Here is a 67,571-nt window from a genome sequence, read left to right on the forward strand (position 1 = left end):
GCAATTAAAAGACCATGAGGATAGATTAAGGGAAATAAATGATAGCCTGAGGAAGAAAAACCTACGTTTAATTGGGGTTCCCGAGGGCGCGGAAAGGGACAGAGGGCCAGAATATGTATTTGAACAAATCCTAGCTGAAAACTTTCCGAATCTGGGAAGGGAAACAGGCATTCAGATCCAGGAAATAGAGAGATCCCCCCCTAAAATCAACAAAAACCGTTCAACACCTCGACATTTAATAGTGAAGCTTGCAAATTCCAAAGATAAGGAGAAGATCCTTAAAGCAGCAAGAGAAAAAAAGTCCCTGACTTTTATGGGGAGGAATATTAGGGTAACAGCAGACCTCTCCACAGAGACCTGGCAGGCCAGAAAGGGCTGGCAGGATATATTCAGGGTCCTAAATGAAAAGAACATGCAACCAAGAATACTTTACCCCGCAAGGCTTTCATTCAAAATGGAAGGAGAGATAAAGAGCTTCCAAGACAGGCAGGAACTGAAAGAATATGTAACCTCCAAACCAGCTCTGCAAGAAATTTTAAGGGGGACTCTTAAAATTCCCCTTTAAGAAGAAGTTCAGTGGAACAATCCACAAAAACAAGGACTGAATAGATATGATGACACTAAACTCATATCTATCAATAGTAACTCTGAATGTGAACGGGCTTAATGACCCCATCAAAAGGCGCAGGGTTTCAGACTGGATAAAAAAGCAGGACCCATCTATTTGCTGTCTACAAGAGACTCATTTTAGACAGAAGGACACCTACAACCTGAAAATAAAAGGCTGGAGAACCATTTACCATTCAAATGGTCCTCAAAAGAAAGCAGGGGTTGCCATCCTTATATCAGATAAATTAAAATTTACCCCGAAGACTATAGTGAGAGATGAAGAGGGACACTATCTCATACTCAAAGGATCTATCCAACAAGAGGACTTAACAATCCTCAATATATATGCCCCGAATGTGGGAGCTGCCAAATATTTAAACCAATTAATAACCAAACTCAAGAAATACCTTGATAATAATACACTTATACTTGGTGACTTCAATCTAGCTCTTTCTACCCTGGATAGGTCTTCTAAGCACAATATCTCCAAAGAAACGAGAGCTTTAAATGATACACTGGACCAGATGGATTTCACAGATATCTACAGAACTTTACATCCAAACTCAACTGAATACACATTCTTCTCAAGTGCACATGGAACTTTCTCCAGAATAGACCACATACTGGGTCACAAATCGGGTCTGAACCGATACCAAAAGATCGGGATAGTCCCCTGTATATTCTCAGACCATAATGCCTTGAAATTAGAACTTAATCACAACAAGAAATATGGAAGGACCACAAACACGTGGAGGTTAAGGACCATCCTGCTAAAAGATGAAAAGGTCAACCAGGAAATTAAGGAAGAATTAAAAAGATTCATGGAAACTAATGAAAATGAAGATACAACCGTTCAAAATCTTTGGGATGCAGCAAAAGCAGTCCTGAGGGGGAAATACATCGCAATACAAGCATACATTCAAAAACTGGAAAGATCTCAAATTCAAAAGCTCACCTTACACATAAAGGAACTAGAGAAAAAGCAACAAATAGACCCCACCCCCAGCAGAAGAAGAGAGTTAATTAAAATTCGAGCAGAACTCAATGATATCGAGACCAAAAGAACTGTGGAACAGATCAACAGAACCAGGAGTTGGTTCTTTGAAAGAATTAATAAGATAGATAAACCATTAGCCAACCTTATTAAAAAGAAGAGAGAGAAGACTCAAATTAATAAAATCATGAATGAGAAAGGGGACATCACTACCAACACCAAGGAAATACAAACGATTTTAAAAACATATTATGAACAGCTGTATGCCAATAAATTAGGAAATCTAGAAGAAATGGACGCATTCCTGGAAAGCCACAAACTACCAAAACTGGAGCAGGAAGAAATAGAAAACCTGAACAGGCCAATAACCAGGGAGGAAATTGAAGCAGTCATCAAAAACCTCCCAAGACACAAGAGTCCAGGGCCAGATGGCTTCCCAGGGGAATTCTATCAAACGTTTAAAGAAGAAATCATACCTATTCTACTAAAGCTGTTTGGAAAGATAGAAAGAGATGGAGTACTTCCAAATTCGTTCTATGAGGCCAGCATCACCTTAATTCCGAAACCAGACAAAGACCCCACCAAAAAGGAGAATTACAGACCAATATCCCTGATGAACATGGATGCAAAAATTCTCAACAAGATACTAGCCAATAGGATCCAACAACACATTAAGAAAATTATTCACCATGACCAAGTAGGATTTATCCCTGGGACACAAGGCTGGTTCAACACTCGTAAAACCATCAATGTGATTCATCATATCAGCAAGAGAAAAACCAAGAACCATATGATACTCTCATTAGATGCAGAGAAAGCATTTGACAAAATACAGCATCCATTCCTGATCAAAACCCTTCAGAGTGTTGGGATAGAGGGAACTTTCCTCGACATCTTAAAAGCCATCTACGAAAAGCCCACAGCAAATATCATTCTCAATGGGGAAGCACTGGGAGCCTTTCCCCTAAGATCAGGAACAAGACAGGGATGTCCACTCTCACCACTGCTGTTCAACATAGTTCTGGAAGTCCTTGCCTCAGCAATCAGACAACAAAAAGACATTAAAGGCATTCAAATTGGCAAAGAAGAAGTCAAACTCTCCCTCTTCGCCGATGACATGATACTCTACATAGAAAACCCAAAAGCCTCCACCCCCAGATTGCTAGAACTCATACAGCAATTTGGTAGCGTGGCAGGATACAAAATCAATGCCCAGAAATCAATGGCATTTCTATCCACTAACAATGAGACTGAAGAAAGAGAAATTAAGGAGTCAATCCCATTTACAATTGCACCCAAAAGCATAAGATACCTAGGAATAAACCTAACCAAAGAGGTAAAAGATCTATACCCTAAAAACTATAGAACACTTCTGAAAGAAATTGAGGAAGACACAAAGAGATGGAAAAATATTCCATGCTCATGGATTGGCAGAATTAATATTGTAAAAATGTCAATGTTACCCAGGGCAATTTATACGTTTAATGCAATCCCTATCAAAATACCATGGACTTTCTTCAGAGAGTTAGAACAAATTATTTTAAGATTTGTGTGGAATCAGAAAAGACCCCGAATAGCCAGGGGAATTTTAAAAAAGAAAACCTTAGCTGGGGGCATCACAATGCCAGATTTCAGGTTGTATTACAAAGCTGTGGTCATCAAGACAGTGTGGTACTGGCACAAAAACAGACACATAGATCAATGGAACAGAATAGAGAACCCAGAAGTGGACCCTGAAATGTACGGCCATCTAATATTCGATAAAGGAGGAAAGACTATCCATTGGAAGAAAGACAGTCTCTTCAATAAATGGTGCTGGGAAAATTGGACATCCACATGCAGAAGAATGAAACTGGACCACTCTCTTTCACCATACACAAAGATAAACTCAAAATGGATGAGAGATCTAAATGTGAGACAAGATTCCATCAAAATCCTAGAGGAGAACACAGGCAACACCCTTTTTGAACTTGGCCACAGTAACTTCTTGCAAGATACATCCACGAAGGCAAAAGAAACAAAAGCAAAAATGAACTATTGGGACTTCATCAAGATAAGAAGCTTTTGCACAGCAAAGGATACAGTCAACAAAACTAAAAGACAACCTACAGAATGGGAGAAGATATTTGCAAATGACATATCAGATAAAGGGCTAGTTTCCAAAATCTATAAAGAACTTATTAAACTCAACACCAAAGAAACAAACAATCCAATCATGAAATGGGCAAAAGACATGAAGAGAAATCTCACAGAGGAAGACATGGACATGGCCAACATGCACATGAGAAAATGCTCTGCATCACTTGCCATCAGGGAAATACAAATCAAAACCACAATGAGATACCACCTCACACCAGTGAGAATGGGGAACATTAACAAGGCAGGAAACAACAAATGTTGGAGAGGATGCGGAGAAAAGGGAACCCTCTTACACTGTTGGTGGGAATGTGAACTGGTGCAGCCACTCTGGAAAACTGTGTGGAGGTTCCTCAAAGAGTTAAAAATAGACCTGCCCTACGACCCAGCAATTGCACTGTTGGGGATTTACCCCAAAGATTCAGATGCAATGAAACGTCGGGACACCTGCACCCCGATGTTTCTATCAGCAATGGCCACAATAGCCAAACTGTGGAAGGAGCCTCGGTGTCCATCGAAAGATGAATGGATAAAGAAGATGTGGTTTATGTATACAATGGAATATTACTCAGCAATTAGAAACGACAAATACCCACCATTTGCTTCAACGTGGATGGAACTGGAGGGTATTATGCTGAGTGAAATAAGTCAATCGGAGAAGGACAAACAGTGTATGTTCTCATTCATTTGGGGAATATGAATAATAGTGAAAGGGAATATAAAGGAAGGGAAAAGAAATGTTGGGAAATATCAGGAAGGGAGACAGAACATAAAGACTCCTAACTCGGGGAAACGAACTAGGGGTGGTGGAAGGGGAGGAGGGCGGGTGTTGGAGGGGAATGGGTGACGGGCACTGAGGTGGACACTTGACGGGATGAGCACTGGGTGTTTTTCTGTATGTTGGTAAATTAAACACCAATAAAAGTTAATTAAAAAAAAAAAAAAAGAATAAATTAAGCAAATACATGTGCCCCAATAAACAGGATCAAGAATTTACTGGTAATGGGATTCAGTAAGTTCTGCTTATCTTTAATCAATATATCAGACAGTAACTCCCTTCAGAATGAAATGCTAAATAAAATAGCAATGACCACTAAGAATTCCAACATCCAGTGAAAATTAGGATTATTTAAACCATAACTTTTCTAGTATACTCATATCGTTGGTCTTGGGAGTAGTCACTCCATTCTGTACTTTTGGCCGCTTAAAACTAGTGGATAGCATTGTAATTAAAATGGGTTCAGGGATTTGCCTGTCTGCTTCCATCTGGAACTTCTGAATAAGCCCTTCAGAACCTTCTAGCTTAGCCCCTGCCAATCTTCAAGCTGTCCCTTTCTTTAGGTCAGACTACGTTTTTCTTTCTCTCAAGACAGAAGCACTTCACAATAAATAGTATCACCAAAAAGCGAAAATGCAGACCAGCGCAGCAGCTTTCTTTGTGAGGTTATAGGTGGCTCTGAAAAGAGCCTTTGATTTGGAACGTCTCTAACTAGCCGCTCATTTGGCCTTGTGGTGGCTCTCGGTCTTCTTGGGCAGCAGCACGGCCTGGATGTTGGGCAGGACGCCGCCCTGCGCGATGGTCACGCGGCCCAGCAGCTTGTTGAGCTCCTCGTCGTTGCGGATGGCCAGCTGCAGGTGGCGCGGGATGATGCGCGTCTTCTTGTTGTCGCGGGCCGCGTTGCCCGCCAGCTCCAGGATCTCGGCCGTCAGGTACTCCAGCACGGCCGCCAGGTACACCGGCGCGCCCGCCCCGACCCGCTCCGCGTAGTTGCCCTTGCGGAGCAGGCGGTGGACGCGGCCCACCGGGAACTGGAGCCCGGCCCGCGACGAGCGCGTCTTGGCCTTGGCGCGAGCCTTGCCGCCCTGCTTCCCGCGTCCCGACATCAGGAACTTAAACACAAGGCAAGTGGTTGCAAAAGCGAAAGCCGAGTCCAGCACCTTTTATAGCCCCTGTTGGGCGCGAAAAAGAAGGTTTTGCATTGGTTACGGTTGCGGCTTTATCTTAACCAATGGAAATGCAACTTCCGGATTCTCGCATTTTTGATTGGGCAGAACTAAATTTCTGACGTTGGTTTGAATAGTCACCAATCAGACACAGGACTTTAACTTACACCTAATTTGCATGAGAGGTTCTATATGAAAGGGACCAGCGGCACTTTGCTCACACTACACTTTCTTTCTCTTCTTTGAGGAACGTCTGTTCTGTTTTCTCTCCATCATGCCCGAGCCCGCCAAGTCCGCGCCGGCCCCGAAGAAGGGCTCCAAGAAGGCGGTGACCAAGGCGCAGAAGAAGGACGGCAAGAAGCGCAAGCGCAGCCGCAAGGAGAGCTACTCGGTGTACGTGTACAAGGTGCTGAAGCAGGTGCACCCCGACACGGGCATCTCGTCCAAGGCCATGGGCATCATGAACTCGTTCGTCAACGACATCTTCGAGCGCATCGCGGGCGAGGCGTCGCGCCTGGCGCATTACAACAAGCGCTCGACCATCACGTCCAGGGAGATCCAGACGGCCGTGCGCCTGCTGCTGCCCGGGGAGCTGGCCAAGCACGCCGTGTCCGAGGGCACCAAGGCCGTCACCAAGTACACCAGCGCCAAGTAAACTTGCCCAGTAAGCGTCTTGCCCAAGCCCCAAAGGCTCTTTTCAGAGCCACTACGTTGTCACTAATCGAGCTGGAATTTCACGATCGGGATCTAGGCTTCAGTTCAGGCCGTTGCTTTGCGGCGGTTGTGCGGATTCCACTGCCCTGAGTAATGCGCACAGTGCTGGCAAGTCACATTAATTAATTAGTTTAATTTTAATTGCATTAGTTTTTAAAGATTTTGGCTAGGAGGCCAGGCTTGCGCGGTGTATGCTGTGTGCATGTAGTTCCACGGCCGTAACGACCTGAATATAACTCCGCACAAAAAGATTTCTGGCTCTGGCGCTAAAGTGGAGCTCTTGGTTGTGAGCGAGAGCAGCTGTGGCTTCCTGCTTAAATCCTAGCAGCCCACTACTTGTCGCCCCTCTCTGTTGCAATTCTACTATGTGCTCACATGACTAAAAGTAGATCCCAGTGACCACCCACCACCTAAAGTCAGCCTTTTAGCTCAGCAGTTAGGTCCTACACGATTCGATGTGATTAAAAAGACCTTGCATGTTGGAAGGGGCATTAAGTTGGCAGAGTAATGCTTTTACCCAGCTTTAAAAAGTTGGCCTCTGTAGCCCACATGGGGTCGGGAGCATGGCAGACCATCCGGAAGAAGGGCTCATAAGCTATGTGTCTAGCTTAACTAGTTTGTCATGCATAGTGCTAGGGATAATGTGATAGGTGGTACACAAGTGCCTGCAACAATTTGAGCAAACTAAAGTTTGCATCTCTTTGCCTATTTGTACAAGAACATTGATCGGAATTTTGTGATTTCAAGCTGCTAACTTTGTGCTGTCCAGAGAGCTAGTATGATATCTGCTAATAGAGTGCGAGAATACAAGTTAACTTCAGGCCCTCAGACCTATTGTAGAAAGGATTGGAATAATAGGATCTGGTTGGGATATATCGTCAGAAGCACATCTGGTGCCTGTCCTGACATTTCCCTCAGGTCTCCCGTATAGGACTAGGGTGGCAACCCATTCTTTGTGATGGCTTCTTTATCCAGAGAGAGTAGTTAAATTATTACAGGTTTGGATTATAGAATATAACATTTGTAACTTGGTTATTTGACTTGGCTGTCAGTGACTTTGCCATTTTAAGACCAAAATAATAACTCTCGTTAGTGCATGAGAATCCACAGAAAGGATTTATCACAAATTTGAATCAACTATTTGGCATGATTTCTTCTTTAACTGCCATTGTCTTTTATAATGCCATGCAAATTTTAGACATTCGCTTAGTTTATTATTAAAATAGGAAGATCAGCCTGTAAATATAGTAATTTCAGAAAGCATTAATCTGCAAACCAACTAAGGAGATAAGCAGCCTAACATTTGTGTGCTTAGGCCTGACAGGCAACATTCGTAAAAACTAAATACAAATCCAACATTACTAAGACAGGACTCCAAAATAGCCATAAAGCTTGTAAGAAAATTAGCAACTATATATTATAATGAGAAATGCAATTCATCAGTGGTTGCGTAAGCCTTTAGCTCAGGGCGTTACTCCCAAGCCTCGGGATCCAGTCCCACATAGGGCTCCTTGCATGTATGTAGCCTACTTCTGTCTGGGTCTTTGCCTTTAAACAAAATCTTTAAAAACTAATGCAATTAAAATGGATTGTTTAGCAAATGGCAATAAAATTTGCTCTGCCGCTAGTGAAATGTTGAAGATCGGGAGTAACGAGAGCTACCAGAGTACTTGTGCAATACCGGGGGGGGGGGGGGGGGGAGAAATACAATCCTAGGTTTTTCAGGGTTTTTATTGGATGGATCCTGTCCCTTTGCTTATTCTGCAAACATACTAAAATAGCAATTAAGAGTGGCGCCTGGTCCTTCTAGTTTGACCAGAAAGGAGCCAGAGCCAAAGCCAACAGGATTGCACACAATCCCACTCCGCGGCGAAAAGCGGCTGGTCCGCAGAAGCTGTGGTCAGCACTAACCCTGTAAGATGCGTCAGGAAGTGAGCGCCTCCACCGAGACCCGTTTGCAGACGAACACTAAAGCTCCTTCAGTGAAAACTTGGGGGCCCTAAAAAGGACCTTTTTGGTACAGGATGGGAGTCCACTTTGGTTTTCAACCCCCGAAGCCATAGAGGGTGCGGCCCTGGCGCTTGAGCGCGTAGACCACGTCCATGGCCGTGACCGTCTTGCGCTTGGCGTGCTCCGTGTAGGTGACGGCGTCCCGGATCACGTTCTCCAGGAACACCTTGAGCACCCCGCGGGTCTCCTCGTAGATGAGGCCCGAGATGCGCTTGACGCCGCCGCGCCGGGCCAGCCGCCGGATGGCGGGCTTGGTGATGCCCTGGATGTTGTCGCGCAGCACCTTGCGGTGGCGCTTGGCGCCGCCCTTGCCCAGCCCCTTCCCGCCCTTGCCGCGACCAGACATCTCTTCGAAAACCCGAGCGAAAGTGCAGCCAGGGCGGCGCAGCTCCCTCTTATAGGGTTCCCTCTGCGGACCGGAGTGAAAACCGAGAGCGCTGTGGCTTGAAGTCTCCCTTGGTGGGAGGAGGGGCCTAGAAGAAACAGGCCTGTTTCGCGCCTACCTTTTGTTCTCCGAGTGCTGTGGATCCTCAAGACCTAAGGCTATTTTTTCTCCTTTTCTCGTTTATGTTTCCCGTCTCATCCTCATGAAACAAAACTTTAGCATTGTAGAGGATACATTTTAAAAAGCACAGAAAAAAAAACACTGAATATTCTATTATCTCTAGACACATGCATGCATTTTCTTTTTCTACTAATATTGACATAAGACTACCCCATTTTGTAAAGGTTTTCTCCTTGTTATACCCGGGAGGGGGGGGGGGGGGGACGCGTACGCTCCAAATCTTTACTATCTAGAAGTAGAACAAGACGAGCTAATAAAATAGAGAATTTTAAGACCTGGGTATATGGCTACATATTATCTTCCACCAAAGGGTTCCCAATTTTCATTTTTTTTAAGGTTTTATTTATTTATTCATGAGAGAGAAAGAGAGAGAGAGAGAGAGAGAGAGGCAGAGACACAAGCTCACAGAGAAACAGGCTCCACGCAGGGAGCCCGATATGGGATTCGATCCCGGGACTCGATCCTGGGACTCGATTCCCAACAATTTTCATTTTCAACAGCAGTTCCTATGATATCTTACTAATAATGAGTAAAACCATTTTTTAAAATGTGACTAGTAAGAATCCAGACCTGGTTTCTTGTTTGGAGAATTAACTTTTAAGAAATTAACCAGCTGGCTAATCAGTATTACAAATATTTTCTCCACTGATTTGAGGAAATTAATTGTTCATATATCGAATAGTTCACTTAAAATTATTTCTTGAATTTTGACTGTTCTGCTGTTCAGTGTATTTGTAGTGCTGAAGTATTATGATTATTTATAACATTGAAAGATATCTTAGTATTTGGCTATACATCTATTATGGTAAATTTGTTATCTTTGAATTATGGTGTCCTCCTAACTTGAAAACTACCGAATCTCTCCAAGCTAGGTCTTTAAGTGTATCTCTGTAGAGGGTTTGTTTTTTTTTTCCCCTAGATAATACATAATTTAAATTTTTTTAAACTTTCATTAATTACAAGAGCAATTAATTTGTCCTTAATGAACAAATAGAAAATTCAAATGCAGAGTAAAGAAAGTAAACTTTGGTCTTTCTAAGACAGTCTTTATTAAAAGAATATACTTATATACTTAGTTTTAAAAGTTTACATATCTACAATTTTACTATTGCTTAAATTCTGAAAAATTTTAATTGCTTTTTCAGCATTACCATATAATCCCCTTGTTATCCACTTATTTTCTTGCTACCCTGTATTTCAATGAGTTACTTTAAGCAATGTTGCATTACATTCCATTACATTCCAAAGTATTCCATTTAAATTTCATAAATAAGTAAAAGTAATTTTAAGTGTCATTAGAATATTGTATTTTTTCCCTGCATTTATGTTGCAATAAAAGAAAACTTGCCAAACACTTGAAGAAACAAAACTGATTCAACTAGTGAGAGGCAAATCCAGGATATTTTATAGAGGGCTGGATAGCATAGGTTGATTTAAGAGCAAAGAAACATAGAAAATAAGAGACTTACTTCTTCCTGCGGGTTCCTCTATTTTCCTTTTCTCTTTCAGAATTTCTTTCTCTGTCCTTTCGAAATGTATGTCAATCCTTTTTATGGCTAAGTAACTCTTTGGCCACCTCTTAACTCAGGATCTGAGTCATCAAGGAAAACAGGACTCTATTTGCCACTTTCTTGAAAGGAAAATGGACCTAACTTCAGCTGGTATCTGAGTCCACATTACAAACCTACCTAATGTGGGTAGAGCTGTATCCACTTAGCTCTAAAAAAGTAAGATATCTTTCTGTCTTTGCCATTTCTTTAGAAGACTGGCCTGTGATGAGCATAATACTCTGGCTTCATGCTTATTGTTTTCCTTCTTCATTATATTTCACCAACATTAATTCATTGGAATACATTTTATAGATCCTACTCTCTTTACTTTAAAAATCAGTAAAATTCCCACCAACCAGTAGCCTCCCTCTTCATCTGATGTTATAGATTTTTGCATAGCAATTAGTCATGATAAAAGTAGCAATAGATTGTTATCTGAAAACTTGGTCAGGCCCTTTATAGTTTTTGAAATTGATATCCAAAGACATTTCTTTTTCTATAAACCTACAGTATATTATTTTGTAAAATTACAATGCTATTTGGTTTGTTTGCTAATCCTGACTTTAATCGATCAAGACAAACTTCATTCAAATCAAGATACTTTCCTTGTATCTTTCAACAGTTGAAGGGTAGTTGAATATGCCACCCCAAACTATGCTTCTTTGTCATAAGGATTATTTTGAAATTATTATTTTTGAGAAACGGCATATACAGGAAGATGTCTGAAAATAGAAGTTCTTTTATTTTTGCTTTTTAAAAGAGTTTTTGCTTGCTCATGAGAGACACAGAGAGGCAGAGGGAGAAGTGGGCTCCTGGGAGCGTGATGTAGGACTTGATCCCTGGATGAGGGATCAAGCCCTCAGCCAAAGGCAGATGCTCAACCATGGAGTCGAGTCGCCCAGTTGTTCCTGAAAATAGAAGTTACTTTTTAGTAAAAGATATTTACATTTATAAAGGAAATCACCATTTCTAAGTACCAGGAAGGAAGACTACATTATAAGAGAATTTTAATGGAGAAGACACCTACTTGAATGTGTATATCGAACCTTATCTTTGTTTGTCTTGCTTTTCCTGATTTTTTCTCATAACTGTCCTCCTCCTACCCCCTTGTCCCAACACATACCTCTTTATTTTGTCTTTAGCTGAAGATGGTATATAAATAAGGCTGTCGCTTGGCCATTTTGGAATGTTTATTCATTTTTATATCTTTCATGTATACATGAGGTATATACATGTTGATAAAATTTTGGTTGTTTTTCTCTTAATAATCTTTTATTATGGGAATCTATTTTTTTAAAATTTTTATTTATTTATGATAGAGAGAGAGAGAGAGAGAGAGAGAGAGAGAGAGAGAGAGGGAGGGAGGGGCAAAGACACAGGCAGAGGGAGAAGCAGGCTCCATGCACCGGGAGCCCGACGTGGGATTCGATCCCGCGTCTCCAGGATCGTGCCCTGGGCCAAAGGCAGGCGCCAAACCGCTGCACCACCCAGGGATCCCTTATTATGGGAATCTTAGCCAAGAACTCAAAAGGGTAGAAGGAAATTCTTTTTTCCTCCTCAACACAGTACACCTCGAATCAGCAGCAAAATTTCTTAGTTACACTTGTAAAATATATCCTGTGCCTAACAAGGTATTTGGCCTACCACTAGGCCAAGCCACCACTATCTCTTGAACAGATAACAATACTTTCCAACTTTGTATTTACCACATACTTGCCTTAGTGAACTTCCAAAGAAACATAAGTTGGGTATGCCATTCCTGTGTTCAAAACTTAGAATGGTCATTTAAAATGATTTACAGGGATGCCTGGGTGGCTCAGCAGTTAAGCATCAGCCTTTGGCTCAGGATGTGATCCTGGAGTCCTGGAATTGAGTCCCACGTTGGGCTCCATGCATGGAGCCTCCTTCACCCTCTGCCTGTGTCTCTGCCTCTCTCTCTCTGTGTGTCTCTCATAAATAAAAAAATAAAATGATTTACAAAACTCAACTTGGCATGATCTGACCTCTGCCTGTGTCTGTGAATTTACTTTCTTCCCTTGTTCCTTCTGCTCTTGATCTTTGCTACACATTCTTGATCTTAGACTTGATCTTGAACTTCTTTATGCTTTCTGATCCTGATGAAATATTTCATGTATATGATGGCCTCATGTATTTGCATTATCTTCTTAGAAGACTTCCTCCTGCACACCTGTCAGGAAATAACAGATGTTGGTGAGGATGTGGAGAAGGGAATCCTCTTACACTGTTGATGACTGGAAAAGAAGTTGAAGTTGGTATATATATATATATATATATATATATATATATATATATAGCAAAGAAACACACACACACACCATATATATATATATATATATATATTACTCAGCCATCAAAAGGAATGAAATCCTACCAAAAGGATTGTGGATGGGACTAGAGGGTATAATGATGAGTGAAATAAGTCAGTCAGAGAAAGGCAAATACCATATGGTTTCACTCATCTGTGGAATTTAGGAAACAAAAGAGAGAAGCATGGGGGAAAAGAGATGCAAACCATAAAACAGACTCTTAACTAGAAGGAACAAACAGGGTTGTTGAGGGTGATGGTGGGGGGATAGGGTAATTGGGTGATGGGCACTGAGGGCACTTGTGGTAATGAGCACTGGGTGTTAAGTGGTGAATCACTAAATTATACTCCTGATACTAATCTAATATTATACTCTACCTAAACTTGAATTTAAATAAAAACTTGATAAAAATAAATAAATAAATAAATAAATAAATAAATAAATAAATAAAAACTTGACACACAAACAAACAAAAATAATACATCCCCCAAAAGAATGACATAATTTACCATCTGATATTATTCAACTCTCTGCTTAAATACCATCTGGTCAGCATTTTTCCAGGGTCATTGCAGTGGGTTGAATCATTTCCTTCCCCCACTCCCAGTTTATTATCTACCTCGGTTTCCTCTGAATGTCACTTTATTTAGAAATAGGGTTTTTGGAGATGTATTTATTAAAGATCTTGAGATGAAATCATCCTGGATTTAGTGTGGACCTTATATCTAATGATTGGTGTCCTTATATGTGGAAGGAAGGCACACACAGGGAAGAAGGCTAGGTGAAGCTCAAGGTAGGTATTGGAGATAAGCTGTAGCAAGCAGCTGCAAACAAGCCAAGGAACACACAGTGTTGCTATCCACCCCCAGGAGCTAGGCCCAAGGCATGGAATGGTTTCTCCCTGGCAGCCTCCAGAAGGAACAGCTCTGGTAGCTCCTTGATCTTGAGCTTCTGACCTGCAGAACTGTGTAAGAATACATTTCTATTATTGAAAGACTGGTGGTGAATTGTTACAAGCAGCCCAAGAAATGCTTATTGTCACCCAAAAAGGGAACATGCACAGCTGCTCCTGCGCCTCCATAGCCTAGGAACCTGATTTAATTTTCCTTACAACTCTGATCACAACCTAAAATGTAATATTTTTAAAGATCTTATTTTGTTTCTTGCTGGAATATATAGGCTACGAAGGCAAGTAAGTTGCCTTATTCTCTTGGTATGTGCAATGTCTAGCTTGGTGTGACCTAGTAGTTTTTGAGGCAATGAATGACTTATCTTCAATAGGTGATATTTTCCCATTTTATGGAGAATTTTGTAATTAATTACCTTCTTCATTGAAACTCATGTTTCCAGGGATACCTGGGTGGCTGTGGGTGGTTCAGTGTTAGATCATCTGTCTTCCGCTCAGGTTGTGATCCCGGGGTCCTAGAATCAAGTCCCATATTGGGTTTCCTGCAGGGAGCCTGCTTCTCCCTCTGCCTGTATCTCTGCCTCTTTCTCTGTGTCTCTCATGAATAAATAAACAAAATCTAAAAAAAACAAAACAAAAAACAAAAAAAAAACTCATGTTTCCAAATTAATGCCACCATATTTTTGTGTCTAAAATGTGTGTAATATAAAATGAACAGCATATTATACGTATAGTTGGTATTTCTTTTGCTAAAAAGAAAACCACAGGCCCAAAATGGCGTCACTTAGGTTAAAAACCCAGGTCAGCAACCAGGGCTTAATCATGAATCGAATTGTAGTTTCAACTTTCCCAGAAATGTAAATTTTTACCAGTCCATTAGAAATTTTCTGAGAAGCACCAAAGAGGTAATCTGTCTCAGGGACCCTTCTCCACCCCCAAAAAGAAGACAAGGTAATCTGCATAATCCGACCCCCTGGCCTTTCCCCTAAGAGGTGGATCTGGCCTGAAACAATCCTTTCTTTGCTTTTGTTTATAATTTTCTTGCCTCACCCTTCTTTACAACAACATTCCATTTTGTACAGCTCCTCAGATGCTGCCCAATTGGGAAACATTTAATGAAGTCAATTAGATCTTCAAACTTATCTGGTTGAATTTTATTTTTTAACAGATTATTGGCACATAATCATCTATTTTGCTTGCCTACTTAGGTGTTTTAGATTTGATGAAATCTGGTATTAAAAAAATGGTGCAATCACCTTGAACATATGTCTTCATGCAATTGACCAAATATCTCTTCAGAATAAATCCACAGAGGTTCATCTTAACCAAAAAAATTTTTTTGAAGATTGTATTTATTTGAGAGAGTGAAAGCATGCACTGGGAAAGGCAGAAGGAGAGGGAGAGGGAGAAGCAGGCTTTCCACTGAGCAGGGGGCCTGAGGTGGGGCTCAATCTCAGGACTCTGAGATCATGACCTGAGCCCAAGGCAGACTCTTAACCTCCTGAGTCACCCTTAACCAAATTTTTGGCGGAGAATTTGGTCTTTTCATTCTTTACCAGATGGAAATTTAGGAGGAAAGTGATGCATTCCTGGAGGAAAGTGACAATGTCACCAGCTAGCCCCCAAGACCTGACCTTGACTGCCCGCCTGCTTGTACCCACTGACCTTTGCCCCACATTTTTCCTTCAGCTCTTCTTTCCAGCTTATCTTTCAATTCAGGCAAAAGACCCAAGGGGCATAATATCCCGGGCAGGGAAATTGAAACTACACCTCAAGCATTAGCAACTGCCCAGACCACCCAAACCAGTTTGAACTTATCCTGATTCCGACCTGCACAGGTGGACCGTGGAGTGACCCCTGGAGTCACCAACAGTTACCTGTACCTCATTACAATACTAATATCTCTGCCTTTGGAGGAGCACAAGGCTCTTTTACAGAGGGTGTCTAGGTGTGTTTCCTTAAATTGTATATGCTACTATCTAGCTGCCATTGCATACAATGACAAGGCTCCCCTTTCTAAATATCCATCCTAGCCCTAAATAAAAGGAACCCATTCACCCTTGTTTAAGGAGACATGGCTTTGGAAGATTTTCCCCATATCTCCTTATTTGCTGCACATAAAGCTTCCTTTGTGGGACAGCTCTCCTGGTGCAGCTTCATTCTTTTTCCCCTTCCCTTCCCTTCCCTTCCCTTCCCTTCCCTTCCCTTCCCTTCCTTTCCCTTCCCTTCCCTTCCTTCCCTTCCCTTCCCTTCCCTTCCCTTCCCTTCCCTTCCCTTTCCTTTCTTCTTTCTTTTTTAAGTGTTTACTTATTTTAGAGGTGAGGGGAGCAGAGGGAGAGGGACAAGCAGAATCTGTGCTGTGCACAGAGCCCAATACAGGGCTGGATCCCATGACCCCGAGATCAGGACCTGAGACAAAATCAAGAGTCAGATGCTCAGCCAACCTCCTGGTGCAGCTTCTATCTGTGCTCCCCCCCCCCCGCCCCCACCTCCAGGAGAGAACTCACCTTAGTTCCGGTACAATGATACAAATTTTCAGTGTTTATGTTGCATATTATTTCCAAGAAGGGTCATTGAGGTCAACGTCTTCCAGTTTGCTTTTAGATGTCATTCCCCATGAAAGAAATCCAGATCTCCTATTCCCCTTTGATTTGGGTTGCAGCCCACAAATAAATTGATTAGGGAACATAATCACGTTCTTGATGGAGTGTACTTTCATCAGTAGGTAGATAAGCTGGCCCCTGGAAGAAAAAGGGAAAGGACCAGAATCTAGCCAAGGCAGGGCAGGTTATCAGACTAAAGGGTGAATGGATAACTGTCTTTCCCTCCTCTTGCAATCTTTCCCCCCAATCTCCCCACCACATCCAAGTGGTTTTCTTAATGTCTCTTTGTATTGTTATAAAAGGTTCTCATCAAGTCCATATAACTTGGATAGATCATCCAAATCATCTGTAATGGATATATAAATATCTACAAACATGAGAAAAACTGCTCAATTACATTAACCCAGAATATGACATTTAAAATGGAAAAAAAAAGCCTTAAATATGTTGTAAAGAAAGAGCTTTAATTTGCTATCAACTTTTGTTTAAAAACATTATGTATATTAATTAGAAATATAAAGCAGATTTCAGATTTTTTTAAATACAGATCTAATACTGTACTAACAAATATTAAGAAAATATTAATATTAAGTATTCAAAGGAAGCAGAATAGGCTACCCAGGAAACATTCATTCCACTCTGGCATAAGTTTTATTTTGAGCTGAAAGTGTCTGAGGTGAAGCAGATGTAAGAAAAGCTCCATTGCCTCCCTGCTTACTTCCCTAAAAGCAGGAAGTAGATTTACAAAGCTGCCTCTCCTTTCCTCTCTACTAGGAAAGACAAAGGTTAATCCCAGTGTCGGAGCAGGCAGTTAGTGAGGCTCTAACAGGATGCTGGAGGCCAGCAAGGAGAAGGCGGTGGCCAGCGGTGGCGAGGGTCCAGGCCTGTCCTGGAAGCACTCCAGGAGGAGCCAGATGGGCCCCAGGTGGCGGAGCCACCACAGGATACCCCTGGTCAAATAATGAAGAAAAGCAGGAAACCCTGCTTCCAGCCCCAGGTAATAAATATCCTGCCCCTTTTTAACAACCATCAAAAAAAGATAGAAACTCGAACCCTAGTTCACACAGCTTGCTTTCTTGAGCTCACCATGCTCTCACTTCTTGATAGTATACTTCTGTTTTAATAAACTTTGCTGCTTGCACCCCTCATACACTGTGGGGTGTCTGCCCTCGGATTCTTTCTTGAGAGGAGACCTGGAGTCTTCTACAACATCTTTGATAGGGGTTGGGTCCAGACTTCAGGGCCCAGGGCCTCCCAGTTCACCCACCAACACCAGTCGAAAAGCTTTAGACCCATATCAATGGAGAAGGCACCACCTTAAATCTTCCTAACATACTTGATTCTTGTTTTCCTGGTAACTTTCACATAACTGACTTCCGCTCACCTTTTGTCTTTGCCTTAAAGGGGCCAAGGTCAGGATGCCCCAGGAGCTGCCGCTTTGATGAGATCATTTGTAGGAGAAGGCAATTAAGACCCTGAGGGCTCAGAGAAACTTTCTCTCCCTTAACTACGTAGAAGAATCTTAAAAAAAAAAAAAAAAAAAAATCTAAATTAGTCTTTGACAGAAAACTGTTATTAACAGAGATCAATTTTATCTGAGTGACTCACCTGTACGGCAGGGCAAACATCTAATTACCAAACATCTTCTTATCAGCCTGTGAAGTGCATTCCTTCCCTTGGAAATCCTAGACCCCTTCTCCTTAGTTCAGAATGAGATATATGCCTTGTTTTGCCTTCACTGTCTTTGGAATTTCCATGTCTGTGTGGATTCCCTGTACAAATGCTATTAAGTTAGATTTTTCTCTTGTTAAGAAATCTTCCTTTTCTGCCACCTTTCCACCTTTAAAAGCCTTCCTTTTCTGGAACTCAGCAGAACTCCTTTCTATTGCTAAAAGGGACGCTGCCTGATCCCTGAATCATCGAATAAAGCCAACTTGACCTTTACATGTATTCAGTTCAATTTTTGTTGTTTAACAATGCGAATAAACATCTGTGTGCTTTTCTCTTGAGAAAACTCTTTTATTTATAGGGATCTCAGCCAAACACTCAGAAGAGTAGAGGAAAAATTGTTTTTCTTTCCCTTTAATTGGAAGACATATTTAAAGACAGAACAATTGAATAATGAGTAAAATTATTTGGGTTACACAGCTTCTAAAAAGCCCATCAAAAAGTCAAATATTTTACTATGAGGGTGCGTTTGAGTGCCTATCATTGTTAGATATTGTTGTCATCATTTATTTTATTCCAAGAAGTCATAGTTATACTAGGATTAGAAGTTATATTTTACCTAAAAAAAAGTTATATTTTAAGTACAAGAATATGAATATTAATACGACTTATTACTAGACTTTAAGTGTTAAAGAAATCCCAGTTAGAAAGAGACACTTTCAGGGAAAAAAATTATAATTAGGTTGCAAATCATTGGGCACAAACTATAGAGCAAGGGTTTTTAAACTGGAGCTCATATACACAATACCTCTGAGGATGAAAATCAGCAGTGCATGGTTGGGGTGGTGGTGGTGGTGAGGAGGAGGAGGAACACCATGAGCTGAGATAGGGAAAAATATAATTTATCTCTGACTGAATTTCAGTATTTCCCTTTGCAATGAATTTAAGCCACAAACCTCAGTACCTGTGACTTTGTCACCCAATGGAATTCACAGATATCTCATTTCTCATAACAACTGCCAAATTATCTTGAACCATTATTTACTCATTTAATAATTGATGGCAATTATTAGGCTCATCAAGATTGCATTACATAATGTGTTAATAATTAAGCACATATGTCACTCATCAAATTTATTTTTAAAAACACAGATGAGTAATGGGATACATTTTTTGCAATTTTTGCACTTTATACATTTCAAATATTATTCTGAGGATTTCCATAAATGTCAACAGTAAAGCAAGGTGTCCATGACATTCAAGAAAAAACTAAGATCACTTTTTTTTTTTCTTTTTGAGATGACAGTTAAAGGAGTTCATTGAATAGTCAGAGGCAAGAGTCTGCGCTCTGGGCAACAAAAACCTTTGGCAGGGTTTTTCCTTGTTTAATTACAACAATGACAAAAGATGTAATGCACATCAACTGACCTTCCTCCATTAGCTAATCCTGCCACCTTGGCCCAGGGCCCAAGGTTTGTCAGCAGCCCACAGCACACTACCCTTCATTCGTAAGCAGCCTTTGGTCAAACCATACGAGAATCCTCCATTTTTTAGTATTTTCTTTACTCCGCACACACGTACCTTTAAGTCTGTCAGGCAGGCCAGCCCGTGTGACTAGCAACACCTCACATTTCAATGGCAATAGTTATGGTAAACATTCCTTAAATGTTTTGACTTCCTTAAGGAGGGATAGAAATTACATTGAGGCCACAACCCTGACGTTTTTAGGCTCATCCTAAAAGTGAGGGCAGGGTCTCTAAGCATCTGTACTGTTGGGAAAAATGGGTGTGACTCTTGACAGCCTTCGGGTGGGGGAAGACAATCCTGTAACGAAGCTCCCCAGTAACCTGTAGGGGACCTGGATGTCCTTGGGCATGATGGTGACGCGCTTGGCGTGGATGGCGCACAGGTTGGTGTCCTCGAAGAGCCCCACCAGGTAGGCCTCGCACGCCTCCTGCAGCGCCATGACGGCCGAGCTCTGGAAGCGCAGGTCGGTCTTGAAGTCCTGCGCGATCTCGCGCACCAGGCGCTGGAACGGCAGCTTGCGGATCAGCAGCTCCGTGGACTTCTGGTAGCGCCGGATCTCGCGCAGGGCCACCGTGCCGGGCCGGTAGCGGTGCGGCTTCTTGACGCCGCCGGTGGCCGGCGCGCTCTCGCGGGCCGCCTTGGTGGCCAGCTTCTGGCTGAGCCGACCGGTGCAACTTTTCTGCACCAAGAAATTTCACTAACGGACAATATCTAATAGCTTCCTGTACACGCACAGGGACTAGGTTAACAATTGAGCAACATACGTTTGAAGTCCGTTTCCAATTACCGCGGATTACTTGCTTTAAATCCATGGCGCTCTTCCAACCTAGAATAGTAAAACTACCAACCATGTCAAGCTCTTTCCAGAAAATATAGGTGGCCCTGAAAAGAGCCTTTTGTTTGGATTCGACTTGCTCCAACTACTGTGAAAGGTTTTATGTAGGCCACTACTTGCTCTTGGCCTTGTGGTGGCTCTCGGTCTTCTTGGGCAGCAGCACGGCCTGGATGTTGGGCAGGACGCCGCCCTGCGCGATGGTCACGCGGCCCAGCAGCTTGTTGAGCTCCTCGTCGTTGCGGATGGCCAGCTGCAGGTGGCGCGGGATGATGCGCGTCTTCTTGTTGTCGCGGGCCGCGTTGCCCGCCAGCTCCAGGATCTCGGCCGTCAGGTACTCCAGCACGGCCGCCAGGTACACCGGCGCGCCCGCCCCGACCCGCTCCGAGTAGTTGCCCTTGCGGAGCAGGCGGTGGACGCGGCCCACCGGGAACTGGAGCCCGGCCCGCGACGAGCGCGTCTTGGCCTTAGCGCGAGCCTTGCCACCCTGCTTCCCGCGCCCAGACATCGTAGTGTCAAGGTTCTCCTGCAATATAACGTAAAGCTTCTGAGATAAGAAAGAAGAAGAGCGAGAGGTGGGTGGGGGTGGGGTAGCACTTTTTATAACCCTTATTGGGCTTGAAAAAGGAAATCTTTCATTGGCTAAGATTGCAGCCTCATTTTAACCAATAGCAACGCAACGTTGGGGACATTGCAGTATGGTTGGTCAGAACTAATGTCTGACGGTGCCCTGAATGGCGACCAATCAGATCCAGGACTGTCATTGACACCTTATTTGCATAAGAGGTTCTATATAAAATGGACCCATGACTTTTCTTTTCACTTACTAGTCTTTTCTTAGGAGGCGTTTGAGCTTTTGCGAATTATGCCCGAGCCCGCCAAGTCCGCGCCGGCCCCGAAGAAGGGCTCCAAGAAGGCGGTGACCAAGGCGCAGAAGAAGGACGGCAAGAAGCGCAAGCGCAGCCGCAAGGAGAGCTACTCCATTTACGTATATAAGGTGCTGAAGCAGGTGCACCCCGACACGGGCATCTCGTCCAAGGCCATGGGCATCATGAACTCGTTCGTCAACGACATCTTCGAGCGCATCGCGGGCGAGGCGTCGCGCCTGGCGCATTACAACAAGCGCTCGACCATCACGTCCAGGGAGATCCAGACGGCCGTGCGCCTGCTGCTGCCCGGGGAGCTGGCCAAGCACGCCGTGTCCGAGGGCACCAAGGCCGTCACCAAGTACACCAGCGCCAAGTAAACAAGTTGGCTGCAAATTCAAAAACAACGGCTCTTTTGAGAGCCACCCATATTCTCAAGGAGAGCTGTTCGTTTTTCTTCCGTGCTGCGTTCTTGTAACTCGTTGCAATAATTAGTCTGCCAAGTATGACAATTGAACAAGACCAGACTTCTGTCGCCTTAACTAAATGACCTAAGTAACACTACCAAGCCCTGGCAAGGCTTTGTACAAACCAGCAACGCTCAGAGCTTGTCACTGTCCGTTGGGAACTCTTGAAAAATGCTCTACCACTAGTTCTGATAACTTAGGCTTAAGTCTCCATGGAAGAGAAAGCTAAACTCGAAAGAAATTCCGAGAACTCCGCAGTTCGGTTATCTGGAGCTGGAAGCTGGACGTGGCGCCCGCCTGCAGGGATTGCGCGGGCAGTTTGAATTTGCCGCCGTCCCTCCCCGCGCTCTGGTCACTGGCAGCTGAGGGAGAGGGGAGGCGGGCAGCCGCCTCCCGCCCCGGAGCCCAGCGCACACGAGCACCCGGGAGTGAGTATTCTCGCGTGGTCTATCCTGCTTTTCGGTTTCCTGATCTTCTAGCTTTCTGCCCTTGTCTGGAGTGACGTTTATTATTTCCGCGTGGAACTTTCGTTGGAGAGAAAGGAATCTGGAGGATGTGATTTTCATCCTGAGAAGCAGCAATGCTTTATTTCTAATTAGGGCGCTACTTTCCCTTTGCCATACATCCGTATGATGGAAAATGCTACAGGACGAGACAGGACTACCTGGGGGGGTCCAATGAAGGCAAAGAAGCTTGATGGCATCTATCCTAGACTTTCTCGAAACAAAAATCGGTGTATTTTAACGTTCTTTCGTTGGTAATTTAAGTCCTGTTTGCCTGAAACCAGTGAGGGAGAACAAACTCCGTGTGAGTTTGGTTGTCATAAATAAAAGCCAGTCTCCCAACAATAATATGTCTCTATTATAACTATTCAATATTCTGTATCTCTGAGCTAAAAAGTCATGATCCAAAGCATTTGGAAGTTTCCACTATGGCTGGTTTTGGGTTTAGATAATTATTTTAAGTGGATTTAATTTAAATACATTATCTAATTTATCTAAAACGAATCTAAATTTAGTACAGTGGTGACACCTAAGACCATATTTTGTTAAATCCGGTATCAAATATATACTTTTTGTTGACTCAAATCCTACTCATGTTTCAATTCCCACTTCAATCTTGCATATAGTTAGTTCCATATATATACATATATATATCAGTATGAACTGCTACTGTTTTGTTGTATGTTTCCACATAGAAAATGTACAGTCAGAAAAAAAAAAGTTCTTTCCTTCATCTCCATCCCACACTAATGAAAACTGAGTATCTGTAAATAAGGATGCAAATAATTTTTGTCACTTCCTCTGTCATGTGTCACATGAGCCCCCATCCTCCATTAATCCAAATAATCAGATGATAATTTGCAAGCTAAATACTTTTTTGTTGTTATTTGTCTTTTAGGCTATAGAAATCAGAATAAAAATTGAGAATTTGTGGGAAAAGGACAGAGATTGAGACAGAGGATGAGTCATATGCAATAGTCCATTATTAGAAAATCTTTAAAGACTAAGTTTTTGAAAGCTACAACGTTGAAAAGATCCCAGCCAATTCCCCTTTACTCAGAAAATTAAACTGCCTAAACCATAAACAAATCAGGTAAATAAATCAAATTTTCATCTTGGGGTTATTTGCACTTTGATAGAGCTGTTATCCCTTTAACCCATTGCTAATCAGCTTCAGAAGAACTGGTTCAAAGCTAAACTAACATAGTATGTCGTTTACAAAAGTGTACATTGTGAAATAGCATATCACAAAATAAATAGATATTTGTTGATGAAAGTATTCATGACTATTTGACAGGGCTTCCTTGGAAATCACAAGCCAGAATGATGCTTTGAACACTGTGTTGGTAGAACTAGTTGTTTGTAAGGAATCCTTTTTCCAGCCATGTCAAATGATTATATTTTATTTTTCTACTGCGTACATTATTTTTTTATATTTGTTAAAATTATCATTATTTTTTAAAATATTTTATTATTCATTCATTAGAGACACAGAGAGAGACATAGACAGAGGGAGAAGCAGGCTTCCTGCGAGGAGCCTGATATGGGACTTGATCCAAGGATCCCAGGATCAGGACCTGAGCCAAAGGCAGAGGTTCAACCACTGAGCCACCCAGGTGCCCCATTATTTCTTTTAAACTAATCTCCAATAGTTGTTGAAATCAAGGCACCCATTCCCCAGTGAATTAATAGAGACCCACTGACAAAGCCTATGGAAAGATCAATGGCCCTATATCTAGAGACCACGCAGATAAACATCATTATACCTTTGGTATGTTAAACTTAATCGCGTTGTAATATAATTTGGGCTAATATTATTTTCAAGTTTTGATAATAAATGGTAAATATCCAATTAGTAGTAACTATATTTACGAACTATCCATGAACCTGAATGATTTATTCTTAGCTTTAATTTCGAACTGTCACTTTTCTTGAAACTTCCCCCAAATGTTGGATATGCCATTCCATTTTGAGTCTGCATAGCATGAAGGCATATTTTCATTCTGCACTTACCTGTAGACTGAAGTTTTTCAATTTTAATTTAAAAAAAGGATTCCTGAAGAACTTGTTTTGCATGTTATTAATATTTTTTCTAGTCTTTGTAAATGGATCTGTTCTCATTTACTATGGAAACTATACTATATACTTGATGTTGGGAAACCAAATGCACGTGTTGTTTGTGTTCCTACTGCTTGCACACCATCAGATCTGCAAACCATGAAGCATACAACAGCATTCGATTGTCATGTGGAAGTCATATATACAAGGCCTACCACATAGGCCCTGTACTGAAGAAAAAAAATTGTTAGAGCAAGCAGCTCACACTCCATTTATTTCTACTTTGAAATATAGTTATACTTATTATTATTAAAAACACGAGGAGTTTCCTATAAATTGTTGATTGAGAAAGACTATCTAGTTTTGAAACTAGGCCATGCCACTTAAAATTTGCATTTACACATTAGTTTCTCTAGCTTTTTTCCTCGTTTAAAAGGGGGATATAGTAGTGGTTCTCATGAATTAATATTCTTAACATGCCTGGAACAATGCCTTGCATATAGTAAGTATTCAACATATGTGAGCTAATACCACTGCTGACACCAATCCTAACAGCAGTATTAGAAACAGTAATAACAATGTACTACTCAGGAGTATCCATGAAAGACAAGAGGGAAGAGAGAATTGCTGCCACTGCGAAGAATTGGGAGCATTGTATCTCATTGTTTACTTTTGCTGGAAAGAGAAATGATCTAAGATATTGATCTAAACTGATTCATGTGTGTGGGTAAAGGCAGAGATTGAAGGGGACAAAATGGAGGTTTGTTGACTAGTTTGGGGGAAGAGTGATAGGGACGCACTCAGAATGGTTCCAAGGTATAAGAATAATGTTGGTCCGTGTTAATACCAACTAAAAGGTTCGTACTTCCAAGGAGGCAGGCTATCAGTCATCAGGCATGCAACACCAGCCATGTGTATGTGATTAAATGTCTTTTCTCAGCACCCTTCTTACTGACCAAGCAATTTATAAGTAGGGTGGCCAAGGTGGTGCTGGTAGAGTTTTCACACAAGCTATTCAATATAGACTTAGCTCACCAGAGCTGACCTGGATACTGATGCTGCTAAGTATTCTTGGATCCATTTTGTCATGGATGAGGCAGATATGGGACTTCATGGAGATAGATACTTATTCTAGATTTGGTATACTTCATTCTCATGCCACTGCTAGCAAGCTTATTTATGAACTCAGTGAATTCTTTATACCTACGACGTGGTTTTTACCCATTTTAGTACCTTACATAGAAAAGATAAGGTGATGCAAAGATGACCATGGGACTCACTAGTCTTCATATGTACCACAGCCTTCATGAGTGGCAACCTTATCAGTTAGTTACTGGGAGACTCAGTTAAAGCGGCATGTAGGAGTCTGGCAAGTTATTGGAGTCCCGTTCAGCTGGATAATGTGTATATACTGAATGGTGACAAAGACCTGTAACCCCTGCCATTGCCAAAAAACATTGATTAGAGAACAGAGAGGCAGAAATTGAATGGTCCCTCTGCTATGAGGGCTTAATCACCAGCTCCAATAAAGCTCACTTTCCATCCTTGCAACTCAGGGCTCATTCTGTTGAGTTCATTGGATTTTGGGGTTTTTGTTTTTAAAAGTTTTGTTTTAAAAGTATTCAAGGGAAGAATGCCTCTGCTGGTGGACACTGAGATGACTCTATTAAATTTTATTGATTTTTCCAAAAATGGTTCATTTTTTTTTTATGTAAAGTTAAAACAATTTTAATTAGATTCACTAGCTGGCTTAAGAGCTATGTGAAAAGTCTTGACCTGAGGGATTTAGGCCTTTGCATTCCTCTGTTTCTCAATGTTCTCTAAGTTTTTGTTTTCCTTCTTCCCTCCTGCACATTCTCTTTTTAGGAGGATGGGCAGGCAACAGGAACAGAGACAGTTTGAATGTTCTTTAAAAGGCTGTCATAAAAAATACACAATGAAAGTCCGTTGACTTAATCTCAGAAATTTGCAAATACAAGTTAAACTGTGCTAATGTAAGTTACTATAAAATTGATAAATACACAAAGTTTCAACAATTCTTAAGAATTGATCACTTGGTGAAATGATTTTTAGATAACTGAGTTGAGAAAAATTGTCCTGTTTACCTTTGTCTCCTCCTGTGATATTTCACGTGTTTCCTATTTAATCTAATCACTACTTTTTCTTTCTCCCAGTATTTTATTTAGGGTGTCTTGGTGCCACATAACTTTACAAGTCACACAGTATATAGATGGCCTCACAATAGAACCAGAAAAGCAGTGGATTCTGGGTTATGAGCTATTTTCCATAACTAAAAAGATTTTGCATGCCCTTAAAATATAACTGAGACATGGAAAACGGGCAAATCATCATCGTCATGGAGAAGCTATATGTGGAAAAGAGTGTATTTTGATTTTAGGCCATTGTTTATTTCTCAATTTACAAAAATTAATTGAATTTTTGTATAATAACAAATTTTTTCAAAAATTATTAAGCCTATATATAGAACGACATAATAGCTGCATTATACGATTAAGAAGAGGTCCAATGCTATCAGACTCTTATCTAAAGACATTAAATGAAAAGATAGAATATGTTCATGGACAAGAAATATGAAATAGCATGAAGGTGTCAGTTCTCCTAAAATTGGCATAATTGTTCAAGGTATTTCCAGTCAAAATCCTAATGTTAGTTTTGGAATTTGGAAGTTAATTCTAACATTTATTTGAAGAGCTAAGTGATTTAAAAAAAATCCAAGGAAATCCCAATAAAAGGTAGAATATGATTTAGTGATAAAAGACTTATAAAATACTATATGGTACTGCACAGAGATGGACACATTTACCAACCGAATTAGATAGAAAGCCAAGGATCGCATCTAACTTTTTGTTGAAACTTCAGGAAAGAAAGAGGTGAGATTTCAGATTAGTGAGGAAGAGATAGACTGCACAAAAAAAATTGATCAGGGCAACCGGTTATGGGGCGGTTGTGGGAGGAGGATCCCTAAATGTAAATAGAAAACCACTAAGGCCTTCGAAAGATAAAATAGGAAAATATGGCTCTAGAGAAAGACTTTTAAAACAAGAAACCGAAGTACTAGCCATGAAGAAGTGTGCTAAGTTATACCTCATTAGAGGAGGCATTTTTTCTTAAGCTGTTTCACAACATCAAGACTTCTAGAGATTCTTTGTTCTTTAATTTGGGAAGGAGAAAATATTAGTGAATGTGTCAACTGAAAATGAAGAAGAGATGGAAAAGTGTTTCCACTGAAATCTGACCTTGATCTGAACTGAGGTCAGATTTTTCAGTTCAAACTTTCTTTTCTTCTCTCTTTCCTTTTGATTTCTAGTTCAAAACAATAAAAGTGTTAAGATATCTTTCCTATCTTGTCTATAGATATCAAAAACAAGTTTGTTTGCTTTTTGTGTAAAAGACTAAGCTTTTCAAAAGAAAAGTGTTTCAATTATAAAGTTAAAGATGCTAACTTTCATGTGAATGGGATATGAGCAGAAAATATCAGTATGATATTACTTCTGTTTTTTAGAAAGCAGCTTCTCAGCGCTTTTCACAGAAAGGGTCTACAAGGAATGACAATCCGTGAACAATGAGAATTGCCATCACCCAGATTATAGTTTCTCCACCCTTTTCCAAATAGCAAACTTGACTATTTGGAGATCTGGTTAAGCGCTATGAATTAAAACAGATTTGGAAGACATAGCAATACCAATGGAATCCTAATTCAGATAAAATCATTGTGAAAAAGTATTTAAGGCAGTTGAGGATTTTTGGGGGTTTTTTGGATGATGTTACAAATGATCCCTTCCAAGTGTTTTTAGGTGTGAGGATCCTGTATTTTGTTGACCTCTGTATCTGTTGGGACGTTTGTGACAATATTCATGAATGAAATGACGTGCTGCTGATTTCCTCACACTGTCCCCCTCCTGCCGGATGAAGCCTGGAGAGTGAAACAGCGTGGACAGGATGTTGGTCGTTCCCGGAGATTTGAGGTAGGCTTCAATATGGTCACAGTCCTTTGCTTGCCTGCCTCCCCTGCACCCTCGCCCTCAAAAAAGTTCTTTAAAAAGTCGGCCCACTTAACGAATCTATTTCTCTTTTGGTCAACAAAGGGTGCCAAGGAGGAATCGAGACACAGAAATGCGCGCCACTGAGCTGAGGAACAGGAAGAGGGGTGGGCCTCAGGCGGGGGCTCCTGGCCTGGTCTCCTCCTTCCACCCGCTTCCCCACCGGCGGGAGCGAGCTACACGCTGTCGTCACCTGCCGGCCGTTTGGGATAATGCAGCTAAAACTGCTTGCATGGTTTCCATTAGGCAGCCTGTTGCGAGGGACTCACAATTGCATGTATAAAGAACACAAAAAACAGTCCTGCTGCCAACATAGTCCTCAACCGCCCAGCTCTCCCATTCAGTAACAGGGAACCACGTTCATTAGCTTTGTGTGTAGCCGTCTGGGACTTCTTTATACAAACAAGTGCATAAACCTGAACTCCCCCGCCACAACACACACACTTTCACTCAAATGACCCATGGTGATGTTCTCAGAGTTTTACTCATTGTTTTTCTCATTACCTAGCTTGGAACATTTTCCTTAGTTAACTAGAGCAGCTGAAACTTGTGGGCAGTTGCGCCCTAGCTAGTAACCTGAGGAAGGTAACCCGAGGCCAAACCTGTTCCTACACTGGGAACCCTTGAAAGTGAGCCTGAGGTTCACCTTTGAGAGGATGGAAGCAAGTCAGGACAGCTGTGGGGTGGGTGAGTGCCTGCTTCCTTCCTGGGTTAGGATCTCTGGGCTTTGTAAGGAGGGACAGGGGGATCCTAAGACTGAGCACTCACCTTGTCAGTGGGGCTGTCATTGATAGTCATCTTTATCATTGAGCAACCTCACCGTAATTTCCCATTCCTACTTACTACTCTATTTGTCTTCACAATATGGACCAGGACCTGACATGCTGTATATTTCTACCTTTTCTTTTGCTTATCGTCACCCTAACACCCACTGGAATATAAGTCCCTTGACAGATGTTATTTTTCTGTTTTGGTCTATTTTGATCATCACTGTATTTTCCAGCTTTACAGTGCCAGGTTATGATCCTGGTGTCCTAGGATGGAGCGGCAACATCAGGTTCCCTGCTCAACGGAGAGTCTGCTTTTCCCTCCCCCTGTTCTTGTGCTCTCTCTCATTCCCTCTCAAATAAATGAATAAAGGGATCCCTGGGTGGCGCAACGGTTTGGCGCCTGCCTTTGGCCCAGGGCGCGATCCTGGAGACCCGGGATTGAATCCCACATCAGGCTCCCGGTGCATGGAGCCTGCTTCTTCCTCAGCCTGTGTCTCTGCCTCTCTCTCTCTCTCTCTCTCTCTGTGACTATCATAAATAAATTTAAAAAAAATAAATAAATGAATAAAAATCTTTAAAAAAATTCTAACAGTGTACTGGCATGCCCCTAAATGTTATCCATAGGTGCATATCTAATAAACTATTTTTTAGGACAATAGGTTGTTGCTCTGCAATCCATCCTACTTATCTGGTAAGCAAAAGATATTCGATTCAAATCCTCACAGGATTTTGCTTTTGCATGTCTAATACTTCTTGATACTCATTTCTTTCCACAAAACTTGCCCTTGGGTTAAGTCTCATTTGCTTTATCTGGTCAGTTCCACACTTGACCTACAAGCACTTGGACAATCGAGAGTAGCTATAATAGTGTCTAATGATATGGGGTGTGTGGGTAGCTCAGTCAGTTGAGCATCTGCCTTTGGTTCTGGCCATAGTTCCGGGGTCCTGGGATGGAGCCCCACGTCAAGCTCCACACTCAGTGAAGAGTCTGCTTCTCCCTCTGCCCCTCGCCCTGCTTGTGCTCTCTCTCTCTCTCTCTGAAATAAATAAAATTTTTGAAAAAAAAAAAGCAGTGTTTATTGGTGCAATAAATAATAACTGTTGAATAAGTGCTTATTTGTCAAGAACTGTTTCAGGCATCTGGAAAGGAAAAAGGAGTGAGACATTATCCTTGCTCTCATAGTCTAATAGAAGAGACTAAAGGTACTTTTACTTAATCCCAATAATCCTGCTGCTGTGTTGGGGACCTTCCTCAACCCCATATCTCCCGGCTTGGTGTTGCTAGTGCTGAACACCCATTTGATCCCATTCCTAGTCCTTCAGGCTCCCAAGAATTCAACCCAGGAAGATGCAGAATGGCCTCCTCCACGTGGGAGTAGGACCAGACCCTCCAAACTACTTTATTATTTCTGTCTGCTAGATTGGATGCTGCCTGATTTATGAATCACTGAATGAAACCAGTAAGCTCTTTAAAGTTTTACTCAGTTGGATAGCTTACACAAAGTAAGAAACTTAGTATCTGGAATAATACACATCTATTACTTCAGGATTGTAAATGATGGGAAGTCTGGGGAAGACTTAGCTAGGTCATCTGCTTAGGTTCTCACAGGGCTTCAATCAAGATGCCTACTAGGCTGTATTCGCATCTGGAAGCTTATGTAGCAGACAAAAAATATTTTTTCCTCCACCCTTCTTAGGTTCTGTGGCTGAGACCCCTGTTGTAATAAAAAAAAGACAGATTAATAAGAGAAAAACAAGAGTTTAATAACACATCTCCTTCATGTATACATGGGACATACTCAGGAAAACTGAGTAAAACTCCCTGAAATGACTCAAGCCACCAATCTTAAATATCAGACGCTGGAGGTTAAGAAGGCCAGGTATGGGAAGTTATCAAGAAGAGTTGTAAACAAGAGAAGGCTGTTATGCAGACTGCAGTGGGTACCCCCTTCATTCGTTAATTTCTCTTCCTGGTGCAGAGAGGGACACATCCTTACAATGGGAGACTTCCCTTATTAATGCAAAGTGCCCTAATGAAAGAGGAACTTGTACTGCTAGAGATTTTCCTGTGTATGTTTTTTTTCCCCAAAATTAATTAGCTTGAAAAAAAATCTGCTCAAAATAATCATTTATGCCAAAGAGGCATGCTTTGAGGTGGCAATTTCTCCTACCCTTCAGTTGGCTGGGGAAGAATCCGTTTCCAAGCTCACTCGGGTTGTTGGCAGAATTCATTTCCTTGTAGCTTTAGGACTGAGGGCACAGGCTTTCTGTTGGCTGTTGGCTGGAAGTATCTTTCAGTTTCCAGAGATGTCTCAAGCTCCTTGCCAAGTGAGCTTTCCCTGCTTGACTATTTACAACATGAATCCAGCATCGATATTCTCTAGATTAAGTCTGCTACCAAGATTGAATCATATATAACTCAACATAATCACAGGAATGATCCCATCACCTTTTCCTATTCTATTGGTTAAAAGAAAGTCATCATGGAGCACTTGGGTGGCTCAGTAGGGTCTGCCCTTGGCTCAGATCATGATCCAGGGGTCCTGGGATTGAGCCTCTCATCAGGCTCATTCCTGCTCAGTGGAGAGTCTGCTTCTCTTCCTCTGCCCCTCCCCCTTACCTGTGTGTACTCACATTCTTTTTCTCTCTCAAATACATAAATAAAATCTTTTTTTCTTTTTCTTTTTTTTTTTAAAGAAGCAAGTCAATAGGTCCAGCTCACAATCAAGGGGAGGGCATAGGCAAAAAGTCTGAATGCCAGGATGTGGGTTTATGGGGGTCTGGCTACCAAACACACAACACAGATAATAACCACACAATAGTTATACTGAGTTAAAGGAGCCAATCAAAATAGAGTACATACCGAATCCTATTTATATAAAACCTTAGAAGATGCAAACCAATCAATTGTGACAAAATGCAGATCAGTGGTCCCTTGGAGATGGGTCCACGGAGCAGGAGAAAAGTATTATAAAAAGGGACAGGGAGACTTTAGGGGTGATGGCTAAGTTCACTATCTTGATTGAGATGTTTTCATGTGTATACATATATCAAAGCTCATTAAATGTATACTTTAAATATATGCCGTTTATCACATGCCAATAATACTTTAATAAAGACGTTTTCTTTCTTTTTTTTTTTTTTAAGATTTATTTATTTATTTATGAGAGAGAGAGAGAGACAAGCAGGCTCCCTGCCAGGAGCCCAAAGCGGGACTCAATCCCAGGTCTCCAGGATCGCGCCCTGGGCCAAAGGTAGGTGCCAAACCGCTGAGCCACCCAGGGATCCCCAATAAAGATGTTTTTTAAAAAAATAAGTAAAAATATAATTCTTCAGTCATATTAAAAATATAATAGGATAGAACCAATTTATAATATACCTTTTTATTTTTTATTTATCTTTAAAGACTTTATTTACTCATGAGAGACACAGAGACATAGGCAGAGGGAGAAATCCTAATGCAGGTCTCAATCCTAGGACCCCAGGATCACAACCTGAGCCAAGGCAGATGCTCAACCGCTGAGTCACCCAGGTGCCCCTATAATATACCTTTTTAAATTAAATATGAGAAGCCCACAAATAAGGGACAAGGACTCTAATTCACATATGGAAATGATGACCACAAAGTCCTCCCAGGAAAATTCTCCTGGTGTCTGCTCTGTGGCTTATGAGACCCCAACTTTTTGCATAGTCAAAGATGTCACTTCCTAGTAGGCCGAGAACATTAACAAATGTGAGTCCTCAGAGCACGAGGATACCCTTTCAGTGAGGCATTCTTTAGCAGCAATGTGGTAGAGTGAAGAGCATGTAGGTAGTGCCCATTGCCATGAAGAACACAATTTTAATCTCAGGACAGGGTAAAGTATTTCTTTATTGCTTCCTGATGATTCAACTTTCAATTCATATAAAGTCAGGCCCTGATGGAGTCCTACACACCCTCCTCCCAGACTTTCCCTCCATCTCTCCTACCAAATAGGAGATGCTCTGAAGGTCCCCAGGGAATATGAGACTATAATTGGCTGTAGCCGAATCCAGACTCATTCACAGTAAAAAGATACCAGTATGAGATATACACTTAAGCAAAGTATGAAATTGTTTGATAATGACACTAAAAGTAAGAGTAAAGAATCATTAAAAAATTTATCATTGGTTCTAGTCCCCTGTATGAAGAATTTTAAAGATAATAACACATCTAATTTTGAAAAGGTCTTTTCTACTTATCTCCATTTACAGAGGATGAACCTGTAGGATAAAGATTGTGGCAAAGAGTGCAAGGTCCTACAACAGTGACTTGCAAAGATTGTTAAGAAGCCAGCTAAAATAGCTCCAAAGTCTTTCTTTTAACCCCATTTCATGTTAAATCCTGTTCAGTTTTATGGTCACCAAAAACCAAGGGTTTTAAGACCCGACTTCAATTAAATATTTATTATATGTTGAAGAGTCTTTACAAGGAGCCATATCAGACATTCAGGCAAAGCATTTCTGGTTGAATTAATACTATTTGTAGAAACATTTTCCAATCCTGCCAAATTGACCAGATTCTAAAACAGCAGACACTAAAACTAGTAACCAAATCTGCCAACATTAAGAGCTAAAACACTGGGATACCTGGGTGACTCAGTGGTTGAGCGTCTGCCTTCGGCTCAGGTGGTGGTCCCAGGGTCCTGGGATGGAGTCCTGTATCAGGTTCCTTGAAGGGAGTCTGCTTCTCCCTCTCCCTGTGTCTCTGCCTCTCTCTCTTAGTCTCTCATGAATAAATAAAGATAAAATCTTTTTTAAAAGTCAATCAAAATAAGACAGGAAATTCACCTGCCCATGTAAGACTCCAGGATTTGTGGGTGGTGATTTGAAGATGCAGTCCATCATTCAAAATTTTACTTGCTACCTATTTTGTGCAATAAGTATGCAGAGAGAATCCTTTTTTTTTTTTTTAAGATTTATTTATTCAGAGAGAGAGAGAGAAAGGCAGAGACACAGCCAGAAGAAGAAGCAGGCTCCATGCAGGAAGCTGGACGTGGGACTCGGTCCCAGGTCTCCAGGATCACACCCTGGGCTGCAGGCGGCGCTAAACCGCTGCGCCACCGGGGCTGCCCTGCAAGGAGAAACTTAATGGTGAATGGGAAAGACTTGATATCTGCAATAGTATAATGTCTTCCAGATGAAAATTTAGAAAATTATTTCTTTTCATTTGTGTTTATGAATTTCATCCTAAATCTAACAAAAGACACAAAATAAATACTATTATGTACACATTTAAAACATTTTGACAGATACCAACAAACAACAAACAAGGACAGAAAACAAATGACAAACTAGAAAATATTTGCATTATGTAAAACTGAAAAAGTCAATATTATTAATTTATAACAAGTCTTTTTAAAAAATATGTCAATACTATGTAGTTATAAGAACCTCTGGGCCTCTCCCAGTCTATATATCACTGAGTGGAAAAAATTAAATCACAATTTTGCAACCCCTCATAAAATGAAGGTGTCAGAATAGGAAAGGTTCAGAAACCCTCCTTCCAAGAAATCCCTGTCCCCAGTAATGAATATTCATTCCATCCCCTACTCAACAACTGTCAGTAAGGGACACCTGGGTGGCTCAGTGGTTGAGTGTCTGTCTTTGGCTCAGGGCATGATCCCAGATTCCCCCGACTGAGTCCTGCATTGGGCTTCTTGCATGGAGCCTGCTTCTCCTCCCTCTCCCTGTGTCTCTGCCTCTCTTTCTGTGTCTCTCATGAATAAATAAATAAAATCTTAAAAAAAAAAAAAACCCAACCCCCAGGGTGCATAGCTCTCTCTCTCTCTCTCTCTTTCTCTCTCATTCTCCTATCTCAAGATAGGAGAATGATTCTCATTTTAATAAACTTTCCTGCTTGTGTCACTTGTCTTTTGTGTTGGGTGTCTGTCCGTGAATTCCTTCTTGTGACCAAGAACCTTCTGTGACTCTTTTGGGTATGGCTGGGTAGAGGTCTCCAGGCCTGGAGACCCACCACCCTCTCCCAGTTCACCAGCCAACAAAGGTTTCTCAAGAGTAGGGAGTTCATCATTATCAGTCAGATAACAATCAAATTATGTTAAATACTCACATCCCCTGTGTGGCTCTCTCCTTCAGTTCATGGCTTTTAGGCAGCCTATTCTGGGACTTTTTTCCTGACCCTTAGTTTAGAATCCTTTGTTTCTGCACTTGTCTCATCTAGTTCTTCAAGGCACACATGAACATTGTATTAAGTAATTCAGTTACTTATTTAATATTTGTTTTCCAGGAGAATATGTCACTACCCTGACGGCATGGATCTTATTCCTGGCTCTACATCAGGCCCTGGTTTCAAGGAAAGCCGACGCTTGGGCTTATTATTCATTCCATACACAACCCCATAACACTTAGGAACCAAACACAGGGAGCTGAAGAGCCTGTTTCCCACCCATTTCTCCTCTATCATCACCTAGTCTGCTGCCTACAGAGATATGCTTATTTCATGGGTGTGGGTATTCCCGGGCCTGTACCTTGGCAGCTAAGTTTCAAAACCTATTAGTCCTGATAATACCTCAAAACAAAACTCTGTTCAGTGCTTGATGCCTTCTTGAGTGTCCGTTTGTCAGTGTGAGACTCACATATTAAAGAATATAAATTATTGGCATTTCTCTTGTCTTTGAGAGCCTACAAATGATTTCACATTCATTATTTTACTTATTGCCTCAAAAATATGAGAGGCATATGATATTTGGAATATAAGAAAAATGAAGAACCAGAAGCCTTGGAAAGAAAAGAGAAAGACACACAAGTAGTGAGTCCATAAAGAACATCCACATCTTCAGACTTTTTCCAGAAACACATTGTCACTCTATGCCATCCTATAGTGAGAAAGGAGTTAGGAGGTTTGTGGAAGAATAGCTAGGGAATCAACAAGTCTTAGAAGATTCTAAGGAAAAACCTTTTATATAACAGAGACACACAATGGCACCGACATTGAATGGCAATTCACATGTTGAATGGCAACAACATGTGAAGTGATCAAATATAAACTAGTAATCGCTTGGGGAGAGACCAACAGTAAAAAAAATAAAAAATAAAAAAATAAAAAATCACTGATCTTGTAGCTGTTCATCTAAAAATATCTTTGGATATTCTCCCTGCAAATCTGCAAATAGATCAATTCCCGTACCCAACTCAGAAACTCAGAGAGTTACATAGATTCCCTGAGCCACAACCATAGAAATAAAACTCCTTTTATTTCTACATTGAATGTACATTTAGTAACAATTATATTCCAAGACTCCATAGGCTACAGGGCTGCCTGAAGGAAGTAGGGTTGCCAGGTAAAATATAGGACACTTAATTAAATTTGTATTTCAAATGAACTGATAATTTTTAAATATAAGCATGTCCCTAATATTGCATGAGATGTACCACAAAATTATCTGAAGTTCCAATTTACTTGGGCATTTTGTATTTTCATTTGCTTTATCTGGAAGTCATAGATGGACCAGACCCTCCCCAAGTCCTGTGGGGGAAGCCACTATATACACTAGGAAAAGATACAGAGTAATTTCAAATATTCATGGGTTCCTGGAGATGACAATGCAAGGCAATGTTGGATTTTTAAAATATGGGGTCTTGGAAGGCCTCTTAGACCTGATATTTGAAGGAGGAGGAAGGACTACCCTCAAAAGACCCTCAGGGAAAAGGACAGTTGAGAATTATGGATAAGGCAGATACTAGATTTTGGACCAGACAGGTAAAAATCCTAAATCCCCAACCCAATTTATGAGCTAGTGACCTTGCGAAGGTTTCAGTTCTTTGTGTCTTGGATTTATCAAAGTTTAAATGGAGATCATAATGGTATCTGTGATCCACATTTTATTAGGAAGTGCTTAGCACAGTGTCTGGCACATTTTAGCCCTTAATGCCTTATTTAATGTGTGTGGTTGTGATTATGTCTGTTTGATCATGATCTGTTTCTCACATGGTGTGTCTGAGGACATTAATCTGTCTCTCTACCACTCAAGGTCTGTGTGGGCACTTCTGTCTTTCGGTAGTATTGTGTATGGTTCAAGTTGTGTCTCAATGGCATGGCCTGTGGGGTCGTGGTCTGTATCACCTACCACAATGGACTTCCTTAAGAATCAGGACGGGTTTTTCTGAGCCACTGCACCAGAATCGCCCAGCACAGAGTCATGTATAGAGAGGACTTAGTGATTGTGCAGTAGATTAATACATGAATGGATGAGATTTGCTGTTTTGTGCTTGTCTGTTGCTGTGTGTCAGTGTCGTTGCATGTCCCTATCATTTTATCATTTTATCATTTTATCAGTAACAATCATTGTAGAGGACCTTGATTAGATGAATGTCTGATGTGTATCTGGGTGTCACTGTGGAGCAGTATCAATGTTTTGTCCTTTTATGAATGCGTGGCTTTTCAGAATCAGTGTGTTTTGGAAGTCATTAACCCTGGCTCTAGATTTGCCATCATGTGAGCCTCACAAACCCCACAAGTGGTGGTAACTCCCCTCCCGAATTTGTGGGGTTTGCTCTTCAAGGCCTATATACAAGGGCTGCTTCTGCTCTCTGAACTTGACAAGACCCCAAGCCTAGACCCATGGAGATATGTACCTAGACTCAGTATATAAAAACTATTCTGGAAGTAACTTTTTCATTTAATATTTCTTTAGAAGTCCATTATGTGTTAGTCTTGATACCACGGACACACTACAGAATAGCCCAGGCCCTTATGGAGAAAGGGTAACAGATATGATGGGAGACAGATGTTAAACAAATAGTTGGGAATACTTAACTGTAATTCTTATATGTGCATAAAGAATTACAAAGGGCTCTGAGAACTTAACATGAGACATCTTAATCTTGGAGACTGGGAAAGGCCTCCCAAGGTGGTAGTTGGCATTAGAGCTGTGTAGCAGAGAATGTGCAGAAGAACAAGATCTCAGACAGTACAAGGTGTAAGCATATAACTAATTTTAACTGACATAGTTGCTATTTGAAGGAAGAAATCTCTTGAGGAGTCCTCATGTTATCAGAAGATATTACATTGAGAACAGATCACTATTATTCTTCACTGGTCTAATATGCTAGAAAGAGTTCTACACATTTCTGTATATATTTGATAGAAGTAGATTAACTCTACCCAAGTGAATGGAGAATGGTGTTGGTTAAGAAATATCACCCAAAAAGCAGGTATGTTTGGGCAGATGTCTAATTAGCTGGGTATATGATGAAGCACCACGTGTTACAGACCACAGAACCAAACTCAAAGTTGAAAAGCAAATAATCAGTCCCTTTCTCTATAGTCGTTCTACAAAAGGTAATATGGAAATTCTCTTTGAAAAAATATAAATTAGTCAAAGAAAACGAAGCAGTACAGATTGTACAAGCATCCTAAGAAATGGGTTAAGAAGGAATTCATATGACATAGGTGAGAGAGATCAAAGCTTCACTCTGAGGAGTCTTAAGAGCATGGATGGTCTTGAATGTTTACTTAAAGAGTTGCATATTGATCTAAGAGACAGAGTCAAGTTGTGGCCATTTGATGTATTTTTCTCTATTTTACATATATATATGTACACAGGCTCCATGCAGTGAACCTGATGTGGGACTTGATTCCAGGTCTCTAGGATCAAGCCCTGGACTGAAGGCGGTGCTAAACCACTGAGCCACCTGGGCTGCCCAATTTAGATAATATTTAGATAAAAATATCTAAAATATATCTAGTAAAATAATGGGCTATATATTTCTATGTAGAAAAATCATGTAAGACACTATTGAGATAAATTAGAGAAGATATAAATAATTGAAAAGTATAATATGCATTGCAAGATTCAATACCTTACAGATGTCAATTATATTCATATTGACTTACAGATTCAAACAATATTATCCAAAATTACATCAGCCTTCTCTTTTTGGGAGACAGAAATTTACAAAATGATTCTAAAATGTTTATGAAAATACAAAAAGGCAATTTAGAACAGGCAAATCTTGAATAGGAACAAGGTGTGAAGACTTACTACAAAGCGATATCTATCTATATATAGATAGATATAGATATATATCTTTAAAGATTTTGTTTATTCATGAGAGACAGAAAGAGGCAGAAGACACCAGCAGAGGGAGAAGTAGGCTCCATACAGGGAGCCCCATGCAGGACTCGATTCCAGGACCCCAGGATCATGCCCAGAGCCGAAGGCAGACACTTAACCGCTGAGCCACCCAGACGTCCCTACAAGGCTATGTTACATAAGACAGAGGGTTATTGTAAAATAGGCAGGTGAAGAAAATAGATATCTGAAAAACACTACACTACTGGACATTTGATGTGTATGGTAAAGGTGATTTTGTAGTGCAAAGGAGGAAAAGATAGTCTTCTCGACAAATGGTGTCTATTTAAATACCAAAATGAATGTATTTATCTATAGATGGATGACAGATCAATAGATATTTCGATGGATTTTTCCTCCCACTATAAATAAATATTAGTTCTAGGTGAATTGTAGATCTAAATCTAAGAGGTAGAATAATATAGTCTGTGCGTGCTAATAAAGGGCAAAACCTTTGTGGTTTCCAGATGGCAGATTTTTTTCAAGCATCTTTCACTTTCTCTCTTCCTTTCGCGCTCCAGGAGGCACCAGGCAGGAGAGGTGCACCAAGGAGGTACTTCCCTGCTCTCATAAAGTTCCCACCAAACGAACGATAAAGTGGAAAACCCGCAAAGTCAACTTTTTGGACAAATTGGCTTAATTTTTTCCCCTCTCCTAACTAAAATGCCCCAACCGACGAGGGTAGGATTCGAACCCACGCGTGCAGAGCACAATGGATTAGCAGTCCATCGCCTTAACCACTCGGCCACCTCGTCGCGACGCGCCAGGGTTCCTAAGTACTTTATTTCAGAGGTTACACCCGGGAACTCTTGCTGTCCTGGATGGAAGGACAGTCAGGAGTCGGCTCGGAGACGACCAGGAGACGCGGGGCTGGCTGGCTCCGCACAGAGGGGCCACGGAGCGGGGGGGACCTCGCGATGGGGAAGGGGCGGGGCAGCTCTCCCCGGAGTCGCGCCAGGGGCACCCGCGGGGTCCGGGCTGCAGGGCCGCGTGCGCGCAGGCGGTGGGCGTGGCCCCGGCGGCCCCGAACCTGGCGGCGGTCCCCACCTGCGCGGGGAGGAAGCCCTCTGAGCCCGCCGCGGGCAGGGGCTCCCAGAGTCGGGCCGCCAGAGCCCACCCCAGGGCCCCTGGCGAGTCCGGACCCCGAATTCCTGGCGGATGAGACAGCCTGGGCGATTGAAGCACGGGTCCGAGTGAGGCGGTGCTCCCGCTGCGGGCTGGGGTCGCAGAGGTGACCCTGTACCGGGGTGGGGCGGGGCCCCTTTCCCGCGCATCCGCTCGGGGGAACCCTGAGTTCTCAGCAACCCCCCCCCCCCCCCCCCCCCCGCCATATCCGTGCCTCTGGGTGATTTCCTAGGGGACGGGTTCTCAGCTTCTGTCCGATTTTACCAGGCATGTGGTGCTAGGGATGTCAAAAGACTCACTCCTAGCGAGGAAATTATTTGGGGAAGGGGTGAAAAAGGGCTATTTCAACCTTTTTTTTTTTTTTTTTTTAGATTTTTTATTAGTTTCACTGAGTGAATAAAATGCACATAAATGAACATGGGTAGGGCTTAATTCTGACTAATCATAATGAATCATAAATGCCTGGTCAAAGAAGGTCATATTAAAGGTGAGTCTCGCAGAGGAAGTTTTCAAGAGGCGGCTGAGAAAGGGTGTCCGGCGCTGAGGAAGGGGCCTGAGCAAAGGCAGGGAGCTCGCAGGATCTACACAAGTATGGGGAAATCACTGGCTGGAGCACTGATGCACGTGAGTGATCAGGGAGCATCCATAAATCTGAGAAGGAAGGTGGTCATGAAGATTTTTTTTTTTTCCCCTGAAGCCTAAGCAAATCAATCATAGGAGGAACCTATGCAGGGGACATGGGGGAAATCTTGCAGGAATTGATCTCCACTGATTCTTATATTCTTAGTGTGAGGGCACTTTACCTTGGGTTGCACTAATATCTTGAGTGAAGACCACTCTTTGCTTGTGATGAACCATTCTCTCTTCTTCCTTGAAAAAGAACCTTCTATTTTAGTGTTTGCCTTATTGACCTGCGCGGATCTTCATGCTCAGCTTTACCCACTTTCCTCTGCCTCGTTTTCCTCTCTAGTCCAATTCCTGATTTTGTATCAAGAAGGATCTATTTCCCCTCTTTCCAACAAGACCTTTTCCCTCATGGAGTGCTCTTGCCCTTCTTCATTTGAACCTGGATAAATTTTTTATCCATACCTTAGTTCTCACCTTAAAGCTTATTTTTTCATTAATATTTTTTTAACAATAACCATGTTTTAAAATCTTAAACACTTCAAAAACATGTATACATAAAAAAACGATCTTTTTCCTCTTTTCTTCTTCTCCCTTGGGAGAGAAAAAGATTTTTAGACATTTGATTTTTTGTTTGTGTTGTTTTTGTTTTTACCAGCAACATGTCTCCAAATCTCATACTATAGCAGAGATGGCTAGTTGTCCATCAATATTTGTTCCTTTCTTAGAAATGGGCATTTAGAAGGGCTTATAACCACCCAGAGAAAACTACCATGCACAACTTTCTCGATGGCTAAGCATGGCCATGTGACCAATTTCTAAACTAGTGCATTAGAAAGTCACTGTATGTAAAGCTTGCAGGTTATGCCCAAAAGAGGAAAGAAGTACCACCCACTTCTCTCTTCCTACTCTCTCCGCTTGCTGGAAAAGGCAACACCATAAGAAGGAGGGAGCAATGAGGTAGAATACCGGAAGGAAACACCCTGGAGTGAAAGCATCACCCTATACAATTATGTGAGATGTGAGTCCCATCTGCTTCCTTTAAGCTACAGTAGGTTACAAAGACAAAATTATATTATATTTTATATTAAAATTATATTCCAGGGGATCCCTGGGTGGCTCAGCGGTTTGGCACCTGCCTTTGGCCCAGGGTGTGATGATCGAGTCCTGCATTAGTCTCCCTGCATAGAGCCTGCTTCTCCCTCAGCCTGTGTCTCTGCCTCTCTCCATCTCTCTCATGAATAAATAAATAAAATCTTTAAAAAATTATATTCTAAATAATACACATTATTTCTACTTACTGATTTTTTAAATTTACTGTTTTTTTACTGATTATCCATTATACAAAAAGATCCACCTATTTTTCCTGAACATTAGAAGGTTTTTTTTCCAAGTTACCGCAAATAACCATACACGTTTGTCTTAAAAAAGGGGTTAAGACGGAAATCCCTGGGTGGCTCAGAGGTTTAGTGCCTGCCTTCAGTCCAGGGTGTGGTCCTGGAGGCCCAGGATTGAGTCCCACGTTGGGCTCCCTGTGTGTGTCTCTGTGTCTCTCATGAATGAATAAATAAAATCTTTAAAAGGGGGGAGGGGATAGAATTGGATGATTTCTGTAGTTGCTATGCAGTTTTCGTCAGGATGTCTTCACCATAATCATGTACCTTTTCTTTCCCTACCATTGGGGGTGGATATCCTAAGGCTTTTTCTATCTTAATTTGCCTTCTACATTGTAGAGTAGCTTCCTGGAAAAAAAAAAAAAAAGTTCATTGGAAATAAGATTTTTGAGTATTTGGGCATTGGAAAATACCTTTTATGTTTCTCCAACGGTTGATTGAAGGTTGGTTGGGTATGGGAATGCTAGGTTGGGGAATATTTTCTTTCAGGATTCTGAAAGTTCTCCATTGTCTTCTGGCTTTCAGTATTACTTTACGAGAATTAAGAAGTCATTCTAATTACTGATACTTCATTTCTAATTAGCTTTTCTCTCTTTCAGGATAATTTCCCTGTCCCCAGTGTTCCCAAAAGTCTGAAAAGTATGAAAAGTATGCCATCATGTGTTTCTATTTTCATTCATTGTTCTGAGAGCTCTATTACTTCATTAAATTTGGAAAATCATGTATTTCGTTTGAAAAATTAGCTTGACTTTTTTGTTGTTGATTTTCTCACTTACATGTTCTATATTTTCTTTTTTCTTTTTTTCCTGGAACTTCTTTTACCGCAGATTTTACAGCTCCAAGATATTTCCTCTCCTTTTTTCTTTCCTCCCTGCCCCCCCCTTTTTTTTTTACTATTTCCACTCTGCTTATTTTTTAATAGACTTATTTTTTTATTGGAGTAGAATTTGCCAACATATAGCATAACACCCAGTGCTCATCCTGTCAAGTGCCCTACTCAGTGCCCATCACCCAGTCACCCCAACCCCCCGCCCACCTCCCTTTCCACCACCCCTTGTTCGTTTCCCAGAATTAGGTGTCTCTCGTGTTCTGTCACCCTCGCTGATATTTCCTACTCATTTTCTTTCCTTTCCCCTTTTTTCCCTTTCACTGTTTTTTATATTCCCCAAATGAATGAGACCATATAATGTTTGTCCTTCTCCGATTGACTTATTTTACTCAGCATAATACCCTCCAGTTCCATCCACGTTAAAGCAAGTATTGGCTGAGTATTATTTCATATGGCTGAGTAATATTCCATTGTATACATAGACCACATCTTCTTTATCCATTCATCCTTTGATGGACACTGAGGCTCCTTCCAGAGTTTGGCTATTGTGGACATTGCTGCTAGAAACAATGGGGTGCAGGTGTCCCAGTGTTTCACTGCATCTGTATCTTTGGGGTAAATCTCCAGCAGTGCAATTGCTGGGTCATACGGTAGCTCTATCTTTAACTCTTTGAAGAACCTCCACACAGTTTTCCAGAGTGGCTGCACCAGTTCACATTCCCACTAACAGTGTAAGAGGGTTCCCCTTCTCCGCATCCTCTCCAACATTTGTTGTTTCCTGCCTTGTTAATTTTCCCCATTCTCACTGGTGTGAGGTGGTATCTCATTGTGGTTTTGATTTGTATTTCCCTGATGGCAAGTGATGCAGAGCATTTTCTCATGTGCTTGTTGGCCATGTCTATGTCTTCCACTGTGAGATTTCTGTTCATGTCTTTTGCCCATTTCATGATTGGATTGTTTGTTTCTTGGGTGTTGAGTTTAATAAGTTCTTTATAGATCTTGGAAACTAGCCCTTTATCTGATATATCATTTGCAAATATCTTCTCCCTTCTGTAGGTTGTCTTTTAGTTTTGTTGACTGTTTCTTTTGCTGTGCGAAGCTTTTTATCTTGATTAAATCCCAATAATTCATTTTTGCTTTTGTTTCCCTTGCCTTCATAGTTGTATCTTGCAAGAAGTTGCTGTGGCCAAGTTCAAAAAGGGTGTTGCCTGTGGTCTCCTCTAGGATTTTGATGGAATCTTATCTCACATTTAGATCTTTCATCCATTTTGAGTTTATCTTTGTGTATGGTGTAAGAGAATGGTCTAGTTTCATTCTTCTGCATGTGGCTGTCCAATTTTACCAGCACCATCTATTGAAGAGACTGTCTTTCTTCCAGTGGATAGTCTTTCCTGCTATGTCGAATATTAGTTGACCATAGAGTTGAGGGCCCATTTCTGGATTCTCTATTCTGTTCCATTGATCTGTATGTCTGTTTCTGTGCCAGTACCACACTGTCTTGATGATCACAGCTTTGTGGTACAACCTGAAATCCAGCATTGTGATGCCCCCGGCTCTGGTTTTCTTTTTTAATGTTCCCCTGGCTATTCGGGGTCTTTTCTGATTCCACAAAAATCTTAAGATTATTTGTTCCAACTCTCTGAAGAAAGTCCATGGTATTTTGATAGGAATTGCATTAAATGTGTAGGTAGTCCTGGGTAACATTGACATTTTCACAATATTAATTCTTCCAATCCATGAGCATGGAGTATTTTTCCATCTCTTTGTGTCTTCCTCAATTTCTTTCAGAAATGTTCTGTAGTTTTTAGGGTATAGATCCTTTACCTCTTTGGTTAGGTTTATTCCTAGGTATCGAGTGCTTTTGGGTGCAATTGTAAATGGGATAGACTCCTTAATTTCTCTTTCTTCAGTCTCATTATGAGTGGATAGAAATGCCACTGATTTCTGGGCATTGATTTTGTATCCTGCCACACTGCCGAATTGCTGTCTGAGTTCTAGCAATCTTGGGGTGGAGTCTTTTGGGTTTCCAATGTACAGCATCATGTCATCTGCAAAGAGGGAGAGTTTGACTTCTTCTTTTCCAATTTGAATGCCTTTAATGTCTTTTTGTTATCTGATTGCTGAGGCGAGGACTTCTAGTACTATGTTGAATAGCAGTAGTGACAGTGGACATCCCTGTCCTGTTCCTGATCTTAGGGGAAAGGCTCCCAGTGCTTCCCCATTGAGAATGATATTTGCTGTGGGCTTTTCGTAGATGGCTTTTAAGATGTTGAGGAATGTTCCCTCTATCCCTACACTCTGAAGAGTTTTGATCAGAATGGTTGGATTTTGTCAAAAGCTTTCTCTGCATCTATTGAGAGGATCATATGGTTCTTGTTTTTTCTCTTGTTGATATGATCTATCACATTGATTGCTTTACGAGTGTTGAACCAGCCTTGCATCCCAGGGATAAATTCCACTTGGTTATGATGAATAATATTCTTTTTTTTTTTAAGGTTTATTTATTTATTTATTCAGAGAGAGCGAGAGAGAGAGGCAGAGACACAGGCATAGGGAGAAGCAGGCTCCATGCAGGAAGCCTGACGTGGGACTTAGTCCGGGATCTCCAGGATCACACCCCGGGCTTCAGGTGGCGCTAAACCGCGGCGCCACCGGGGCTGCCCTATTCTTAATGTACTGTTGGATCCTATTGGCTAGTACCTTGTTGAGAATTTTTGCATCTGTGTTCATCAGGAATATTGATCTTTAATTCTCCTTTTTGGTGGGGTCTTTGTCTGGTTTTGGAATTAAGGTGATGCTGGCCTCATAGAAGTTTGGAAGTATTCCATCCCTTTCTATCTTTTGGAACAGCTTTAGTAGAATAGGTATTGTTTCTTCTTTAAACGTTTGATAGAATTCCCCTGGGAAGCCATCTGTCTTGGGAGGTTTTTGATGACCGCTTCAATTTCCTCCCTGGTTATCGGCCTGTTCAGTTTTTCTATTTCTTCCTGTTCCAGTTTCGGTAGTTTGTGGCTTTCCAGAAATGCGTCCATTTCTTCTAGATTGCCTAATTTATTCGTGTATAGCTGCTCATAATATGTTTTTAAAATCGTTTGTATTTCCTTGGTATTGGTTGTGATCTCTCATTTTTCATTCGTGATTTTATTAATTAGAGTCCTTTCTCTTTTGTTTTTAATAAGGCTGGCTAATGGTTTATCTATCTTATTAATTCTTTCAAAGAACTAACTCCTGGTTTTGTTGATCAGTTCTACAGTTCTGGTCTCTATTTCATTGGTTTCTGCTCAGATCTTTATTAACTCTCTTCTGCTGGGTGTAGGTTTTATTTGCTGTTCTTTCTCCAGTTCCTTTAGGTACAAGGTCAGCTTGTGTATTTGAGTTTTTCCCAGTTTTTTGAGGGATGCTTATATTGCAATGTATTTCCCTCTCAGGACTGCTTTTGCTATATCCCTAAGATTTTGGGATTTTGGGATAATGGTTGTATCTTCATTCTCATTAGTTTCCATGAATCTTTTAAATTCTTCTCTAATTTCCTGGTTGACCCTTTCATCTTTTAGCAGGATGGTCTTTAAACTCCACGTGTTTGAATTTCTTCCAAACTCCTTCTTGTGATTGAGTTCAAGTTTCAAAGCATTATGGTCTGAAAATATGCAGGGGACACTCCCCATCTTTTTGTATTGGTTAAGACCTGATTTGTGACCCAGTACGTGGTCTATTCTGGAGAAAGTTCCATGTGCACTTGAGAAGAATGTGTATTCAGTTGCATTTGGATGTAAAGTTCTGTAAATATCTGTGAAATCGTATCATTTAAAGTTCTTGTTTCTTTGGAGATGTGCTTAGAAAATATGTCATTTGCAGAAAGCACTGTGTTGAAGTCTCCCAGTATAAGTGTATTATTATCTAAGTATGTCTTAGCTTTGGTTATTTGATTGATATACTTGGCAGCTCCCACATTAGGGGCATAAATATTCATGATTGTTAGGTCCTCTTGTTGGATGGATCCTTTAAGTATGATATAGTGTCCCTCTTCATCTCTTATACAGTCTTTGGGATAAACTTTAATTTATCTGATATAAGGATGGCTACCCCTGCTTTCTTTTGAGGACCATTTGAATGGTAAATAGTTCTCCAATCTTTTATTTTCAGGCTGTAGATGTCCTTAGGTCTAAAATGAGTCTCTCATAGACAGCAAATAGATGGGTCTTGCTTTTTTATCCAGTCTGAAACCCTGCGTCTTTTGATGGGATCATTAATCCCATTCATGTTCAGAGTTACTATTGAAGGATATGAATTTAGTGTCATCATAATACCTATTCAGTCCCTGTTTTTGTGGATTATTTCTTTCGACTTCCTCTTTCTTTTACAGAGTCTCCCTTAATATTTTTTGCAGAGCTGGTTTGGTGGTCACATATTCTTTCAGTTTGTGCCTATCTTGGAAGCTCTTTATCTCTCCTTGTATTCTGAATGAGAGCCTTGCTGGATAAAGGATTCTTGGCTGCATGTTCTTCTCATTTAGGACCCTGAATATATTCAGCCCTTTCTGGCCTACCAGGTCTCTGTGGAGAGGTCTGCTGTTAATCTAATATTTCTCCCCATATAAGTTAGGGATCTCTTGTCTCTCGCTGCTCTAAGGATTTTCTCTTTATCTTTGGAATTTTCAAGTTTCACTATTAAATGTCAAGGTGTTGAGATCCCTGGGTGGCTCAGTGGTTTGGCGCCTGCCTTCAGCCCAGGGCATGATCCTGGAGACCTGGAATCGAGTCCCACTTTGGGCTTCCTGCATGGAGCCTGCTTCTCCCTCTGCCTGAGTCTCTGCCTCTCTATATATCTCTCTCATGAAGAAATAAATAAAAATCTTTATAAATAAATGTCGAGGTGTTGAACAGTTTTTATTGATTTGGGGGGGGGGCGGGGATCTCTTTATATTCTAGATCTGAATGCCTGTTTCCCTCCCCAAGTTAGGGAAGTTCTCAGCTATGATTTGTTCAAATACATTTTCTGGTCTTCCTCTCCTTTTGGTGCCCTCTGGAACCCCAATTATACATAGATTTTTCCTTCTGAGGCTGTCATTTAATTTCCTTAACCTTTCCTCATGGTATTTTGTTTTTCTCTTTTTTTCCTCAACTTCCTTCCTTGCCATCAACTTGTCTTCTATGTCACTCACTCTTTCTTCTGCCTCATTAACCCTCATCATTAGGACCTCCAGTTTGGATTGCATCTCACTTAATTGATTTTTAATTTCGGCCTGATTAGATCTAAATTCTGCAACCATGAAGTCTCTTGAATTCTTTATGCTTTTTTCCAGAGCCACCAGTAGCTTTATAATTGTGCTTTTGAATTGGCTTTCTGACATCAAATTGTAATCCAAATTCTGTAACTCTGCGGGAGAGAGTACTATTTCTGATTCTTTCTTTTGTGGTGAGTTCTTTCTAGTCATTTTGCTCAGTGCAGAGTGGCTAAAAAAGAGTTGTACTTGTTAGAAGTGCAAACTCTTCTCTCTGTAGCATTCCAGCTGTTCTCTCTTTAAATCTCAGGCTGAATTCATAGGTTTTCAGGATTATTTATAAATTGATGGGGACAGGTGACTTGGGGACCCTACTCTTCCGCCATCTAGACTTTTTTTTTTAAGATTTTATTTATTCATAGAGACAGAGAGAGAGAGAGAGAGGCAGAGACACAGGCAGAAGGAGAAGCAGGCTCCATGCAGGGAGCCCGACGACGTGGGATTCCATCCTGGGTCTCCAGGATCACACCCCGGGCTGCAGGTGGCGCTAAACCGCTGCGCCACCGGGACTGCCCAGACATCTTTTTAAGGCAGTTCTAGGTTTACAGAAAAATTGATAGGAAAGTACAGAGTTCCCACATACCCTCTCTTCTTTCCTACAGCTTCTCTTATTATTTACATCTCATAGTGTTGTGCTATATTTGCTACAGCCGAGGGACCAATGTAACCAAAGTCCATAATTTACATTAAGGTTCACTCCTTCTGCTGCACATTCTATGGGTTTTGACAAATGTGTCATGACATGTGCCCATCATTACAGTATCATACAGAATAATTTCACTGGCCTGTGCTCTACCTCTTCATTCCTATATCCCTCCCTACCTGTTTCAGATTGGCTTCTTTCACTTAACAATATGCTTTTAAGGTTCTTTAATGTCTTTTTGTGGCCTGATTGCTCATTTTTTTTCTTACTAAATAATATTCCATTTTATGGATGTACCACAGTTTATCCATTTATTAATTTTTAAAAGATTTTATGTATTTGAGAGAGAGAGAGCATGTGTGTGCCCAAGCATGGGGAAGGGCATAGTAGAGGGAGAGAGATTCTCAAGCAGACTCTGCACTGAGCACAGAGCCCAACATGGGTTCAATGCCAAGACTCTGAGATGGTAACCTGAGCCAAACCCAAAAGTTGGATGCTTAACCAACTGAACCAATCAGACACCCCATCCATTCATTTACTGAAGGACGTTTTGGTTGCTTCTCAGTTTTTCCAGTTATGAATAAAACTGCTATAAGCATTCATGTGCAGGTTTTGTTGTAGTCATAAGTTTCAATTCATTTGGGTATCTACTAGGGAGCATAACTGCTGGTTCCCCTTTATATTTTTACTCCATATTCTGGAAGATATCCTTCACATTTTATTGCAGTTACTCCATTAAGTTTTTCATTTCTACTCTCATAATTTGAATTTTAAGAGGCTTTTGTAGTTGAGCTACTGTTTTGTATAGCATTCTTTCTCTCTGCAATAACTTTCCTGAGTTTTCTTCTTTCTGCATAATACTTTCCTCTATTTTTTCCAGTTCACTTTTATCTCTATCATGTTAGGCACTTATTTTAGATGTCTAGTGATCCTTGGTTGCTGGTTATAATTATAATTAAGCCCTTATAATAACTGGACACTGAGATTATGAGTCCAGTTTATTGACTGTGGGCATCACAGTAAAGTGATCTACTGTGCCATTTCCTATCAGACGGTATCTTTAAATTATCCTTTTTGGGATAATAAAATGTCTTGAAGGAGGATAATTCAATCTCTGGCTTAGGTGGCATAGAACTGACTTCCTGCATCCTAAGAAAATTCTTGAAGGACAAAGGTTGGAGGAGGTTTGAATTTCAAACTTCATGAATAACAACATCTACTTCAAATTATAAAATTGTTTTACAAATAAATTATACACTCATATTTCATGTATAAAAAGAGATAATATATTCTACACCACTTCTGAAAAAGGACCTGCATCTTCATGTTTATTGGGCTTCCAAAATTGCCCTAAACAAAGGCAAAAAAAGACCACTCTTCCAGAATACTTTCAAGATGAGCCTTCAAAGAAATTGCCGTGATGTGTGTGTGTGTGTGTGTGTGTGTGTGTGTGTGTGTGTGAGCATTCAGTGTTGGTCACAAAACAGCAGTTATTCCAAGGAAATATCTTAAGATAGCTGGCAAGAGCAAAAGAACTGAATTAATACCTTCCTCCTCATCTTTTTTTTGTCGTCTTTTATATTTATGCTAATTAATTCACCTGAGCGTTTTGCACAGTTCCTAAGTGAGAGCATTTCCTGGAGGAAAAAGTACATGGGGTCTAGGGTAGGGATTGCTCCTTGGGGTTTTCCCTGGAGTGTACAGGTCGGCCCTGCTTCTGCATGCTCTTCTGGGAAGTCTAGACGCATGAAAACGCTATGTAGTTACTTGGAACTAGTAGAAACAAACCTTATTTTATTCCCTGCCCACCTCTGCGTCCCTAGCATCAGGCACAGGTGGACACACAGCAGCCACTGAATATTCACTGGCTGACAGAGCCCCTGAATGAGCTCCGACCAGGGCAGTGCAGGACCAGAAAGAGGCCGGCGTCTGGCCGCAGTCATAGGCCGTAGAGCCAGCGGTCAGGGTGGTGGGAGCAGCAGAGGTTGAGGGTCGGAGAGCCTCCCACCCTCCCCACACCTCCCCACCCACCAGAGGGCTGTAACAGCGGAAGGAAATTTCGGACTAGGACTGGGCGGACTAGTACTGGGCGGCAGTAGGTAAGGTGCCGGAGCATGGCTCTCACTCCGCCCCCTGTGGCAGGTGTGCGCATGCGCGTGCCCGCCAGCCACTCCCCCGCCTCCCTCCCTCCCTGCACCCGAGGAAGGATGCACAGAAGAGCCGGCCTGTGGCTGGTGCAGCATCAGCACCGCAGGTGCGTAGTAGGCGCGGGAGATGCGGGCATTCGTGCCCGGCTCCTCCGAGAACACTGCCATTCCACAGCCAGTGTTTTTGGCAAGAATATTTGGGAAAACGGTTTTTTCCCCCTGATGCTATTAAGTCCAAGTGGTTGAAAAGGAAGCGGGCTCGTCCGGGATTTGAACCCGGGACCTCTCACACCCGAAGCGAGAATCATACCCCTAGACCAACGAGCCACCCACGTGCCAGGCTTGTCCATATTTTGGTATAAGAAGAAATAGAATCAAATTCTGTTTAATTTTGTTTACAAAAAAATTGTTTCCCAATAAGGTATAATTCCCCACCAATCACTTACATAAATGAAACAGTTTGGAAGAGCTGTTTGTGTGCATGGTATATTGAATCTAAACCACCATGATATCACTTGGTTGTAAGACTGGTCACCTGTAGGAAGTTTTAAGATTTTCTTTTTATTTTGATCTACATTACTGAACTACTCTACGTAATTGAACTCACTTTCATTTAGCTTTTAATTAAATTCGGTTAGAAAAAGTGTCCTGGGGCTTTCCTCTACTTACTATTATCCTTTTTGAAAGCTGGATATTACTATTACTGGGGAGCTCAGAAGCCATGCGCTCTAACCAGGAGTCTTTGCAGCTAGCAGAGGTTCCTCAGAATGAACACTCTGAATCTCCGCAAATTACGTTGATTCGATTCCATAACATTAATTTTTCAGGGGAGCCAAGAGGTTAGTATTAGGTGAGTTTCTTGACTTACCAAAATCTCTGGTTGAAAGCAAAGTTTTCACAATGGGCCATTAGCTGATATATGTAAGCCACATTTTAAACCCACGTAAAGGATCACCTGGGTGGCTCAGTGGTTGAGCGTCTGCCTTTGGCTCAAGTTGTGATCCAGGGGTTGTGGGATGGGGTCCCATATCGGGCTCTCTGTGGAAAACCTGCTTTTCCCTCTACCTATGTCTCTGCCTCTCTCTTTGTGTCTGTCATGAATAAATAAATAAAATCTTTAAAAATAAATCCATATAAACATGTATGCATTGAACTAATACACATTTTTAATTTTATTTTGCTGTACTGAATTTGATACCTTCAAAATTAAAAGCAGTTCACCTCATTACATTCATCCTTTCAATTATTCTATTATTTATAGAATGCCTACTTTTTTTTTATTTTTTACCCCAAATGAAATTCTTTTACAAAGATGAATAAAAATAATGATTTTTTTGAACATGTGTGGAGAGAAATCAATCCTTTGTGAAAGAGAGAATAGACTTAAACCAGCACTCAGTTTACATTTTTACTTGTATTTATTGGGTGGATTAAAGTAATTATGAGGTTAGGAGGCACTCTACTTTTGATCTTAATGTTGGAATAGCAAGATTCTTGTTACCATCCAACTGCTTGCTTTCTACCTTGCCAGTTTAAAAAATCTTGACTGATTATTCTGAAACATCTGCCTTTGAGTAGTAATAATTTCTAACTGCCCTCAAACTTAAGCCATGGTTCAGACTCAGCATTCCACATCCACGAAAACATGTTCTCTTCAAAAAATAGCATCTTATATTCATTTACAGATGGATCCCCTGACATTGGACTATAATAAGACTTTAAATCAAAGTTTAAATACTTCATTGTGGAAAAGACTTGTTCAACCTGAACCCAAAAACTTCCAAAGATTCAATTACTTGGTAAACAAGAGCCCTTCCTTTCCGGTGAAATCAACTGAATAAATTAGTTTACTAATTTCTGAACTCACTTAGTCTTGGGGTCACATGCTCCACAGAGCGGCCTACATTCTAGACCCCAAACTTCTGTTCTCTCTATATTTCCATAGTGGGATATACTTTATCCTGTCTCAAGCCAATTTCCCTGAGAATAATAAATAATTTATTTACTTGTATACCAGTGAGAACTCAGACTCCAAACAAAGGTCACTATTTAAACATTGCTAAAAGGAGCATCATTTTACATAGTAGAGGACCCACATGAAATTTATATTCCAGTGATTTTACTGAGATGTCTACTGTTCTTGTCTAGGTCATGTAGATCATATGTAATCAGATACTTAGTTATGTTGGCAAACATGATTATATTCATACTTACACTCACATTCCTTGGTAAACAGAAGGCATATCATGAAGATACAGTTACAGAAGACACATTAGGACAAAGGGCATAAAATATCCTAACAAATGAAAACAAGACTTATTTGCCAAGTTTCTATTTAATAATTACTCGGTGTCAGATTTATATTAGGCCCTGGGTTACCAAAAGCAAACAAGAGTTTCAGTCCTTAGAGAGACTTGGCTAGCTGGCTGTCTGGGTAGCTATGTCACTTTTCTAGTTGTTCTCAGCTGAGATTTTTATTCCATTTTCTCTCATATCTCTCACCAAAAAGTCAGCTTCCTAGTACGGCTTTGACTATTCCTTTTGGACTACTGACGGTGGTAAAGTTTGGGTTCAGTTGCCACTTAATAACGTTATCTTTGGAAATATTTTTGAATCACTAGGTTTATTATCATCTATAGGTAGGGGGGAAAAGGCAATCATGGCACCAAGTAAATAAGAGTTAGAGGGAATTTTTCTGTCTTCACACTTTTGGAATAAAAAATATGAGCCACAATCTTCTTGGCTATTTAATCAATGTAACTATATTTAAATGACAACTAACATATATTTTGGGGCCTTCTGATGACTTCTTAACTTAGGCTTATGTTACTAAATTTCTCATTCTTCCCATCTGTTATATGAGAACCACTCCCACATGAGTTCTATCTGTAGACTGTGACTCACTTACTACGATAAAGTTTACATTAGTTCAGAACTCTAGTTTTGATCCATATTTTTAACCTAAAGAATATATATGGAATCTATTCCACTTCCATAATATGCTCTGTGGTATGAAAAATGATTTGAATGACATTCGTATTAATTTTCTATAGTTGACTTTCACAGAGGTAATTGCCTGATATTTTTTCTGACAAGTCACCTAAAGATTTGCTGTCTTATAAGTGAGACAGCGTGGAGACTGGACTGTTCCCCTTATCCCCAACCACAAAAATCCATCATTTATTGGCAGCATTCACAAAAAGAAAAAAGCTAAAACTCTACACCCTTGTATAGCTCATTTTGCAGGAATGCAGAGGCAGGATGCTTACTGAAAGAAGGGGTGCGGGGTGGGTCTTGACTGTAAAGAGTGGTAAGGTAGGACCAAACCAGTAAGCCCCAAGAAGAACCACAGTGCTGACTTTTCACCCACATTTACCCCTCATTATAATACTAAAAAGATCATGCCCAAGGGTAGAAATGTAACATGCTAATTAGACATGTCACGTATGAAGAAGCATGACCTTTAAGTGCACAAGAGCCAAGAAATCCCCTCCTCTATAAGATCAGATGTTCTTTTCCCACTGAATCTTAATTAAAGCTCTCCTAGGCCCTCAGAGAGCCAGCCTAACAACTCTTTCCTTTGTGTTGCCTCCCTTAGGTTCTCGCAGAAGCCCTGACAAAACTGCCTGGGCTGCTCAGTTGGTTATGTGTCTGCCTACAGCTCAGGTCATCACCTCAAGGTCCTGGGTTCGAGGCCGCATCTGGCTCCCTGCTCAGCTGGGAGTCTGCTCCTCCCTCTCCCTCTGCCTGTGGCTCCCCCTGCTTAAACTCTCTCTTTCTCTGTCAAATAAATAAATAAAATAATTAAAAACAACAACAAACCCTGACTGAAACCCCTTCTGCCTCTTGTCAATTTCTTTTGAGAGCCCAGGGCCCAGTTAGGTGACAGGAGTCAGCATTTTTACCAAGGTGTTTATTTCAATATGTGGTCCCCTAACACTGGATTGTACCCCAGGCACGGGTCGTTATTACTACATCTGGTTTATGACTTTGAAATCTCTATATTCTGCTATAACTAAGACATAAATTCAAAGATTTGACACTTCATTGCAAGCACATGTCTCCAAATTCTTTACAGACTGGTGTCCCTACTTGCTTAGTTTCTCACAAGATTCTCCTCTGAAAAAGGCAGTGCTGGCAGATGAATGCTTCATTTGTCTTCTCCTGTATGTCCTTAACTTTTAGAAGGTTTGGGCTTTTTAGTGGGATTGAGAGAGAGGAATTTGAAATGGCATCTCCTTTGAAAGATAGCTCATCAACCCAATTAACTTTCTTATAAAGTTTTTTTAAAATCAGTGTTTTTCTGAAAATCTTTGCGCAATTGAAGACAAGACCCAGGAGATGTCTGATATTTCTGTCAACTCTAACTCCTTTATCTTAATCAGTTCTCCAGCCTTGTATCTTGTGAGGATGCCATCTGATTTGATCATCTCACACTTTACTTCTATTTGTCTCGTCTAGTTCTTTCAAAGATCACTAACAGAACAGCAGGGGCTGTTCCCCCCTGGCCTGATGCCGACATGGACTCCTCAGAACCAGAACAGTGCACTGAGTTTCCAAAAGTGACTGATAAAGGTGAAAGGGAACAGTGGAAAAATTCAAGCCTCCCGAATGCACATCTGGAGGAATATCTTTAGGATTTAAATATTTTGCAATATGGGATGCCTGGGTGGCTCAGCAATTGGGTGTCTGCTTTTGGCTCAGGACATGATCTATCCCATAATGGGCTCCCCATGGGGAACCTGCTTCTCCCTCTGTCTAGGTCTCTACCTCTCTCTGTGTGTGTCTCTCATGAATAAATAAATAAAATCTTTAAAAAATAAATAAATACTTTGCATTAATGAATTAAGTATTCCCATTAACGAGGCTGGTGTCACAAAACTGTGTCCTTTCTCTTAATTACAAATCCCAGCCTCTTTATTCACACTGATTTCAGCTGTTTGAAGTTTCGTGTGCATTTTGCTCTCTGTCACAGTTTCACCTTCATTGTCCCGGGATAGCAAGGAATCAAGGGACAGGGCCAGTGTGTCCCTTAGTGAACCAGTGCTTGGTTTACTAAAGCAGTCAGGTATGCAGAACTCATCATGCATGTTTCAAGGAAAACAGTAGTTTGTCTGGAAACAAACAAGAGTTCGGTGTTATTTTGCAACCTCCAGAGCTTCCTGGGTGTAATCTGAAACTGGCCCCTCTGAGGAGAGCAGGGAGAGACTGAATAAAGAGACAGAGGCAGCCCTCTCCAGGTTGGTAGATGGTAATTTTAATTAGCAATATAATTTACATATTAGGCTTGTCTTTGGTGGCCCAAGACAAATAGATTCCTGTACCTGCCTGCCAAATCTTAGAGGTTTATATAAAGGTCCTAACTGGGTTCAGTCCCATATAACGTCTAGATGGTGTCAACACCATCTCACTATCTCAAGGCTGTGTCCTTGGGGCAGCTTCTGGAAACAGGGGAGGTTAACAGCCATATCCCAAAGACAGGGGAGAGAGGGAGGACCTCTTGTTGCCAGGGTCCTGCTCACAAGTCAGCCAGTGACCACCTCCTCTCAATCACCTGCCCGACATTTGGGAAGAATCCATCTAATTAGAGACATAAAGGTTCGCCCTTGATCTCGTCAGATTCAAGGTCTAGAGTTCTAATTAGTAAATCATGGAATGGTCTTTATTCATTTCTGTAAAGTTAGTAAGTGATTCCAGGGCACTGGGCAGTGAAACATGTGTTCTGGTATATTCCTCTTGTTATCCTTTATAAAGGTCATGAGCTCGCTATTCCCATCCCCACTCTTCAAGTTTCTGAGATCTAGTGTTTTTACTGGCAGCTTGGCTATGTTGTACCACTCAGGTCTTTGTAACAGCCTGTTACAAGTTATAATGCACTGAGGAAAAAGTAACATTAGAAAGAAGGCAGAATTTTGTTATTTTGACAAAAACACATTTACATGATCCATAGCGTCTTCCATCAGCAGCAATAGTCTTCAGGCATTTAAACACTCAGAAAGAATTTCCACGGCCTAGGTATTTGATGCCTTATTTTCACGGAGGTAAACCATACATAAAGAAACCCACATATACCTGACACATACAGCTCAGGGAATCTCTGCAAACTATACATATAAAATCACGCTCCTGATGAAGGACTGAGACATTACCTGTGGTAAGCCAAGAGTATCTCCCATTTCTCCATCCTACTTACCGCGCCAGAGTACTGACTGTCCTGACTGAACAGCACAGATTAGCTTCTCCATCCACTGCCTAATCACTCTTGCTCTTCGTCTCTTCCAGCCAACCTCCCATCTAACTTCTTTCAGTGGGAAAATATACAAGCAGCACTGCTTTCAGATCTCTCATTCTTCCAACACTGCCACCAAAATACATTTTGAGAGTTAGATGACTAGATTTGAAAACAACTAGAGAAAGGGGTACTATCATAAGGGATATAGGCAAAATTCTATGATGACCCCCACGATTCCGTCTTCTCCGGTGTGTAGACCTGTATAATCTTCCCTCCTTGAATATGAGGAGGACCTCTGAATATGGTGGAATTGCACTACAATGGGGAAGGAAAAATCCTTCCTCTACCTTTCAAGTTCTTCCAGCTGCTTTAAGAGTTAAATTGATGTGAGACAGATGAGTAAGAGGAAAAAACAACAACAACAACAACCAAAGTTTAAAAAAAAATTTATTTAAATTCAATTTGCCAACATAAAGTATAACACCCAGTGCTCATCTCATCATGTGCCCTCCAAAGTTTATTATACGTGCCTGGAGGACCAAATCAAGAACTAAAGAAATGACCAAGGCAGGCAGTTTTTATACTTTTTAGATGAAGAAACAATAACTTTTTGAGGAATTGACAAAATAAAGAAAACAGATGTTAGGGAGCTTTACTTAAAGGAATTCTATGTGGAATTTGGATTGAGATTAGTAAAAACATAACAGGGTTGTTTATATAGCCTTCTCGCTCTTAAATTTTCCATCTCTTGTGATAAGAATTTCCTTTTACTTCTTAGTAGAGGGTATCTTTCATATGATTCATTCCTTGCTTTCAGGGAGACAGTAGAGGGTCTGTGGTCCGTGCACTAGCTGTTCCCCTAATAGCTTCAATTCAAAATAATCAGCATGTGACTGTGGTACATTTTGGGACAACCTGCCCTTGGCCCCTACACTGCCCTGATTAGATTACATTATATAACAAAGTAGAGGGGATTTTTCAGATATAATTAAGGTTCCTAATCAATGGGCCTTGAGTTATTAATAAAAAAGAGAAAGATTAGGTCTTACAGATACTGCTGCCTCGGAGCCACCTGTGTGGCCCAGCCATGGTCAACCCCACTGTGTTCTTCAACATTACCCTGGCCAGAAAGCCCTTGGGCCAAGTATCCTTCAAGCTGTTTGCAGACAAAATTCCAAAGACAGCAGAGAACTTTTGCACTCTGAGCACTGGGGAGAAAGGATTTGGTTATAAAGATTCCTGCTTTCAAAGGATTATTTTGCCACAGTGGTGACTTCATACACCATAATGGCACTGGCAGCAACTCCATCTGTGGGGAGAAGTTTAATGATGAGAATTTCATCCGGAAGCCTATGGTCCTGGCATCTCATCCATCAGAGATGCTGGACCCAACATGAAAGGTTGCCAGTTTTTCATCTGCATTGTCAAGACTGAATGTGATGGCAAGTGTGTGGTTTTTGGTAACGTGAGAGAGGGAAGGAACATTGTGAAAGCCGTGGAACACTTTGGGTCCAGGAATAGCAAGACCAACAAGAAGATCACTGTTGCTGACTGTGGACAAACCTAATAAATTTGACTTGTGTTTTATCTTAACCACCAGACTATTCCTTCTGTACTCAAGAGAGCACCCCTTCATCTCCATCTGATTGAAATATACTATAACCATTGCACTCTCATTGCAGTTTTATGGGCTCCGTATTTTCCTTTCCCCTCCAAGTCTAGCTGGGTTGCATGCAGAGTTAGGTTTATGATTATGAAATAAAACCTAAACAATAACAGTGACAAAGAGGGTGACAGATAATCCTGGATGCGTCTGATGTAATCAGGTGAGCACTTTGGACAAGGGACATATTCAGAGTAAGTGGGGCTCTCCTGCTGACTTTGGAGAAAATAAACAGCTATGATGTGAATGGCTTATGAAGAAGGTCCTGTGGCAGAGGTGTCCTCTAGGAACCTGGGGTCTGGGTTCCAAAACAACAAGGCTGAGGTTTGCCAACAATCAAGTGGGCCAGGAAGAGCCTCAGATGAAATTGCAGCCTTAGCTGATGTTGTGAATTTAGTCTACTGAGACACGCAGCAGAAAATACAGTTAAGCCGCATTCCTGACCCGTTGAAACTATGAGATAATAAATTTGTTATCTTAAGTCATTAAATGTGTGGTAGTTTTTTATGTAGCAATAGAACACTAATATACCAGACTACGTGGATGTGGTATTTTCTTGACTGAAAGTTATTCAAGTAGATATTTTTTTCCCTTTAGGAGAAAGAATCATCATTATGCACTGTGATGCTCTTAATATCTCCAGTATCAACAAAAAGTGGGGAAATGAAGAGTGGTTTATTATGGTGGTTCAATCAGTTTAACCAGTTGTCAAATATTAGTTTTTAAGTGTCGTGGACACTTAAATGTTTGTTCTTGGCAATCTGACCAAAGTGGCCCATAGCTCTCAATTAAAAATTTCTATCACTTGGTTAAGCATACAACTCTTGATCTCACCTCAGGTCTTGGTCTCAGGTTGTGAGTTCAAGCCCTGGGTTGGGCATTATGCTGGGAATGGAGGAGGAGGAGGAGGTGGAGGAGGAGGAGGAGGAGGAGGAGGGGGAGGAGGGGGAGGAGGGGAGGGGGAAGAAGAAGGAAGAGAGGAAGGGGAAGGTGAAAGAGGAGGAGGGGAAAGAGGGAGAGGAGGGGGAGGAGGAAAGAATTTCTTACTTTCTAAAATCCTTCTTGCAATTTCACATCCAGTGCTACTTTCCTCTCTTCTCTTCATGCAGGTATATTACTTGCATTTCCTTACAGTTGATACAATGAGCATTATGGGCAAGAATCATTTTCCCCACTTACTTGCTACACCTTGTTTCATAATTTGACATTCATTTATTTACACATTTGTTTAATAATTAGGAAATTTAGTTGCTTAAGAAAATAAGGTGGGATAAAAGTAAGTAAAGAAGATCCCAGTAAGATCCTACCTGTGTCCTTTTCAAATATCTAAGAGTCTCATTAGTTATCACTGGAAAACAAGGTTTTCTTTTTTTTTCATTTATTATCTCAGGAAAGCCGGACATTTAGAACTTTTCACATCTGAAGTTTACCCATTTCTATGCTGTCATTAACCATGCCATTATCACCCCCTATTCTTGACAATTCGTTAACTACATTTATAAGCCTTCATTAAATTTAGTATGACATGTTACTATTAGGTGCAAACATGAAGGGCAGCCTTTCCATTAGGGACTGATGCTATAGATGATCTAAGTAAGGAGATATTGACTATGGCACTTTGAAACCTGTTTGAAGAGATGAAAATCCTGGAATAGATTTTAGACCAAGACAGGTTTTAGAGCAAAGTCACATGTATTTCAGAAAATACTTCATCTGTATTTCAGAAGCTGTCCCAGGATATTTTGTGGTCCAAGCAAGAGATGTGTATATGGAAATGGATCTTAATGCTGTAGGATCAAGCGAAAAAGAGTGTAAGGAGAGATAAGGCCAGATGTATTGTGATGGACCCACTCAGCTGAGATTATGAATTCAATTTCTCCGTTAAGTACAGGAATGGCTCAAACAGTTTCAGAGGTTGGATGACCCAAACGTGGGTTCCTACACTAAATTTAGTTCCTATACTAAATGAGGTTGAAATGTCAAGAAATCCTCAGTATCCTATAGAGGCAGTTATGAAAGCTTGGAGATTGTGGGAATTCTAAAGTATTTACTATGTAGGATCTGCCCATGCCAACCAGAAGTATTCTACAACACAAGCCTTTCACTATAGCTTTGACAAATAAATTCATGAGTATAGCCCAGCATCCTAACACAGCTTTGTTGGAGTTCTTGCCTACAAATAAAAAATTGCATCAGGAGTTACTACTGTTGAACTGGAAGGCCTCAGTACAGTGGGAATAACTTGAATGACAGGTGCCAAGTGATGACACTTAATCACCAACTAAGCGGGGCATGATTGCCTTAATGAACACTTATCAAACAGTCTGACTCACAGAGATCTTCAGCATCGGCTAGTTGGTTATGATTTTAACTGCTGTATATAAGAATCTACTGGGATCCCTGGGTGGCGCAGTGGTTTGGCGCTTGCCTTTGGCCCAGGGCGCGATCCTGGAGACCTGGGATCGAATCCCACGTCGGGCTCCCGGTGCATGGAGCCTGCTTCTCCCTCTGCCTATGTCTCTGCCTCTCTCTCTCTCTCTCTCTCTCTGTGACTATCATAAATAAATAAAAATAAAAAAAAAAAAGAATCTACTAAAGTCTCACTTGGTCTGGAAAAGGAGAAACATTCCAGGCCGTGTGAATATACACCCGACTTGAATCACTCAAGCGCCATGGATAATTGTGGATCCTTAAACATCCCCAGACATGACCTGGTTCTGTGGCCCAGAGAACCTTGAATGATGGGAAAGATAGATCCCCATGGAGAAACTCTACTACATTGCCAAGAACATAACAGTGATAATCTTCCCGCAGCCATCCCCGGAGGGACCCGCAGTCACTTATTATGGAGACTGTGTAGTGGACAAAGGGACATAATCGGTCTTCTCAGAGACTCACGGTCATTGGCTCTGAGCTGACAATAATTCCTGGAGACCCAAAGTCGCACTATGCATCACCAGGCAGACTAGGAACTTATTAGGCTAAGTTAGATGATCAATAAAGTTTTATCTCAGGTCCATGGTTTCTTCCAAGAAATCCACTATCATTTAAGAATTGTAGATAACTTGTCGTTTAACTCTGGCTGCTTTTAAGATATTTTGCTTTCATTTTTACAAACGTGATTATAACTGGTCTGGATATAAACATTTTTGAGTCTATGCTGCTTAGAATTCTCTGAGCTTTTGAAGCTACTAGTTTGAATTTCACCAAATCTGAGACATTTCCAGTTATCATTACTTCAAAACTTCTGTAAGATTTCACAGGCAAAATTGATACAGAGTTCACCTTCCTACTCTATTTTACTCATAACAAAACTATAAATGAGAGGCAAGAGGTAGTTGGTGGGGGTTACCAGCCATGTCAGGGTGTTCTAAAATTCAATATTCTCAGTTTCTCCTTCCTACCTCCCTCCTGCTCTCCTATATGGGTAACAATTTAGTCATGTATTTCTCATTTTAAGTTACTTTCTGCTTAAGATTCTAGATTCAATTTAAATTTCTCAACTCCATTCTAACTTTTCCGAGGGAAGCACAGAAGAACACTTACGTTGAGAATCCAAATTCCAGGCTCTCTGTAATCACTAGTTTTGTGTGTCAACTTAACTGATCTAAGGGATGCCCACATAGCTGGAAAAACTGAATTTGTCTCTGAGGGTGTTTCTGGAAGAGAATAGCCTTTGCTCAATAGACTGAGTAGGGATGCCCTGTCACCAATCTGCTAGGGGCGCTCCTGGAACAAAAAGGCAAAGGAAGGCTGAATTCCTTCTCTCTTCTTGAGCTGGCAAGTGAATCCGCTCCAGCTCTCCATCCTGGCAGCTCCTGGTTCTCAGGCCCTCAGACTTGGGTACGTAAACAAGGAACCCCTTGGTTGTCAGGCCTTTGGACTCCTGCCGGACACTACCACTGGCTTTCCTGGTTCTCTAGCTTGCAGACAGCAGACTGTGGGACTTCCCTGCCTCCAGAATGGAGTGAGCTAAGTCCAATCATTTCTCTCTCTCTCTCTCTCTCTTCAGAGAGACAGATACAGATACATAGATATAGATATTTCCTGTTGATTCTCTTTCTCTGGAGGACCCTGACTAACACACTATCCTAACCATTTTTGTTACCAACCACACATCTCCGTATCTATCTGGATACTTTCTATTTTAATGCTCATTAAGTCTCTTCTTTATAATTAATTTTAAAATGCTATTCTTAACTTCATTTCCAAGCTCTTACATCCTTTCCTTTTGGGTCCATTACCCATGACCAGTTCAGGGAGTGCTTATTTTGTCTTGTTCTCCATGATAGAAAAAGATGTCATAGGGAAGTTACAAAACTAAGATAAATAGCATAATCTTGGCCTTCCAACACCCACAGTTATATAAAGGAGTTAAGCTCCTAAACATATTACAATATAGCATAATAACACAGATCAGTTATTTAAAACTGTGTTGACATGGTCCAACAAAACCAAAGGGAAGTTTAGTAGGGAAGTAAGAGACTTCCTAGTTGTAGCAAGAACGTGTATCTACTCCCTTATCTATTTGGGGGCTTCATACCTGTCACCTCCCAGGTGATACTCAAGCACCCTGGCCTGTCTGCAGCAAGAATCCTGAGAGGTCGATAAAGCCACAAGCCCTTACCCCTGATGTGTTCTCTTAGTAATTTTTAATCCTCTACTGAGCCCCCTCGTGCCTCTTGGCTCTGAGTTCTCCTTGCCTGTGCTGTATTCTGAATTGAGCTCAGTGTCTCCTTGCGTAAAATCCCAGGGCAGGGTTTCCCTGTACCATCCACAGTGGTCCTGAATAAAGTCTGCCTCACCACCTTGAACAAGCATCAGTGAATATTTTCTTCTCTAACATTAGCTACCGGTATACTGGGAACTTGCTAAAAATACTTAAGGAACACTTCAGAAGAATCTCTTTGAGTTAAGTACTGGTTTCAATCCCCAATTTTGAATGAGGACATACAGGCACAGACAGATTGCCTGAGGTGCCAATGAGACATCTAAAGGCAAAAGGAAAAAACAATTATCTTCCCTGGTGCAAAAGACATACTTTCCACCCTCCCTTTCCTTAGAGTGTTTTCTATAAAAAGTACAACAACAAAATAACTTGTAAATTTTTCCTTGGCCCCTTTGAGATGCGTGTAAGTTTTTTTAAAAACCTAAATAAAGCTCTTGCCAGTTGTCACCTTTTGCAACATCACCCTGAAAAGAGTGCTCTTTTCTCCCAGTTTCTATGGGAGATTAAAAGCCCAACTCCAGGAGGACCTGATTCCAAAAGGCAAAACTCTATTCTGTCATGAAGATGAAGAAATTTATCTTTTAAATACAACCAATTCATTTACACAGTGACCCCCAGATCAGATGAATTTTGGTGGTTCTATGTGTGACAAATACATAGTACTGTGAAGACTTCTTATTGAGGGCAAACTATCATTTATCATGAGAACATGTATGTAATGGATTCCATCTGCTTGGCTGTATAAAAAATGAGCTTTTTTTCTGTTCTTGCAATCTCTTTAGTGGATTGGCTGTGATGCTCATCACATTATGGTTTAATGCCTTTTCAATAATAAAATTGTTTTCCTTCTCTTGCTTTTATAGAGAGTCTTATGGCTTGGCAGGACATTTTGTTTCTAATTATCATTTTCCAACACACATAGAGGAGGAAGACTTGAATCAAGGATTGAACCCAGAGAATCTGACACAATCTCACTGCCAACCATCACTCCCTTCCCATTCGACATATGTCCTTCTGGTCATTCTCTCTTTCAGTGTGTTCTTCCTCAGCACCACTGCCAAGTCCCCTAGCCTCTGCCCACATCTTTCCCTCTGCATCTAGATGTAGAGGCATTTCTTTTTTTTTTTTTTTTTATGATAGTCACAGAGAGAGAAAGAGGCAGAGACACAGGCAGAGGGAGAAGCAGGCTCCATGCACCGGGAGCCCGATGTGGGATTCGATCCCGGGTCACCAGGATCGCGCCCTGGGCCAAAGGCAGGCGCCAAACCGCTGCGCCACCCAGGGATCCCTGTAGAGGCATTTCTACCATTAGTGGCAGCTCTGGAGTTTCATGTGGATTCCACTGATTCCCACGGTAGGGAAAGGGAAGTATTTCCTTCAACCCTTCAAATTCTTCCAGATGGTTTATGAATTAAATCGACAGGAGACAGATTAACGGGAGAAGAAAATGAATGTTTTATTATATGTGCCCTGAGGTGTAATAATGAAACTGAGACCCAAAGAAATGACCAAGGCAGGTGGTTTTTATACTTTTGAGACAATGAGACAATAAATCTGTAAGGATTTGACATTACAAAGAAAACTTAACTTTGGGATCTTCAATTAATAAGGAATTCTAAACAATTTAGGCTTGGGTAGTAATGAATAGAGAGTGATAAGGGGTGTTTATATAACTTCTTATCTCAAAATTTCCTATTTCTGGTGGATATGGATGTGTCTTTACCTCCTGGTACAGCGAGGATGCCTTTCTGGCAGATTTATTTCCTGCTTTCAGGGGAACGGAGAAAGGTCTGAGTGTCCTAGTTACACAAGCTGTCTCTTAAGTAACTTTTATTTAAAACAATCAGTATACCAAAATTGCATACCTTGGGGCAACCTGTCCTTGGCCCTCACGCTGACTAAGTCACAAGTGATGGTAGACAGTTAATGAGTTACTGGGCGTCTATTGCTATCCTTTCTCTTATGTAAAATGACAATGAAAAGACCTACCTCAGAGAGTATTTGTGGGCTTTCAGGAGAGGTTCTAGAAAGACAGTCAAGAAATATTGCCTATGTATGTTCTCTGTGAATAAAAGAAAAATCTTTCCCAGTCTTAAGGAAATAACAGGACAGAGTGGCTTATACCAATGGACCACATGTGCATTTCTTGGCATGGAGCTGTGTGACTCAGAATCTCTAGCTCATTCCTAGGGCAGGTCTGGGTCAACACGATCTGGATGGCATACCTGATAAAAGCATGAAAGCTTTGTACTTCTCTGACATTCACCAGTTGTACAAGTAATTAACAAGTCCAATGTCTCCAAGGAATACCTCCTTTTCTTTTATTGCTCTTTGTAATGTTAAGACAAAATACTGTTTAAAAACAGGCATTTGCTAACAAACTCTGTTAAGCTTTGTTTAAAAGTGAAAATGAGTTCCTTCTCTGCTTCCGCCTTGTCCCCTGCTCTGTGTACACAGTGTGACTCCTATAATGCCAGGGATAGCTTTAGGTCAGCACAGAACTCAGAGTTGTATTCTCTGTCTACAGGTTTATCTATGATACATCCTGATTAGGCATCACTGGTTGGTGATGTATAAACCTTGTCTTTATTCTTCTTATCATCTTTCCCTTGACTGGCACAAATTATTTCTATCCAGGTCCAGTGCTCTCTCCCTCTCTCTCTCAAATAAATAAGTCAAAATTGATTGATTAATTAATTAATTAAGAAAGAAAGAAAGAAGGGAAGAAAGAAAGAAACTAAGCACTTGGGGCTACAACTCTCGCCAGCCAGCAAAAGTCAGCAAGCATACATGGTCTGCACTGGAGTCACCATACACAAGACCCCTGCTTCAACTTTAGGAGAAGTAGCCATTTCACCTAATTCATAGAATCTAATACTGAAAGTCAAGCAAAATAGGGAGACACAGGAATGTGCTCCAACAGAAAGAATAATGAGAGAAGTAACAACCCATACCACAGAAATGAAAAAGATTATAAGAGAATACTGTAATGAGTAAGGACATTGAATATGGTACATCTGTACTCATTTCTTTACTTGGAATAGATGTATTCTGATTTTCTATCTCTCCCAGGTTCAGGTTTGGAATATTGGGTGTTTTCAGGAGTTTATCCATTTCTTCTAGGTTGTCGGGTTTGTTGGTGTATAATTTTTCATTTGCAACTATGTGAATGGATCTAGAGGTTATTATGCTAAGTGAAATAGTTTACCAAGAAATACAAATGTTATATGATTTCATTTATAGATAGGATCTTTAAAAATGAATAAAGAAGAAACTGGTGGTGGCCAGAGGGGAGGGGTAGGGGTTGGGCAAAATGCGAGAAGTGGGAGGGAGATACAGGCCTCCAGTTATGGAGCAAGTCAGCAGAATAAAGAGCAGAGCATAAAGAATACAGTGAGTGATATTGCAATAACCATTGCATATGGACATATGGCAGCTACATTAGGTGCACATAGCATAATGCTATGTTCGACTTGTCAAATCACTCAAGTGTACACCTGAAACTAATGTAACATTTGTGCCAACCATACTAAAAAAAAAAAGAAAAAGAAAGGAAAGAAAGAAATAAAGAAAGAAAAGAAAAGAAAACCAACCCAAAGAAAAAAAAAGTAACCATCGCAAGATAATGACCATGGAACTGAAGGATGCTTCTCCACTCCCAGCTCCTCACTCTTTGGG

The 67,571-nt window shown here is 41.1% G+C and overlaps 6 protein-coding genes, 2 non-coding genes and 1 pseudogene across 8 annotated transcripts; 3 read left to right on the top strand and 6 right to left on the bottom strand.

Moving 5' to 3' along the window:
• Positions 1 to 5,236: 5,236 nt before the first annotated feature.
• On the bottom strand, positions 5,237 to 5,624 carry LOC121500107 (histone H2A type 1-E-like). Its single transcript, XM_041771567.1, has one exon. The coding sequence runs from the start codon at positions 5,621 to 5,623 to the stop codon at positions 5,237 to 5,239; it is 387 nt and encodes a 128-aa protein (XP_041627501.1). The 5' UTR covers position 5,624.
• A 333-nt stretch (positions 5,625 to 5,957) lies between these two features.
• LOC121500112 (histone H2B type 1-K) lies at positions 5,958 to 6,345 on the top strand. The gene has a single exon (XM_041771573.1). The coding sequence runs from the start codon at positions 5,958 to 5,960 to the stop codon at positions 6,336 to 6,338; it is 381 nt and encodes a 126-aa protein (XP_041627507.1). The 3' UTR covers positions 6,339 to 6,345.
• A 2,058-nt stretch (positions 6,346 to 8,403) lies between these two features.
• LOC121500118 (histone H4) lies at positions 8,404 to 8,753 on the bottom strand. The gene has a single exon (XM_041771581.1). It carries the CDS (start codon positions 8,751 to 8,753, stop codon positions 8,442 to 8,444), a length of 312 nt encoding a protein of 103 aa, XP_041627515.1. The 3' UTR covers positions 8,404 to 8,441.
• Positions 8,754 to 11,927: 3,174 nt separating this feature from the next.
• On the bottom strand, positions 11,928 to 20,242 carry LOC121499889 (histone H3.3-like; the record flags this gene model as incomplete). Its single annotated transcript, XM_041771128.1, has 3 exons — positions 11,928 to 12,710; positions 16,264 to 17,880; positions 19,609 to 20,242. A coding segment is annotated over one exon (459 nt), but the record flags the coding sequence as incomplete, so codon positions are not given.
• LOC121500105 (histone H2A type 1-H) lies at positions 20,111 to 20,930 on the bottom strand. The gene has a single exon (XM_041771564.1). The coding sequence runs from the start codon at positions 20,892 to 20,894 to the stop codon at positions 20,502 to 20,504; it is 393 nt and encodes a 130-aa protein (XP_041627498.1). The 5' UTR covers positions 20,895 to 20,930; the 3' UTR covers positions 20,111 to 20,501.
• Positions 20,931 to 21,223: 293 nt separating this feature from the next.
• On the top strand, positions 21,224 to 23,686 carry LOC121500113 (histone H2B type 1-J). Its single transcript, XM_041771574.1, has one exon. The coding sequence runs from the start codon at positions 21,252 to 21,254 to the stop codon at positions 21,630 to 21,632; it is 381 nt and encodes a 126-aa protein (XP_041627508.1). The 5' UTR covers positions 21,224 to 21,251; the 3' UTR covers positions 21,633 to 23,686.
• Positions 23,687 to 39,899: 16,213 nt separating this feature from the next.
• Positions 39,900 to 39,981, bottom strand: TRNAS-GCU. Its single transcript has one exon. It is a non-coding gene; the product is annotated as a tRNA-Ser (tRNA).
• Positions 39,982 to 51,524: 11,543 nt separating this feature from the next.
• TRNAP-CGG lies at positions 51,525 to 51,596 on the bottom strand. The gene has a single exon. It is a non-coding gene; the product is annotated as a tRNA-Pro (tRNA).
• A 6,992-nt stretch (positions 51,597 to 58,588) lies between these two features.
• LOC121499890 lies at positions 58,589 to 59,068 on the top strand (annotated as a pseudogene).
• Positions 59,069 to 67,571: the final 8,503 nt, after the last annotated feature.

The sequence above is a fragment of the Vulpes lagopus genome, chromosome 10 (genome assembly GCF_018345385.1).
Source record: "Vulpes lagopus strain Blue_001 chromosome 10, ASM1834538v1, whole genome shotgun sequence".
NCBI classification, from domain to species: Eukaryota; Metazoa; Chordata; class Mammalia; order Carnivora; family Canidae; genus Vulpes; species Vulpes lagopus.

What these genes read in the sequence shown, in the direction of transcription:
- LOC121500113 (XM_041771574.1), top strand. Translation starts at nt 21,252, where the DNA reads ATGCCCGAGCCCGCCAAGTCCGCGCCGGCCCCGAAGAAGGGCTCCAAG.
- LOC121500118 (XM_041771581.1), bottom strand. Translation starts at nt 8,753, where the DNA reads ATGTCTGGTCGCGGCAAGGGCGGGAAGGGGCTGGGCAAGGGCGGCGCC.
- LOC121500107 (XM_041771567.1), bottom strand. Translation starts at nt 5,623, where the DNA reads ATGTCGGGACGCGGGAAGCAGGGCGGCAAGGCTCGCGCCAAGGCCAAG.
- LOC121500105 (XM_041771564.1), bottom strand. Translation starts at nt 20,894, where the DNA reads ATGTCTGGGCGCGGGAAGCAGGGTGGCAAGGCTCGCGCTAAGGCCAAG.
- LOC121500112 (XM_041771573.1), top strand. Translation starts at nt 5,958, where the DNA reads ATGCCCGAGCCCGCCAAGTCCGCGCCGGCCCCGAAGAAGGGCTCCAAG.